This window comes from Rutilus rutilus (genome assembly GCF_951802725.1).
Source record: "Rutilus rutilus genome assembly, chromosome: 8".
In the NCBI taxonomy this organism is placed as follows: domain Eukaryota; kingdom Metazoa; phylum Chordata; class Actinopteri; order Cypriniformes; family Leuciscidae; genus Rutilus; species Rutilus rutilus.
In genome coordinates, this window is record NC_140222.1 from 18,635,555 (window position 1) to 18,693,391 (window position 57,837).

Here is a 57,837-nt window from a genome sequence, read left to right on the forward strand (position 1 = left end):
CCTACATACAGCACCTTTAAGTTTTGGTTTGTGCATCTGGATGCTGCTATAGAAATTGTAATGTTAACACCTTGCTCTTTGTGTTTTTAGAATGTGTCAGGTCTTTTCACAAACAAAATTAAATAGAGGTGAAGAAGCTAAAAGTAACCACCAGAACAACACCAGACGCGGAATGTATTCGCCAAGTAGAATTTTTTTTGTCCAACGCCAACACCAGGCTGAAAAGGAAACCAAATAAAGGAAAAAGCTGACTTTTTGTTTGATTGTTTTTATTGATGGAAATAAAGAATGTGGGTGTAAAAGTTTGAGTTAACTGAATCATTTTAGATAACAGTGAACTAACACAATTATTGCATAGTGGTGTTATATGGGGATCTCACGGTATGAGCACACAGTGACCACAGAATGAGCACACAGTGATCACAGTATGAGCACAGTGACCACATTATGATCACACAGTGATCACAGTATGAGCACACAGTGACCACAGTATGAGCACACAGTGACCACAGTATGAGCACACAGTGACCACAGTATGAGCACACAGTGACCACATTATGATCACACAGTGATCACATTGGCCCTCATTTATCAAAAGTGCGTACACCAAATTTCCAGCGTACACCTGGCGTACACCCAAAACCACGGTGACTTTGAGATTTATCAATATGGACGTTGGCGTACGGCACGCTCAAATCCTACGCCAGCTCAGGAGGTGGTGTACGCACATTGAGTGCGGGAATGCGCAGAAAAACAATTCCTAACACCACAAAACGCACTGACAAACTAAAAGATATGATATATTATGACCCACTGTAAAAAAACAACAACATAGTAGCTAATTATAAACTTCAGTGTTTATTTTTGTGCAACATGGACTTCAATGTTTAATTTGTGTGACTTTACCAAAGCATTTGAATTGTAGGCATATGTATTCCATAAGTTGCGAGCCTGTGCGCTTTACCTGACGTTTCAAGCCTTGTTTATACTTTCGCCTGGCTCCGCAGCGCGAGTCTCCGCAGACTGCGCGCGCACATCCCCAAACGGACGAGGCGTTTATACTCGACGCGCTCGCCGTTGTACTATTCTTTGAAACGATGGTTAGGCCAGGGTTAGGCCCGGCAGGTGTGCACGGACTGGGTTTAGTAATGAAAGGCTTTCAATGACCAAAAAAATAATTCGGACTGACAAAATAATAAAAATGACATTCTTCTTTTAAATAATAATAATAATAATACAAATAATAATAATAATAACGACATTCTTCTTCTAAATAACAATAAGCTTCATTAATAATAAAAATCTAGAAATCAATTTTGTTTCTTTCCACTTCCCTGGTTTCGCTTTCTCTTTCTCAAAGAAGTTTCTCTTCTTTGCCGTCTTCCGTTTGTCCATGGCGTAAAATGAGGGCGTGGGGGGAGCGGAGACTTGAATATATAGGGGCGTGTTATTCTAATGACGCTCGTTTTCAGCCGCGGCATTTATCAAGGGCAGGTATTGCGTACACCTGGATTTCAAAGGTACGCACAGCTTCATAAATCAGGCGATGAGAGGGGTGTAAGCATAATTTTACGCCAATATATACGCCCGTTTCTACGCAAGATTGATAAATGAGGGCCATTATGAGCACACAGTGACCACAGTATGAGCACACAGTGACAACATTATGATCACACAGTGATCACATTATGAGCACACAGTGACCACAGTATGATCACACAGTGATCACATTATGAGCACACAGTGACCACAGTATGAGCACACAATGACCACAGTATGAGCACACAGTGATCACAGTATGAGCACACAGTGAGTGTGATGTGACCTCATATTTCGACCACAGTATGAGTGCACTGTGATTGTGCAGTGACCTCATGTTGTGAACAAAGTATGAGCACACAGTGAGAGCTCTGTGTGGTTACACTTTTAGTTCACTGTGACACTCACATTATGACCGCACCATGAGAATATTGTGAGCTCATAGTGACATCATTGTGAGATCAAATTGTTGACTGGGTTAAGAAATCATTTAGTTGGTGATACAATCATGAAAATTGCCATGAGCCTAATTGCTCCACTAAGGTGGTGGCCATCTTGAAAAATGGCCGCCATCTTGAAATTTCAAGTAGCTGTGGGTGGCTTATTGTCTAGTGACCATCAAAGACTGCTCATGCCAATTTTCATGTTTGTATCACCAAATAAACCAATATATCACTTAACTTCTTCACTAAGCTGTCGGCCATCTTGAAAAATGGCCGCCATCTTGAAATTTCAAGTAGCTGTGGGTGGCTTATTGTCTAGTGACCATCAGAGACTACTCATGCCAATTTTCATGCTTGTATCACCAAATAAACCACTATATCACGTAACTGCTCCACTAAGGTGTCGGCCATCTTGAAAAATGAAAAATCTTGAAATTTCAAGTGGCTCGGACAATTTTCTTGTCAAGTGACCCATGGAGACTGCTCATGCCAATTTTCACTTAGCCGCTCCACTAATAGCCTAACTTACATGCGCTATAGATTTAACGTGACTTCGAACATGTCGCTGCAACGTGATCTCATGAGAATACGTGTGTATTTTTACGTAAAGTGTAGTTCTACCATACGTACATTTATTTACGTTTTATACACACAGAAACGTATAATACTGACGTATTTACTGCACTAAAACATATAAAATGTACGTATTGACAGCACAAAAACGTAATTTATTTACGTATAAACAACTTTACCGACCTACAAATTTGTACGTATTCCTATTTATGCATGTTCAAATCGCGGCATTAATGTTTTAAATCTATTGTATTCAATTGTCTTATCAATTAAATTTTCAGTCGCATTTATTAATACAGTTTAACGTTACTCATATAATAACGTTAGGCTACTCATAAATAATAACATTTCGCTCTGTTCGTGCCTTCTGCTCTATGATTTGGACACAGCCTATCTATGGTTGTTTGAAGGCAGTGCACGGGCTGCGCGCGCGCGTCCGGGGCGCGATATTTTTTTTCCCAGGATGGTAGGGGAATACTCATGATATTCATTAGGAAAGTCATCCCTGATTGGTCTTAACCCCAGTGACGGGTAGGTTTAGGGGCGGGGTTGGGGTAGGTCATCACATAGACCCCAGTGATGGGTAGGTTTAGGGGTGGGGTTAGGGGTAATGAATATTCATGAGTCTTCCCCTACCATCCTGGGAAAAAAATATCCTCTCTCTGCTTGTTCTTTTATGCGCCCTGACTTATTTGTTCCCTCGTTTTAATAAATCGTGGACACGTTCAACTAATTCCCTCCCTCATTTTGATTTAACGAATTACAACGTGGCCACAATATAGTAAAACGAGGGAACAAATTAGTATAACCTGCTGAGGTATTATTAATTCGTGGTCACGAAATTCACCAATTCACAAAAATATAGGTCTTTTTTAATATATTTGAATATCAATAAACCAAAACTGCGCATGAGCGGGGTAAAACTGCTGGGGTGAAACTGCTGGGGTGAAACTGTGGCTCTGCTGCTCTGCAGTCAGACCCTTCTCCGAAAGAGGGAGTTGCTAGTGATGTGACATTTGAACCGAGGCGTCGGAGCCATGGTCGGAGCTTGTGTCGAGAAAAAAATGGGCGTGCCAGATGAAGCCGCGATTCGAGGCTTATGGAATAGAGCATCACAGTCCCGCCCACAGCCGGTTCCGGAAGTAAAAATTCAATACAATTTCTCCATTGACAGTTGGGATATATAAAAACGTAACCATACATGGTAGACTTAAAACCAGCTACGGCTGTACTAAGCGATTATATATGCTCATATAACCGCCAAAAGTTCATGGGGCACTAACCTTGTTTTGGGATAAATGCCTTTTATTCGCGATGTCTTGGAGAAGTAGGCTACTTCATTACCCACAATCCTGAACAATCCCACAATCCCACAGTGATGCATCTGATTGGTGGAGCTCGTGTAAACCCCGCGAAAGTTCGTGAAGACCTATTTTTTTACAGTCTATGGTGAAGACTGAAGATCATAAAAAAACTGTGTTTGTTGCGTTTTTTGCACGGTAGACTTATCAGTGCAACCATGATCTCCTTGGCTGCCATGATGGCTTTTTTCAAGGAGGAAAACAAAAGTGTTAAAAGGGGTGAAAACCACATCAAATCGGGTCATGTAGTTGAGTGTAGCGTGTCCGAGGGTCAGCTTGTGGGTTTTGTAAGGGCCAGCATGAGGGACAAGACCTACAAAGTTGTGGTGAGTTTGGCAGGGAGATGGCAACGTTAGTTAGCATTATCGTCCACTTTAGCTAGGCTACTGTAGCCTCCATATGGTATGAGTCATATATCAAGCATTTTATGATGCCACTGTCAAAACAATATTTAGCTTAGGCATACCTCTTCATGCATTTACTGAACATTTGTGTAATAATTTATTCATGGCAAGTTAATAAACTGAATATGATGCACTTTCTGGTTTGCTGACCATCACTGTTTAATTTTCACTTGTTGTTATTAAGAAAATACATTAAATGTTATTACAATTAAGGATGAACTATAACTTCATGAATAAAATGAGCATGGACCACAAGTGGGAAATTGTTGAGGCAACCTGCCCGTGGGCCGCTGAAACTGCGAGCAGAACGCCGCGGACCGCCAAAACTATTAAACCTTGCAGGCTGTTGCCCAGACAGCAAGCCAACATTGAATAAACATTGTTTTTCCATCTGAATCATCATTATGGTTGATATTGAAATTTCAATGTAAAATAAATGTTGAATCACCATTACCATATCGATGAAAACCTGATGTTATTAATGTTGATGGCAACAATATTGGAACAACATCCCAGCAAACATTGGTCCGACGGCAACGTCGTGTCCCTGGCCAAAAATAGTCGCGGTATGACGGCATAAATCGGTAAAAATATGTAACACAGAACATTTCCTAAAAATGCATTCAGATACATGTGTGCATGTCTACAGTTATCTGAGGTTGCATGTTTAATTGTTATTTTGACTTTTAGCTACGTGTAGTTCAATATATACCATGTTGTGTTTCGGGTGAGAGAGGACGTCACCATGGCGACGTCTTTTACACGTGCATTTATAGTCCATCATGACCCTCTATGAAATCAATTGTGATAAAGCTGTGCTTAATCCTTGCGTGGTTAATACTGCAATAATTAATTAAATTTTTTATTAAATTAAAGTTTTAATAAGTTTTGTGAATACGTCCACTGACGTCCTTTACACGTCTATAGTATCGGGTGAGAGGACGTCACCTGGCGACGTCTTTTACACGTGCATTTATAGTCCATCATGACCCTCCATCATGGAATCCTTGTGAAATATGCAAAAGCTGTGCTTAATCCTTGCATGGTTAATACTGCAAAAATTAATTTAATTGCCCAAGTAGTTTTTAAGAGGTGTGAAGACGTCCACTGACGTCCTTTACACGTCAAGGCTGTGAATACACGTCCACTGACGTCCTTTACACATCTAGTCAAGCAAGACAGAAAAAAAAAACCCAGGAATTATCTTTATGAAATACACGAATTGTATACAAAGTAAATATATTTACTTTATCTTGTTTAAATAAATTATAATCTCACAGTTCCCAGTGTGGTTAAGTGAATGCAAAGCCTCATTTTAGTCATTATTTCAACCTGATACGTTGTGGTTTTTTTAATTTTTTTATGGAATGTATGCATGTAAAACAGAAATATATCTGGTCACCATTTATGTCTGAGTTGGATGTAATTGCCAAAACTGTGCTGCCAAGATGTAACAAAAGATCTCCCGACATTACCAAATCCCGCGATAGGTTAGATTATCTCACGAGATGTTAACGCGTTTTCCCCATAGACTCACTCCGGAACACTGAAGTTTGAACAACCACGGAGAGAGGAGGAATTGAGGCCCATATTATTAAAAATCTACTGTTGGGTACGTACATTTTGTATTATTAGATTCACGTGCTAGAGTTTTACTTGTTTGACATGAATGAACCGAAAGAAATGATGCCCACATTGTCAACTGAAATTGGCTACCGTTAACTGAGTTTGGCTAAAATTAGCTAGTAGGCTAAAAGTTGCTATGAACTTATACAACGGTATACCATAGTATAAAGTATGTTTAATGATACAGTCAAAGTTATTACTGTAAATTATTAATGTAGCCTTTTGAGAGTTTCTTTCAGAAAGTAAATTATCTGAAGTAGAATGAAATGTTTAGCTGGATTTGAACATGTATGTTTTCAGTAACTGCTTTAAAAATATTTTGTAATTTTAGAATTGCTAAACATGTCTATTCAGGGGACATCACAGCCCACCTGTCTTTATCAGAAATGTCCTGTTCACTTTCTCACTGTTACACACCTAGTTAAGGGTCTTTCTCAAGGGCACCACAGTGGTATTGAAGAGGCAGGGGACAAATGCTGTTTTGAATTTAGCTGAAGACCATAAAAATATTTTGAAAATAAGTGCATGTCATTCACCTCAAATTTTTAATTTTCATTTATTTTAAAAAGAAATATATTCTCTTCCCTTAGATGCTGTGAAGAGGTGGAGCCCACATGCTGCAGACTCTGAAATTGATGCAGCAATGGCAGAACACCTGAAACACACTCCAGGAAGAGCTGGGGGTGGTGGATACAAAAAATGAGCCAAACAATGTGTTTAAGGGATAGTTCACCCAAAAATGAAAATTGTCATCATTTACTCAACCTCATGTTTCAAACCTGTATACCTTTCTGTGCTAAACACAAAGATGTTTAGAAGAATGTTTGTAACCAAGCAGATGTCGCTTCCCATTAATAATCATTTTTTCTCCAACAATGGTAGTCAGTGGATGCTCTATTTGCTTGGTTACAAACATTCTTCAAAATATCTTCTTTTGTGTTCAGCAGAAGAAAGAAACTCATACAGGTTTGGAATTTGGTGAGTAAATTACATAATTTTCATTTTTGGGTGAACTATCTTTATATAATAATTCAGTATTTTGCTATTGGTATTTAGTTTGGTTAACAAATCGAGAGCTTAGAATTATAAGGTTCTATCTCCGTTTATTGTAGTTTATTGAGGATCAAAGTTTTTAAACTCGGTTTATGTTTTGTGAGATGGAACCTTTTATTTTATTAATAACTACAAACAAAATATTTTTTTTACAAAAATAACACCACACAGGCATTAATAAACACCTAATGAATCAGATTATCAAAAACTCAATTTCGACCAAAAGTGGAGATAGAACCTTAAAATTCTAAGCTCACGAAATGTTAAACATTGAAAAAAATAAAGAGAAATTTTGGCTGTTCAAGATCAATAAAATGTTGTGCTTAATCAGAACATGCTTCTTTATTGCTTATATCCACAAATAATGTGTTATTGTTTTTGATGTACACGTGATTAAAACGTTTTATTGACATTCAGGTCTGACTGGACCAATTTTGGACCTTTTTAGAACCTTTGTCAAGATGTGTAGGCTAAACCTCAAGACTTGATTGTCTTTCACGATGTTACACAATAGGTGTGTGATTATTTTATATGCAGGCTTATACACTTAAATTATGCAGCAACACATTTAAACACATATGACGACGCATTTAGACGTCCAGGGACGCGCAGAAGAGACGTGGAATTCACGGCCAGAAGAGACGTGGAATTCACGGCCAGAAAAGACGTGGAATTCACGGCCAGAAAAGACGTCGGTTCAACTTCCATTTTGGAACTATTTTTCAACCATGACGGGACGTCTCGGACGGACGTCTTTTCAACGGTCATTAAACGTCCAAATGTTTGCTGGGCCCAGCAAACATTGGTCCGACGGCAACGTCGTGTCCCTGGCCAAAAATAGTCGCGGTATGACGGCATAAATCGGTAAAAATATGTAACACGTCAGCAAACATCGGTCCGACGGCAACGTCGTGTCCCTGGCCAAAAATAGTCGCGGTAGGACGGCATAAATTGGTAAAAATATGTAACACAGAACATTTCCTAAAAATGCATTCAGATACATTTGTAGCCTACATGTCTACAGTTCTATGGGGTTGCATGTATAATTGTTATTTTGACTTTTAGCTACGTGTAGTTCAATATAGTGTATTTGGTGAGAGGACGTCACCTGGCGACGTCTTTTACACGTGCATTTATAGTCCATCATGACCCTCTATGAAATCCTTGTGAAATATGCAAAAGCTGCGCTTAATCCTTGCATGGTTAATACTGCAATCATTCATTTAATTGCCCAAGTAGTTTTTAAGAGGTTGTGAAGACGTCCAGAAAAAAACAGGAATTATCTTTATGAAATACACGATTTGTATACAAAGTAAATATATTTACTTTATCTTGTTTAAATAAATTATAATCACAAAGTGCCCAGTGTGGTTAAGTGATTGCAAAGCCACTGCATTATAGTCGTTTTAAGTGGACGTCCAGTAGGTGACGTCCTTTACACGTGCATTTATAGTCCATCATGACCCTCTATGAAATCCTTATGAAATATGCAAAAGCAATTATGCTTACACCTTGGTTGATACTGCAATAATTAATTCAAGTGCCCCAAGTAGTTTTTAAGAGGTTCTGAAAAGACTTACACTGACGTGCTTTACACATCAAAACTGCCACCGAGATGTTGTAGCAAATCTCGCGATATTGCAAAATTCCACGATATGATGTATTATCTCGCGATAACGCAGCCATTTTCCCGTTTTTCTACAACAGCGAGGCGAGCAGGATTTGAGGGTGCATTGTTCTGTTGCCGAATTACAAAAAATCTGCTGTTGGGTAAGTACATTTTGTATTATAAATGTAACATTAGACACTCTCTGCTTCAACAGAGTACCTTCAATGAAGTTAACGCTTGTGAATGGAGAGGGGCCAGACTCTTTGTACAAATTAAATGTACGAGAGTCTGGTAGAACCAGGCTAATTTTTTTCTGCCGGTGAGACCAAATTTTGTTATAGGTCGCGCTGGCGCGACCGCAACATTTACCCAGCAGCGAATGGTAAAAAAAAAAATGAAAGCGGAACGAAACTGCGCTACTCGTTTGTGCTTACGGACCGTTTATTAGTTCGGACCATTTCGGATATTTCATGAGTCAGGAGGTGTTTTTCATAAATGTTAACATAGTATCCCAAAACGTTTCTGTGATTTACTGTGTTTATATCTTACACTACCATAAAATCAACTATTTGTGCAGGTGAGGTTAATGCACAATGCAAATAGGCAAGTATCAAGGAGACTAACTTTACCTGATTCCTCACCTATGGTCTCAGCTTTAAATTAAGTAATGCTTTATGGCCGTGCCTTTTTGCATAATGAATATAAATCCTGTCTGTATGCAAAGAACGAATCTTCAGTTTTTGATCATATTTGGAATGTATTGTGAGTGTATTATTGTCACTTGGAGGGCAGTTTATGTGCTCTCTATATTAAGGTAGTTAAGTTAATGGCTCAGGTTTGCTCTGTTACAAAGTTGCTCTCTAACCATACTCTAAGATTACCAATTTTGTAATCACTTCAGTGAAGTTATTAAAACGTGATTTAGTTTGTTGTACTTGACGAAATTACATGAAGTTGCAATTTTTCTTTCAGGGTCACACAACGAACAGCCATCTGTCAGACGTAGAATTCAGGAATCTTTCTCCAGGCCATCTTATAGAACCAGAGACATTGAATTTGTTTCTTGTTTAATTTCCTTCATAAAGGTGTGTGTTGTTGTTGTTGTTGTTTTTTTTTTTTACCATATAGTTATGGTGTTTATTGATTAAAGTGTCCTTTCTTACCTTAAATATTTTTCACCCATTTGTTTTTAATGTAATATTGTTTACTGTTTTTATTTAACTACCCTCTTATTTAATTTTGTGTGTTTTGTTTTCATTAACAGAATTTCCAAATGTCTTGCCTCTTGACCGCTGCATTCGGGAGAGAGCACAGAAGTGAGGGTATGTGTGCTAATGGTCTTCTCCAGCCATGGGGTTGTCCTGTCCAAAATTGAATTTACATTTTACAAATCTTTACATTTTGAAATAGCTGGCACCAGACTCTCAAGGAGCACTTACCCCATGTCAAGTGAAAGTAAGAAATATTATATATTTCTAATTATTGTGAACAGCGTGATTTTTTTTGTTTTGTTTTGTAAGATAAAATCAGAGATTGATTTGGTAAATATGGATGATGCTCAAAGACTGAGCTGGCTGTTCACATGTGAAACATATAAATTAACCAATTATCTTGAGAAAGCTCTTTATCGAGATGATCTGTAGATGAGGATTTGTTTGTATATGCTGTGTGTGTGTGTATATGTGTATGTATATATTTGTATTCATGTATTTCTCTGAATGACTTGTATATGTGACCAGAAGATGTTTGCTAAATAAGTTTGTGGTGTCTTTGGCATGACACAGAAATAAAATTTAACTTAACTATATATGGTGTGTTTAAAACACTGGCTTATTTGGAGTTTGTTGTCAACCTTTGTTAGAAGTACAAGTATTTAACCAAGTATTGAATGATTATTGATATGAAATGTGAATGATACCATTGTTTTCGCTCATTGTCAATTCAGTCTCCCCTGAATTGACCTTTACTTGGAATTTTATTTTTTATTTTTTTTTGAGGTGAAGTAATACTGTGTAATTTCTTTCACAGAATCATGTCAAATGCTTTAATGGCGATTTTCAATATGAAGAGTGGTGGCCAAATTGAAAAGAAGTCATTCAACGCTACACGGACGCTTTGTACGATGTAATTCAAGGTAATTTTGGCCTTATGACATTAAAAAAAAAACTCTTGTTCCTTGTCTAAAATTAATGGAATTTTTATTGTTAACTTTTATCTATTCAGGGGACATTCTTTAAAAGACCACCTGTCTTTATCAGAAATGTCCTTTTCACTTTTACAGTTACACACCTAGTGAAGGGTCTTTCTTAAGGGATCAGTATTGAAGGGGGCAAATGCTGTTTTTTATTTTTATTTTCACTATTCGAACATTTAATGCAGAACATCTTTTATTGGCATAAGATTATTATGCAGTAAAATAACATGGTTATTTTCCGACATAAAAAAAAAAAGTACATTTACCTAGAAATTAGCCTTTTTTTTTTTTCTTTTTTTTTTAACCATATTCTCTTTCCTCAGATGCTGTGATGAGGTGGAGCCCAAATGCTACAGACTCAGACATTGATGCAGCAGTGGAGGAACACCAGAAGAACGCTCCAGGAACAGCTGGGGGTGGTGGTTATAAAAAAATGCGCCATAAACAAAACAAAAACCATAAAGCCATAAACTTCATAGACTCTAAAAACTTTTATTTATGGCTGTTTAACAGTAATGCAAGACTGTTAGTAACTGAAACTTAGTACTGCCACAGCTCTGACTTCTATTCATCAATGATGGAATATTATAGAAAGACTCTAAAAATAGAATGCGTTGACTGTTCCTGTACTTTTGTTATATTCTGGTTTGATTAATGTCTGCTTAACCTTAATGTGAAACTGTTAGAGAAAATGCCATTACCACAGAATTTACCACATTGTACTATTTCTAACAACTGGAAGACATTCAAATGTAATATTCACAATAAAATGTTGTGCTAAATTATAGCACTATTTTTTGCTTCAGTCCACAAATAATGTGTTGATGTACACGTGATTAAACGGTTTTATAGACGTTCAGGTCTGACCGGACCGATTTTGGACCTTTTTAGAACCTTTGTCAAGTTTAGATGTGAAACGTTTAGATCGCCGGTCACGATTTAACACAATGGGTGTATGATTATTTTATATGCAGGCTTATATGCCTACACTTATGCAGAAACACACCTTATAAACATCCAGAAGAAGAGTAATTCTGACGTCCATGGACGCGCAGAAAAGACGTGGAATTCACGGCCAGACGACGTCAAAGACGTCGGTTCAACTTTCATTTTGGAACTATTTTTCAACCATGACGGGACGTCTCTGTCGGACGTCTTTTCAACGGTCATTAAACGTCCAAATGTTTGCTGGGTGATTACTCACATGAATAGGAGAAAAAAATGCATTGCAAGTTTTGTGTAATTTTATTTTTAAATATGCTAATGAGGCTATATCTAATTAAATATGCATTAATTTGCATATATTTTGAAGTGACGAATCTGACCATTGAAAAAAACAAGGTTCAAAATGATTTTTGCATTTTGTTGATATATTCAATAAAAAGACTTGTTCAGAGGGGATTATGAATATCCCCTTTTGTTACCCTGTAAATCAGAAAATACTGGCAGTAGCCTTAAAAAAATGATTTCCGCCCTATTTTTAGGCATAAAATGTCATATAAATCAGGCCAAGAATGATATATCAACAAATCCCTCTGAATAAATCTTCACAATGTAGAATACAACTGTAAAGTTTGGTGTATGAAGGTGCTACAGAAGCGGAAAATCGTCACTAGGAGTGCAAGAAAAAACTCATTTTGAGAAAACGGCCTTTAAAAATTTTTATGGCAAAATTCCACTAATTTCTATTGAAAGCCATGAATTACAGACAAAATATGCTTTAGGTCCAAGTAAAATCCATCTATCACACTGTTTAACATCCAAAACTCATTATTGCTTCATCCATCACTGATCATAACATCCAAAACAACACATCAACAGTCCATCACACAGGTGGAATGGAAAAACTAAATAGGGCCTACCGGTATATCACAGTCCCTCAGGCAGATACATATTTAGCTGTCAGTGGAGCTGCTGTACCCTCTCCTAGGATAACTTCCAGCTTCTTTTCTGGTGCTAACTTTGGGAAGTTTTATTCTTTTGGCTATTTGTCCAATGTGTAAATCACTTAGTGAAGATACTTTTTTTTTGAACCAGTGCTGAAGGGAGCCTGGTTGGTTAGCTTCACCATCAGCTGACTGAGGGGGCTGTTTTCAGGATTTGGCTTGTGGGTTTTAAGTGCTTTGAAATGTAATGTGTCTTTTTGACTTACATTTATGTGTTCAAAATGTTACAGCTTGTTCGTAACGCATCGACGCACTATGGTTACTCATTGCGCGGCTCGCGAGCCTCATGCGGCCCGCCAAGCTTTAATGTTGCTCGCATGGCTGTAAAAAATACGGCGATATCATGCAGCCATATTCTTAAAAACATTAAAAATAAGTAGGGCTATAACATAACCCATTACAAACTCAAAGTGTCAGCTATATTACAAATAATTTCGATCGGATTGAAAGAGGTGGTTTATCGAGAGAACATGTAAACACTTGGTCGATTGAGAACCGAAACTGAAAGGACGACGTATCCTACTGACTTGGCCTTATCAGTGCGGCTCTCATGAAAAAAAATGTGAAGACCCATATGGCATTTCATCATCTTTTGTCTTTGTTGGTAATCCCTTGTGTCTTCTAGCTAATGACAACTGTTTTCGACTTCTCTGAGAGAATTTTACATGCATATCTTTCGACATTTTGACCTACCGCGGAAATGTCAAAGCGCGTCACGTGACGATTCTGGACGAATCACGTTGTCAGAAATTGGCATCAGCCAATGAGATTGCGCATTTCGAGATAAATCACCTGTTTTACTTTCATGATTGGTTGCTGATAGACAGGAAAGCTGTCTCCATATTTGGATCCGACAGCATTGTACAGAAGAGAGAGAGCTTTCCAACGGTATCCGAGATGAAGGGGTACAGAGAGCGATCGCGGAGCAGCGGGATGATTTAGAACGCCAACTTTTGATGAATTTAGGCGAAATCTGCACACTCAAACAGACAAAGTGTAGTAAAATAAAGACCTAAATGTGTATTTTGGACTTTTTTTCAGCACAAGCCTGAAAGAATACATGTTATTGAAGACAAATAACCCAAAATCTCAAAATTGACCAGTGAAAAAAAACGATGTTTTTGCCTGCCGTGTCTCGCCTTAAAGATGCACAATTATAAACTTGGATTAGGCCTAATGTTTAGTCAACACAACATAGATATGCAGATGATATTTAAAAGACCATTTATTTAGTCTAACACCATCTTAAATACAATACTGTATTCAAACAACACACACACACACCCACACACACACACACACACACACACACACACACACAGATATCAAAGACACAAATTCATCTAAGCAAATGCCTGTCTATCTCTGCCGATTTCGGAGTCTCAGACTCCCAAATTAATCCATTCTGCAACTTTTAAATACATAATTAATTTTTTAAAAACGAAATTATAGGCTTAAGTGCAGGATCCGAAAGTTGGTCGTTTTGTCGATATGGTTACACACACACAACACACACACACACACACACACCGTTTGGCGGTGCACTCAAAGTCATCTGTCAGTTACCCAAAATCTCCTGAATGAAGATAAAACCCATCATGTCACTGATATGTGTTTTTTAAACCAAGTGATCAAAGTTCTCGTTGCCGCTGCGATCAGTGGCCGCGGATGAAGTGTTTTCTCGTGTGGCTCGCGCACACACCGCTCTGTCATCAATCCGGCGCGCGCTTCAATCCGTTCCGTTGCGGATAATAATGTTGCATTATCGAACGTTGTGTCGTCGTGGATATTGTAATATTGTATTTCTAAATCCCCCGACCACTATGTCGGTCTGAGACAGCGAGACCTAGACAAGACCGAGAAGTCCGAGACCAAGACAAGACCAAGACCAAAGACCGTCAAGGTCGTGACAAGACCGAGACCACTTAAAAGTGGTCTCGAGACCGGTCTCGAGACCAAGACCGGTCTCGAGACATATCACTAACTTTTACTATAGTAAAAGCATATGGTTCATTTACATTGGGGTATTTTTAAGTATTATACATAAGTATAAGATTAAGTATAAAATACGTTAAACAATAGTTACACTATAAACTTTAAATATTTTAACTCAGAAAATAAGTAGCGCTAGCTTTCGTTACACACATTTGCACATGAACGTCTAACCAGCCGCCTCACAAACGACCTGCGTTTGGTTGATCTACGACGACGCCCTTCACTCCTCAATTTGGTAAACACGTTGTAAATGTATTGTGGAAAAAAAGATGGGAATAGTAGCTAAATAAAATTATATTGGATATAAGAATGATGAAATGTTAAATGTTTTGTTAACAGTCGAGGTGTGCGTAACTAGGCAACCACGTTCAAGTTCACGTTGCATGACGTCATCAAAGTATGTCCCAGAACGTGCATACTTTTTTGCTACACACTCAAAAGTATGTACTTTTTCATCACAAAAAAAGTAGGGTAGAGTGGGGGAAAACGCCCCCCTGGGGTAAAACGCCCCCCACCTGTTTTTCCCAAAATAACCACTAAAAGTAGTCAATATAGGTTTTTACTGTTGCTATGCACTACGTTGATAACGGGGATATACAAATCTCTATGGAGAAGCTGACACCAGCGACACATTTGAAGAGAAGAGGATTGTATGGTAAATGCTATAATTTTCAGATATTAGTAAATAAGTGTTTAAGAGAATATTGTTCTGCAGGATATCACAGTGATGTATGATAGATGAATAGTGAAGTCTGTAGTTTGAGATCATATATTATTTATAAGGAATATAATTATATTTTAAAAATTAAACATTATTTTAAAAAACTCATAGCTTGTGGGGTAAAACGCCCCCTACGCTGAGGGGTAAAACGCCCCCCCTGGGGGCATAGTTTCTCTATCATAATTACTATAATAAAATATTTCTGTCTATCAAATCCTTTGTTTTACACTTAATGCAGTATAACTAGGTGGTAAAATCAAAATATTTGAACAAAACATGAAAAAAATACCTCAAGTGAGCATTAACTAGCTAGCTTGCTAGCACAGTTAGCTCACTGATGGAAGGTAGTTAATTTTGCCTATTTTGAACATTTCTGAAATAAATATTAATATATATACATGTTGATACATTACTTGCCTTTTACCTTTAGAGATTAAAAACTATTGTCTGTTAATTTTGCTGTTTATCTATGAAGCAAACTGGTTGGTAAGAAAGGGGGCATTTTACCCCACCTTGGGGGGCGTTTTACCCCACCGCTGGGGCAAAACGCCCCCTTTGTACAAAAATATTTTCAGTGGAAATACTAATTAATTATGAAGGCTGAGCAATTTTAATATTTGGTGAATAACTCCTGCCATAGTCACTCAAAACCGGGATGGCAATTCTAGTCACATGTATGTTTTGTTTCACTGTAATGTCACATATTCCTTAAGGGGGGCGTTTTCCCCCACTCTACCCTACATACTTTTAGGTCGTAGTATAAGTAGACGAATTGGGACTCAGCATGTGGCTCTGCGGCTCTGCAGACAGATATTATTGGTCTTTCGCAGAAATCACGTGACCTGGTCGATTTGCTACGAGTCCGTGATCATCCTGCATCACTTCCATCATTCAGTTTGGATGCGGTCGGCAGCGTAGGGATGGGGAAATGAAGCCTCATGAAGCACTGAGGCTGCGTTCCAAACCGCATACTCAATGAGTAGGTACTCAATTTCAATAAGTACTTACTTAACGAGCGCTAAAAGAGTAGGTACTTTATAGCCAGATCTCGTTGAGTATGAATGAGAACCGGACATCTGCCATGTTGACGTTATCATGTGACCTACTACGACGCGTTATCACAAGCGCAACAACGTAAAAGATTTGAACGACACGTTTAATTCATCTATCTGTAAATATCTTGATATTGATTAAACTTGCTCATTTTGTGGTCTTTTTGAAGAAACTGCTGCCCATTTTTTTTGTGAGTACATTTAGGGTTGATTTAAGTTCTTATATTTAACCCTACTAATGTGACCCACCGTTTTATTAACGATATTTATTTTTATTACGAAATCCCAAAATTGTCATCTCTTGAATATGTTGTTAATTTCTTTATTTTATATCCAAACATTTTCATCCATAAGCAAAAGTGGCTTACTGCTTTGTTTTCCTCTTTTTCTTGTTAAATTTAACTCTCGTTTCATCCCTCAGGCTTATAAATAACAAAAAAATGCATTTTTTAAATGTATTATATAGTTAATTAAGAAAATATATATTAATATTCAACCTTATAGGTTTTTTTCCTGTGTATAAAATCTCATATTATGTTTGCAAACCCATGAGATATATATTATATATATACCTCATAACATCAGTAACTGGACAGCCCTACCTAGAACGGTTTTCCTCAGCGTTTGTAATGTCTGCACAAAGGAGACGTTGGGCAGCTGTGAGAAGATTCGCCTTTGGAGAAAACTGTTGATTTTATACTCGAAAAATTTAAGTATCATTATTAAAAATTAATTTTACCCCAGAATGAATTACATTGCTATCCCACCCCAAAACATACAATGATAACAACTTGTGCTGACCAATTAATTATATTACTTTTTACTGAAAATGATATAATTCAATAAAACAAACAAAATGTAATGTATGTCATTTGAAATAGCTATGCATGAATACACTCTAGATGTGTATATAGTGAACATATCTACATTTTCATTCAAACAATAAATAAAGCATTAATTAAATAATTGTATTTTATTTACTGACAACAATGAGAAATATTACCGTAATAAATTAGTAAAAGAATGAATCAAAGTCACCATCACACAATAAACAAATGCATATACAAGTCAACACATGAAACAAAGCTTTATTCAAACTACAGTCATGTATGTAGGCTACAGGCGCTGAACCCCACATCCTTCTGCCGTCTCTCAACACAGCGGTTCCCATTCTGCGGCTTTATTCTGATGAATCAGCTGACCGCCAGAGGTGAGCCGTGCCTTCGTGCCTGAGGTTGTTTCGTGATGTGTTGTGCTTCACAATCTGAGGCAATAAGGGCAGGTGGAGTGATGGTGGGTCTTGTAAGGGCTGGTGGAGTGATGGAGGGTCTCGTAAGGGCTGGTGGAGTGATGGAGTGATGGAGGGTCTCGTAAGGGCAGGTGGAGTGATGGAGGGACTCGTCCATGGCACCATCTCCAGGATTCAGCTCTGGGCTCCTCGTCCTCAGTGCTCACACCAGCCTGCTGACATTTCAGATCCTACAAAAATGCACAAACATAACACTAAAGCAGTCATTTTAACAGCACAATGTCATTTGATTTCAGTATTATTTAGAAGACAAAAACGCTTTTTTCTCACAAATGCCGCCATCATCTTTCCTTGCAGGTCCTGCTTCACCACAGAAGATCTGCAGCAAATGCACAGAAATCGAGAATCAGAAAAGTGCTGTAATAGCTCTGCTTGAAATTACAATAATTAAAATAAACTACAACTTAAGATTTAAATATTTATTCATTTCTGTAATGTCACAAAGCCTTTGATGGCAGCATTCAGCTTCATGAGCCACTCTCCACTGGATAAACACACATCTGTTCATCTGTCCCTGTAACATCCAGACAAGATTCACATTACCTCTGTGATTTATGAACTCAACACTACATTTACATGTTGAGGTTGTTTTAACTTTTTATCCTACATAAATGTTCCTCAATTTATCAACAGTAATGGACAAATAAAATAGATAACTTATGTTTAGTTACTTTATAGATTTGTTCTGCATAATAGCACACATACATCACTCAGATGTCTATCTCATATCTATTAGACGTAGTAATTCTTATAGAAGATTTTCTTGCCGGATATTAAATATTAAATAGACATTTAGTAACTGTATTTAAGATGTAGGCTATACGGTTTAAAATGTATGCAAATCCACTTTGGAGACGTCATGTGTCCTTACTGGAGCTCCTCTGTTAGCTATACATAATAAAATGTGATTTACAGCAAAATCACAAATATATAGCGTCTTTACACCTTCAACAATTCAACAGTTTACTGTACAGTAGTTCAACACATGCGATCATTTGATTTGTAATACTCACATTTTTGAGTCTCGTCCGTCATCCTTTCCGTCACGTTCGAGTATGACCTATCCTTCTTCTTCTTTTTTTATGACGTATCCTCTCGCGTGGCCTCCTGGGATAGAAGAGTATCCATCGGTTGAGCACTCAAAAATCTGGGCGGAAGCAGTAAGCCATCCGGGAACTTCTCGCCTACTCTTTTATGAATACTGATGTTTCGAACGTACTGCTTCCTTCACGTACTGTTTTCGCCTACTATATAGTAGGAAAGTAGGCATATTCGAACGCACTTAAGTCCGAATCTCGCGATAATTAGTACGTCACCCAGGTAATTCTCGCCTACTCTTTTGGATTCATACATACTTTTTCGCTCGCCTACTCTTTTTCCCATACTAAATAGTAGGGAAGTATGCGGTTTGGAACGCAGCCTGAGTGTTCCGGGAAAAGATTCAAAGCTTCGAGAGTGTCGAGAACAGCGCCATCTGGTGCTTATTTAAAATAAAGCAGCCAGAAGCCTGTGTTAGAAGCTCTGGCAGATGAAGCAACCACAACACACTCCGTAGTTTCAATGTTATGTGTACAAATAAAAGCCTTACATGTTTGTGTTTGATTTGTTCATTAAATAAATTAATTTTCCCAAAGTGTGACAATAAAATATAGTAGCTTATATGATTCAATAAGTTTTAATGTAGGCCTACTCTCTCTCTCTCTCTCTCTCTCTCTCTCTCTCTCTCTCTTTCTACACACACACACACACACACACACACACACACACACACACACACAATGAATAAGGACATTGTCTGATAGGATCATCTGTTATTAAATGTCAATAATTGTAAATATCAACCAGACCGACTGAAGCAACAATGACTCGTTAAATACGATCTGAAGTTCGAGCCTTCTGACACCCAAAGCGAAACGCGCACGTGACTGGACAGAAAGTGAGGCTTCGTTTGTCATCGATCACGTGACTCTAGCAAACCAATACACGCCTCGATACGGGGCTTTACTACAAATTGTGTCGCTTATGTGATACGCGCATCGAAGCTTCAGTGTCATATGTAACATCACTACGGCAGCGACATCAGTATGAGGAATATGTTTTTCCTTTTTGGGGCTTTATTGCTCGTGGACGGTGAGTCACGTTCATTTAATTCAACACTTTCGGTTTCAATATAAACCGGAAACAGAAAATGCGCACTTGCTGTTGTCATCTAATTTGCTTGTATCACCATTGTTTCTTAACAAACTGCTATTTTCTACAAATAACCGTTGTGATAAATCGTGTGAAAGTGACAGCACCATTATTAGGGTATTTTTGGGGGTAAGTTTGTTCGTGCATGTGCATGTGCGTGTGTGTGTGTTTGATAGGCTAGTGAACACTAGAGAGCGCTGACGATTTGTAATATACTGCACAACACCTTTTTGTTTAGGCTGTTTTATTTTTTATTTGAATAATAATAATAATAACAACAACAATTAGCTTATAGGCTATTGGCTATTGTTTTAGCGCAGTACAAAATAAAATCACAAGTAAATATCTTTAGGCATAAATTGTCTCTGTCTCTTTCTATGGCAAGCCGTTTTAACTTTTATTCATTTCCAGGATATGAATCCTTGATATCAACAATTCAATTTTCACTAGTTAAAATGATAATTCTTGATATCAGGAATTAGATTTCTACTAAAAATAACAATTTTTGATATCAGGAATTACATTTCAACTAGTAAAAATGTTCATTCTTGATATCAACAATTGAATTTTAACTAGTAAAAACTATAATTCTTGATATTAACAAATGAATTTCAACTAGTAAAAACTATAATTCTTGATATTAACAATTTATATCCTGGGAATGGCAATAGGCAAGCCGTTTTGACTTTTAATCATTCGCAGGATATGAATCCTTGATATCAACAACTAAATTTTCACTAGTTAAAATGATAGTTATTGATATCAGGAATTAGATTACTACTAGTAACAATGGCTATTTGTGATATCAGCAATTACATTTCCACTAGTAACAATGCTAATTCTTGATATCAGCATTTACATTTTCACTAGTTAAAATGATAATTCTTGACATCAACAATTCAATTTCAACTAGTAAAAACTATAATTGTTGATATCTGTAATTGTATTTTCACTAGTGAAATCTCACCATAGGCTGCCATTCAAAATCAATTGTTGATATCAAGAATTGATTTCTTACTAGTAAAAATTCCGGTTTCACATATCAGAAATACAATTCGTACTAGTAAAAACCTTTATTTTTGATATCAAGAATTCAGTTGTCACTAGTTGAAATGTCTATCCTTGATATCAACAATTTAATTGCTACTAGTAACAATGTTCATTTTTGATATCAATAATTCCATTTTCACTAGTGACAATGTTAATTTCTGATATCATGAATGTGATTGTTACTAGTAAGAAAGACATTTTAGATATCTGAAATTATATTGATATCAGAAATACATTTTCAGATATCAAAATGAAAAATTTTACTAGTAGCAATTCAATTGTTGATATCAAGAATAGACATTTTAGTGACAATTTAATTATTGATATCAGTAATTACCATTTTTACTAGTAACAATGTAATTATTGATATCAAAAATTATATTTCTACTAGTAAAAAAAATCAATTCTTGATATCAACAATTGATTTTGAATGGCAGCCTGGTGAGATTTCACTAGTGAAAATATAATTACAGATATCAAGAATTCAATTGTTGATATTAACAATTACATTTTTGATATCAAAAAATGTAATATCAACAATTCATATCCTGGAAATGAATAAAAGTTAAAACGGCTTGCCATACTCTTTCCTGTTGGTCGGTTATGGGTGCGGCTCAGAATAAAGACCAATAGCAGATGCACATTAATAACTTCTTATCATTTATTCAGTCAGATATCCCTGAAAGATATATTAATATGGATTAGCCTATTTAATTTGCGGTATTCAGTGTCACTAGGAAAGCGGGGAACAACGTAGGCTAACACTTTTTGACTTTCTCTCAATGTGTTTAAATCTACTTAGGGTTCAGAGTAGGCTATTTATTTTTTCCCACATTAATTTCACACGTCTAGTACAATTATTTGGTTTTGTTTCATTAATACAGTGTATACTTTTTCTAGCTATACTCCGAAAGAATGGAAGTGAACAACATGCCCCATAGGTGGAGTACATTATAACCCACGTGACAGCTTAAAATGATATCTGATCCAATCAAATAAATATATAAGACAAACTAAAATATTTTCTCAATAAAATACAATTATTAACTTTTTCATACAAAATAATGGCATTTTTTAAATAATTAATAAGTAATAATGAGTTTAATAAGTTTGACCTTGACCACGGAAAAACACAGCTATACAACATAGTTCAAAACATAATAATAATGAATAATTTCTGAACATTGACACTCAGGGCCCTATCTTGCACCCAGCGCAATTGACTTTGTACACCGACGCATGTTTCATTCCTATTTTGCACCCGCGCAAAGCGCGCTTTTCCCTCCACAGAAGCACGCCGCTAAACTAGGGAATGAACTTGCGCTCTCTGGGCGGTTCAGCGCAAAAAAGGAGGCGTGTTTTGGCGCAAACGTTCCCTGGTGCTATTTTACTGTTCCATAAAACAATTGCGCCACTGGCCAGAAAAAAACCTAGTCTAAAGTCAGTGGCGCGTTGCGCGTTGTTCATTATGCTATTTTAAGGGCGCATGCTTGACCATAATGTATAGAGTGCACAACGCTCATACACTGTGATTCTCTAATCTACACAGAAGCAGCAGTTTTCATTTTTGCAAATCATATTATTACAAACGATAGATAGATAGATAGATAGATAGATAGATAGATAGATAGATAGATAGATAGATAGATAGATAGATAGATAGATAGATAATTTATTATAAATATAATAATTTATTATAAAAGCATACATCTAGCTTACACATTTACCCACATTATTATATGCCTGTTTAGCCGAAGCTAATTTGGGTGTGTTTCTCCCATCCCCAATGTCACTTCTCTCTCTTTTACGGCCGTGACGAGAGCGTTGCTCTCCTCGGCTGTGAACCGCTCTTGACGCGCGCCTGGCAAATCCGCCGTTATAATAGCAATACGCCAAGGAAAAAGTGCGTCTGCTCTTAAAGGGAATGTGAGATGATGCTCTGATTGGTTTATTTCACGTTATGCCCAAACCACACCTATGAATAATGAAGCTACTTCAGACCAACCCCTTTTAGATTTGCGCCCGGCGCAAGAGTAATTTATCCCGCCGGGAAAATAGCAACAGCGCCGAGACCCGCCCACAAAGTTACTTGCGCTTTGCGCTTTGACACTTGCGTTTCAGATCGTTAAAATAGGGCCCTCAGTCTTTATTCACTTTTTTCTCATGTTTATCAATAGAATTCATAAAAAGTATATAATATATATCATAGTTCTAATAGGGGCTCATTGTAATGCAGTGTGACAACATGCCCCAGCTGCACAACTGGGATTTAAACCCGGCTAGTGTCTTCTGATTGTTAGTGAAGCATTAAAGAACCATAAATAACATATTGTAACATAACTACATTCAACTGTTAAATAACATTGGAGATAAAATAATATCAGATTTGTATAATTTTAAATAGAAAAAGAAAAAGAAACGTAGCCTACTTTTGCTACGGATACATAAATGTTCAGTGATATCTTCCAAAGATTTCAGAATTTTGGTGTAATTATTTTCTCTATTAGTGTTACAATCTTTAAATGTCTAGGAGATGGAACACAACATTCAAATCACACTACTGCTGGTGGCTTGGGTACAGCAGAAAGAACCATGGGTGCTTCAATATCCCTTCGAGCTCAGCAATCTTGAAGGACATCTCAGTTCTCTAATTGCACCGCGAGGAGGCGAGGATCAAAGAGTCATGAGTGAGGATACACAGGTGTGTCCTGTGCAGAAGTGTTTTATCGACTAAACGTGCACGCACGTATCAATTATCTTTCCCCTTCACACCAGTCACAATCATTTTAATTTATAATTTATTATTTTATTTTATTTATTTATTTATTTCAAGCAAATAGTGTGACAACAGAAAAAGTACATAATAATAATAATAATAATAATAATAACTTTACTTGTAAACTTGTATACTTTACCTTTGCAGTTTATATAAACCACACATCTCACATATTTCAACAGGGCATCTTGCTTCATTAATATTTATTATGAATTTCTTAAATAACCAAACTTCAACAACATAAGGGCAGATCCTTTGAGCACTGCTGATGACTCTGTGAAGTGACGCTCGAGTGATCAAGTATTCCAATGTATAAAAAAAAAACTTTCATTCGATTCCTCTGTCCTCCTTTTCTTTCCATGCAGCCTTCCCTCGCATCCTACAGGGGTGGAGCTGAGACACGAGGAAAGGAAGTGAGGAAAGGAAACGAGGATGCACAAATAAGAAATGAGAAGTACCCCATGAATAGAATACAGCAAGTGTTGGAAACTTGATCATTTGTTACAAAAAACCGAAGCCACTAGATACAGTGAGTGACCTATGTACAATGTAAATGAAAACACACAGAAGGAAAAAGAACATACAAATAATTATAGGGAAAAGGAACTTAAGTGGCGCCAGATTAAAGAACCAAATATAACAAAATAATTCCCTTAAACTATTCCCCACAACCTCTAACCTAATAAAAGAAAAAGTGGAAAATAAACCCAATTCTTCAGCGTATATGACGCCCTAAAGATCTTTCTCTAGGTAAGAAAACAAAAATACAAAGGGTGGTGCACACTTACCTAGTGTGTCTAACACCTGACGTTACTTCGGGCACAATGTAGCCTACATCGCGCGATACTGACCTGTTCTCTTTTCTCACATCTACGTAGGCCTAAAGAACATTATACTCAGAACTTTGGCGTAAAGAAACAAATAACACTAAGGAAATTAATGTTAAACTACACATACACAAATGGGGTTTGATTAAACTGATACAAAGTACGCAACTCAGGACACTGAAAGCACACACACACAGACACACACACTTATTGTGCTAAGTTTTACTTTCAGAAATATTATGCAATAAAAACCCCACCTTTATTTTATATAAAATATTTTGATTAAAAATGTAAACAAATGGTAAACATTTTAATTCAATATACTACAATTTGTAAAAAAAAAAAAAAAAAAAAGATGGGAGATAAAATAAGCCTAAATGTTTTGCAAATTCGCTCGCAAAACATTTGTAAATCTATTTTTGAGCCATTCCTGAATTTTTACTTTTACCTTTGTTTTTTTTATTCTGTAAATTCTTTATAGGCTATATATTTTGTGACTCACAACTTCTACTGTCATCTGAGGATGCTGGTGCTCATTCACGACTGTGATTAAACTCCTGTTCTTCATTTCTAAGTTAAACTGATGATGTTTGAACTCACCCTCTCTGGTCTCCCCTGTCTGTGAAGAACTTTAAAACCTTTCTTTATGGATATATATTATCTGAACTAGATGTCCCGCATGGCGGTACAAAATATGACCGCCGCTCAGGCCTGCACTGGCTTTCCACAAAAATAAATGACGTGGAGCAATTTGGCTGTATTGCGTGTTTATGTATATAAGTTGTATATTTTAAAAGTCTGTCTGGAGTATTCCTGTGGATCATGGATAATTTAGAGTTTTGTAATTATTTGCCATTACTATTTAAGTTTTATATCAAAAGTCATTATAGTTTAGACACTTAACATATCCATAATGTGAAAATGTCACATCCATAACAGTGGTTTTCCCTACATAATGTATTGCAAAAATGAGTTTCAAAAACACACTTATTGTGTTCAAGCAAGTCTTTTTCATGCTACATCGGCAGTAAATGTTCCTTATGGAATAGCATTATTATGACTGCCGCTAGCATAGCTAGCGAAAGCGGTCATATAGGGATTGGCAAAGGTTTTTTTTTTTTTTTTTTCGTCTTCTACTGAATTTTTCGTCAACGATACCAGGGACACCGAAACACGGGGGAACATGAAATTTGGTGGGCATGTATTCCCACTAGACTTCTACGGAAAAATTTCGCTTGGTCCCTGGGGGCCACCCCCCCCCCCCCCCCTCGCGCTGGGCCCCCCCAAACCAAAAAATGCAGTTTTTCCTAAATAACTACCTGAACTGTGGCACCGAGGATGAAGAAATCTTTATGGTATGTTGCTCTTAAGGGCCCACATCAACCTAGCCCATAATTACTCATTTGTGATTTGCGCCCCTCCCATAAAAAATGAAAATGCAATATTATTCTGCTTTAGGCAAGGCAAGGCAAGTTTATTTATATAGCACATTTCATACACAGTGGCAATTCAAAGTGCTTTACATAGAAGAAATTAAAATAATAAAAAGAATAAGAATAATTAAAACAGTTTATACAGAAAATACAGTACAGTTCAAACAGTCGGACGAACATTGGCACAGTGCTCATTCATTAAATGCATAGCTAAACAGATGTGTTTTGAGTCTGGATTTGAATGTGACTACAGTAGGAGCACATCTGATCTCTTCTGGAAGCTGGTTCCAGCTGCGGCTGGCATAATAGCTAAAAGCGGACTCGCCATGCTTAGAGTGAACCCTTTGTATTTCTAGCTGATATGATCCTAATGATCTGAGTGATCTGTTGGGTTTATATTCAGTGAGCATATCTGCAATGTATTGAGGTCCTAGGCCATTGAATGATTTATATACCAGTAATAATACTTTAAAATCAATCCTAAATCTAACTGGGAGCCAGTGTAAAGACCTGAGGACTGGTGTGATGTGTTCATATTTTCTGGTTCTGCTCAGAATCCTAGCGGCAGCGTTCTGTATGAGCTGCAACTGTCTTATGGTCTTTTTGGGAAGGCCAGTGAGGAGTCCATTACAGTAATCCACCCTGCTGGTGATGAAAGCGTGAACAAGTTTCTCTAAGTCTTGTCTGGAAACAAAGCATCTAATTCTTGCAATATTTTTTAGATGATAGTATGCTGATTTTGTTATCGCTTTGATATGACTACTGAAACTAAGGTCTGACTCTAGTGTCACACCAAGATTCCTGACTTGATTTTTAGTTGTTTGACCCCTAGAGTGAAGGTATGCATTCACCTTGAGAACTTCATCTTTGTTTCCAAACGCAATGACTTCAGTTTTGTCTTTGTTTAATTGAAGAAAGTTTTGACACATCCAACTGTTGACTTCATCAATGCACTGGTACAGGGAGTCAATGGGGCTGTAGTCGTTAGGCGATAGGGCTAAGTAAATCTGTGTGTCGTCTGCATAGCTGTGGTAAGCAATTTGGTTCTTTCTCATTATTTGGCTCATTGGAAGCATGTACAGGTTGAACAGGAGTGGTGCAAGAATTGAGCCTTGAGGGACTCCGCATGTCATGGATGTCCACTCAGACCTATGGTCTCCTATACTCACATAATAACCTCTCCCATCTAAGTATAACCTGAACCATTTTAGGACTATCCCAGAAAGCCCCAGCCAGTTTTCCAGCCTGTCCAGAAGTATGTTATGATCGACAGTGTCAAATGCAGCACTGAGGTCGAGTAGTACCAGCACCGATAATTTGCCTGAATCAGTATTTAAGCGAATATCATTTATTATCTTTATGAGCGCTGTCTCTGTGCTGTGATGTGGTCGGAAACCAGATTGAAAATTGTCAAAGTATCCATTCGAGCATAAGAATTTATTCAGCTGATTGAAGACAACTTTTTCAATGATCTTGCCTATGAAAGGAAGATTTGAGATCGGTCTATAGTTGCTTAATATGGTCTTATCTAGATTGTTCTTTTTCAGGAGGGGCTTGACAACTGCAGTTTTCAGGGAGTTTGGAAAACTCCCAGAGAGAAGTGAGGTATTTACCACATCTAGAAGATCTGCTTCTAAACTGTTAAACACACTTTTGAAAAATGATGTGGGAAGTGTGTCAAGAGCACATGTTGATGTTTTAAGGTGCTGTACGGTTTCTTCCAAAATTGTGCCATCAATTTCTTTGAAGTCAGACATAGTAACTTCTTTCTCAGGTGGTCTGATCTGTCTGACCCCAGTGCAACTCAAGGATGTGCTGATCACCTTTCTGATATTGTTGATTTTCTCAGAGAAGAAAGAGGCAAACTCACTGCACTTGCTGTCTGAGAGCATTTCACTGGGAATCTGGTTTGGCGGGTTTGTCAGTCTCTCTACAGTAGCAAAAAGAGTGCGTGTGTTGTTTAAATTGCTGTTTATAATATTTGAGAAGAAAGTCTGTCTAGCTTTGCCTAGTTCCATATTGAAAGCATGAAGGCTGTCTTTGTAGATGTTATAATAGACTACAAGTTTTGTCTTCCGCCACATGCGCTCTGCTTTTCTGCATTGTCTTTTCATATTTTGCACTGCTGTTGAGTTTATCCAAGGTGCCTTTTGTCTGCCACTCTTCTTCCTGACTTTCACAGGAGCAATATCATCAATTACACCTTTGACTTTTGAGTTAAAAGAATCAAGGAGAAAATCAACAGAGTCTGCAGATATGCTAGGTGTTAAGGATATAGCCTTCATAAATAGTACACTAGTGTTCTCATTTAAGCATCTCTTCTTGACAGACACAGATCTAGCTTCAGTGGCAGGAGAGATCAGTATATCAAAGAAAATACAGAAATGGTCAGACAGTGCTACATCCTTAATAACAATCGATGAAATGTTTAGACCCTTACTGATAAGTAAATCTAGAGTGTGTCCACGATTGTGTGTGGGTCCATGAACATGCTGAGTCAGATCAAAAGTTTTTAAAACAGTATTGATTTCTTTTGCCATTTTGGTTTCTGCACTATCTATGTGGATGTTTAAATCTCCAGCAATGGCAAAACAGTCAAACTCTGATGTAATTATCGATACTAGTTCTGTAAAGTCCTCAGCAAAGGTTGGAGAGTATTTTGGTGGCCTGTAAATAATGATAAGTAAAATGCGTGGAGCACCTTTTAACACAATACCCAGATATTCGAAAGACAAGTAATTCCCAAATGATTTTTGCTTACATTGATAGATATCTTTAAAAAGAGCAGCTAGACCCCCACCTCTCTTAACAGCTCTGCAGACACTCATAAAAGTAAAGTTAGGAGGGGCTGTTTCATTAGCCGCGTTTCCACTGTCGGGCCAGGGCCGGGCCGTGCTAGTGCGTGCCAGGGCCAGTCGCGTTTCCACTGTCACTTCCGGGGCTTGATCGGGGCTTACTCGGGGCCAACGGCCAGGATTTCTGGCCCGTCGAATACCTTGGGCCAAAGCGGGCCAGCTCGGGCTAGAGGAGTGGTTACGAACAGAGGCGGAGTTTACCTGAGTCGGGAGACGGCAGCGCTGGATTATTCTGTCAGCATTAAAGACTTTTAAAATAATTTAACTCGCGTTCATGTTTGAATGCCTTCTGTTTGTGATGCAAAAGACTATGCGCGCTAACCGTTACCATAGTAAACATAGTAAACGCTTGAAGATACGCATAGTAAAAAAAACATAGTGAACGCTTGAAGAAATCAGACCAATCATAAAGGCTATCACAGTCATGTTTTTATTTTATCTGTCAGTAGCCTACGTCTCGTCTCTTTATACCGGACTATCATAAAATAAAGCAACTTTTTTTTTCCGGGAGCTTCCTCTGTTTCTCTGACTGAAAATATCTGTATGGGAGTCGAGAGAGTGCTAAAGCTCCTCAGGTCGTATTTATGGTGGCATATATTTGTAGAAATTATCATTCTTTCTAAATGTGATGTAAATATGTCCTGTGACTACCAGATAAACAGAAACAGACGCGACTGAAGAAGTAAGTGTGTCCTCTTTCTTTTGTGAAATAGACCTAACGGTAATTTGACTAAATAATAGTGACTAATGTGCAATTTTGACATAAATTAATTCATTATGATCAATGTATCACTTTTTATTGTAAACCTGTGGTAAAACATCGATGCTTGGGTTTTAAATATTCAAGTAAACAACAAAAATGCCAGCAAACGGCCGCTTTTATCATGTTTGTTTTCACCGCTGTTTCCAGTGATATCTGATTAGTTTTCTGATAAAACTTCCATTTGTTGGTGAAATGATGGGTTAGTGTGACGTTGTTCCAGAGAGGCGTGTTATGGGCGTGTTTTAGTGAAGCGCTGTGGAGCTTCTGGCCCGACAGTGGAAACGCAGGCTCGGTGCTATTAGCCCGAGGCTATTAGCCCGGCACGGCCCGTTTAAAGCCCTGGCTCGCACTGGCCCGACAGTGGAAACGCGGCTATTGAGGATTGTTGCACTGTAGCTGTCTTCTAGCCAGGTTTCATTTAGAAGAATAAAATCCAGATTGTTTGTGGTTATTAAGTCGTTGACTAGAAGTGATTTATTTTTAAGTGAGCGGATGTTTAAGAGTCCTAACTTCACAGTTTTATTTTTCCCCACAGCAATCTTAGTTTGACGTGTAAGAGGCACCAGATTAGTTAAGTTTGCTGTACGGCTATTGAAGGCCTTAGACTTTCTATCTTGTAATAGAACAGCAATAGAGGAAGATACAGGCACACTGGGTTCCCGCTTGTTCTGTAAACATTTGAGAAAGTTTCTGTTTTCAAAACGGGGACCCGACACACATCACTGAGAGCTGGTATCAGTTGTTTTTGGTTCACCTCGAGCAGATGGAGGAGGGTGTGGGCCCTGACGTTGTGTTAGAGACCGAAGAGTTCTCACAGGAGGGGGAGGGCGAGCTGGGCCCACAGGCTTTGCTGCAGGCTTGTAGGGAGAGACAGTGCAATGCTGCACAAGTTATAGTACTTTAATGTCAAGGCGGAAATTTAGAACTGTAGATGATGGTCTATGGTGCTATTTGACTTAATTAGTGTACCAGGTTGTAACACAAATTATATTTAATTATCACTATAGTTATTAATTCCATCCTAACAAAACTGCTCTCTCACTTCTTTAGGGTTAGGGGTTAGTAACTAGTCAGTAGTAATAACTATGTAATAGTCGTATAGCAAAGGTATGTTTTTCCCCATCAAAGCAGTGGCTCTCAGGTTGGCAGAGGTTGGCTCTCAGGTTGTCAGTCTCATCCCTTTGAGACTGAATGGATTGAATAAGCAAGGTCAAGCTAAGCACAATGCAAATAATGGTGTGTGTCTATTACTGTATATTGCAAAAATATTGCACAGTATTATACTACAATAATCTCCAGAAAGAGCACAAAGACACCACTTCCTGAAAAATCACTTCAATCAAAGAGCTTTATCTTGGCTGTATTTTCCATATTTGTCTTGACAAATGAAACATTACAGAATGCATAGCTGATATAAAAAATTGGATGACTCGTAATTTCCTACTTCTAAATTCTGAAAAAACAGAGATTCTAATTATTGGACAAAAAACTTCCCCACATATTAACCTAGAATACTGTCTAACACTTGATGGCTGCTCTGTTAAGTCTTCGTCGTCGGTTAGGAAGCTGAGTGTGCTCTTTGATACCAATCTTTCATTTGAAAGTCACGTGTCTAGTATCTGTAAAATCGCTTTCTTCCATCTTAAAAATATATCTAAATTACGTCATATACTCTCATTGACAAATGCGGAACAATTAGTTCATGCATTCATGACCTCAAGGCTAGATTATTGTAATGCTCTAGTGGGTGGTTGCCCTGCACGCTTAATAAACAAACTACAGCTGGTCCAAAACGCAGCAGCTCGAGTTCTTACTAGAACCAGGAAGTATGACCATATTAGCCCGGTTCTGTCAACACTGCTTTGGCTCCCTATTAATCATCGCATCAATTTTAAAACATTGCTGATTACTTACAAAGCACTAAATGGTTTAGCTCCGCAGTACTTGAGCGAGCTCTTAACGCATTATAATCCTTCACGTCTATTGCGATCTCAAAATTCCGGCCAGTTGATAATACCTAGAATATCAAAATCGACTGCTGGCGGTAGATCCTTTTCCTATTTAGCACCAAAACTTTGGAACAATCTTCCTAACATTGTCCGGGAAGCAGACACACTCTGTCAGTTCAAAGCTAGATTAAAGACACATCTCTTTGACCTAGCATACACATAATACATTACAGACTTCTATAATTCAATGTTAGGCGGCATAGATTTGGTCAGCTGGAACCGGGAACACTTCCCATAAATCCTGATGTACTTGTTACATCATGAGAAGAATGGCATCTACGCTAATTTTAGTGTCTGTGTTTATCCCGAGGTTTTCCCGCAGCCTGCCGGATCCAGGCCGTATCCAGATCTGACGAAGGACCTGCGCCTGGACCCGATCCAACGCAGTGCTGAAGTGCCAACTAGTCTCTCCCTATGGAGGATCCCTTTCCCACTCTACAGATAAAGCGTCGTCGGGAAAACTCAATTTGCGTATCTACCCCGAATTGATAAAATAAAATAAAATTCTTAATCAAAACTATAAGGACACAACAGTAATTTGTTTAGGCTTGGTTTGTAGGGAATTACAAACCTGCACACATATATTCAAACGCACATAACTATAGAACCCGTTCTTAATGCGCATCTGAACGCCATCAGCGTTTCTCACAGGTTCGCGTTTAAAGTCTGTGTAGAGAGAATGGTGTCGTCTTGGCGGCCCTAATTTAAAAACAAATGATCGTTGCGACGGAAGCGAATCAATCAAAACTAACTTTAGCTGGAAAATAACTTTATTAAAGAACATCTAAAAAGCCAAAACGATCTTACTTTAAATTATACGTTTATCTCTGTAAAGCTGCTTTGAAACAATCTACATTGTTAAAAGCGCTATATAAATGAAGATGACTTGACTTGACTTGACATTTTTCCCAATCATTGTCTCTTCCTATTTGTTTTTCTTTGGACGCTAGGCTTACAGCTCCCACTGGATCCATGTTATCTCATCTGAAGGCAAAGAAATTGTTCACTACTCTAGTCTGATTGGTTTCTGAGTGGATCACTACAATGTCCTCTGACATAAGCTGAGGGCTTTGCTATCTAACAAACTGATTAACACTTTTAGCTATAGCAGACTGTAAAATAGGCTGCTGTGCACTGTGCAGCAAATAAATTAAAAACATAATATTTCCATTACACATCTGCACAAAACTTAATTTACCTATTAGTAAGTAAGCTAGTAATTATGAAAGTAAATTAGCCTAGCTATACACTCACCTAAAGGATTATTAGGAACACCTGTTCAATTTCTCATTAATGCAATTATCTAATCAACCAATCACATGGCAGTTGCTTCAATGCATTTAGGGGTGTGGTCCTGGTCAAGACAATCTCCTGAACTCCAAACTGAATGTCAGAATGGGAAAGAAAGGTGATTTAAGCAATTTTGAGCGTGGCATGGTTGTTGCTGCCAGACGGGCCGGTCTGAGTATTTCACAATCTGCTCAGTTACTGGGATTTTCACACACAACCATTTCTAGGGTTTACAAAGAATGGTGTGAAAAGGGAAAAACATCCAGTATACGGCAGTCCTGTGGGTGAAAATGCCTTGTTGATGCTAGAGGTCAGAGGAGAATGGGCCGACTGATTCAAGCTGATAGAAGAGCAACTTTGACTGAAATAACCACTCGTTACAACTGAGGTATGCTCAATAGATCAAGTTAATCTGTTGGGTGATTGTGTGATTCACTCCTTTATAAAGTTTTGTTCACACTGTACTGTTGACACCTGCTGTGATCATCTTCTCTGGATCTGCTGCCTCAATCTGCTGCCAAATCACAGCTGTGCTGACACAACAGTGACCCTTGTGGTGTGATACTCTTGTGGTATTTATTGATTATTATTTTTTAATAATCATGCTTGCACATAAGTTGGATTATATTGCACATTTGCCCAAAATTACAATAGGTAACATGGAAGAAAATGGAAGCACTTTGGGAAAAAAAATCCGCTTTTACCACTTTTAAGAATATAGTGTTAAAATGGACAAAAAAACATTTTCTAAGCTGACAACCTGGCTAGAACACATGTTGAGGGGTTAAATATTAATACTGGATAGGTTGTATACTTGTACCAAAAAGTGTCCAACAAAGTTTTAATATCAGTTTTGGCCCCCTGACTATGCACACACACTGACATCCACACGCACAGACACACACACACACACACACACACACACACACACACACACAAACACACACGCGCACACACATGTACGCACGCATACATACACGCACAGACACACACACACACACACACAGACACACACATACACAAACACACACACATACACACACACACACACACACACACACACACACACACACACACACACACACACACAGACAGACAGACATGCACATACTACTACTTTTTTTAGGTATCAGCCATATATCCGATTTACCAATACCCAATGTGTTATGCTTGGGCAGTATACTAATGAGGTGGGTGGGACATGTTTCATGACATGTTCGATCACATCCTGAGAGTCTACGCTTTCAGAAAATATATAGTTTATATAGTTGAATCAGTTTTCTCTTCATGGTACAGACCAAAATGTATTATGTGTACACTTTCTTCATCTAAATCCATAAAATCCTATTAATTTCAATGGGACATTTACTTAAGTGTTCTACTAGTTACAGTGGGAATGAGTTTAATTTTGTTAACATTGTTTTTTTTAAAACTCTGGGACCAGGGCTACAAGATAAAACCACTTTTTTTGGGGGAAAAAAAGTGGTTTTATTTTTTTTTACTTTTATTTCAGTAAAACACAACAAACCCATGCCAAAGTCAGATAACTGACTTTTACCATCAACAGGCACCTCAACCGTTTGGTAGAGGTTTGTAGAAATTGAATGGGAGGGTCCTTTGAAAAAAAAAATCACAGGGTCTATACAGCCAAATTTCTCCACGTCATTTATTTTTGTGGAAAGCCAGTGCAGGCCTGAGCGGCGGTCATATTTTGTACCGCCATGCGGTACATCTAGTTTGAAATGGGTATTGGGGAAATTAGCTTTTAAAAGCTTGTTCAGAGTCTGTGAAAGCCTATCAAGTATCAAACTATATCTAGAAAACTAAATAACAGCAGAGTCACACACAGCAGTGATACACACTCAGTTCTGGATTCTCCATCTCTCTGTTTCAGCCACACAGAGAGCACTTCAGTACAATAATGAAAAAACACTGTGTAACAGGGTAAATTCACAAAGTGTAGTAAAAAAACATTCTGCACTGCAAAAAAAAAAAAAACATGGCAAGATTGTTCAAGAATTAACATCTTTATTTATTTTTTCCCCACCAGGTGTGTTTGGTGTTGAAGTGACAGTGACAGTGACAGTGTCAGTGTTGGAGGGAGATTCTCTCACTCTAAACCCTCAAACTGAAATACCAGAAGGTGATTCAGCTCAGTGGAAGTTTGATGATTTAATCATAGCTGAAATGAATAAAGCAGGTGGACTCTTCTCTACATCTGAGGGTGATAATGTGGGATTCAATGGCAGACTGAAGCTGGACAATCAGACTGGATCTCTGACCATCACAAACACCAGAACTGACCATGCTGGACTCTATATACTAAAGATCAAGAGCAGAACTGTGACACATGAAATATTCAGTGTTACTGTCCGCGGTGAGTAACTCAAGTCTTACAATCTGATAACTGGATTAAAATCTAGATTCATTTCTGAGAAAAGTTTAGATGATGTGGAATAATCAGAGGTTTATTCTTCAAAACCTGTTGTTGTTTTAGTGAATTAAAAAAAGCAGCTATGAGTGTAAGTTTAGGGAATAATTAAAAAATACTAAAGGATATATGATCTATTGACAGAACTATAACATTGATTCTTCAGAGATTTACAGCAAAGAGGAATCCAGAGTTATTTTCACAACTTTAAAAAGAAGAAACAAGAGGCATAGAAATGACCATATAACGTTTTATTGTGTTAAATGATGTATTGTTGAATCTGATCATGTCTCTCTTTTACATTACTTTCTTTTATTCATTTATTTAATCTTCCTGTATCCACACGATATGAAGGGATGTTAAACAACAGCAACAAAGCTTAAGACACTGCTTATTAATATTTATTGCAGTGTTTTATGAGACACATTAATTAAGACTGATGATGGATGAAGCTCCACAATGAATAGATTTGATCTGAGACGATCTTAAGAACGTTGAGCTTCAGCCGTCTGTAAAGTCACATGATCAATGACACTCATTTACTCTTATTTTTTTATTATTTCCCTTTATTTACCAGATAAAACTTTCTGAGATTAAGAATGTCTTTTACAGAAGTGACCTGACCAAGATAAACAGCACAACATCAAAAGAAAAGAAGAAAGAAAAAATTAATAAAACATAACATCAAAACAATTCAAACATTTACAAATTGTTTCTTCCTTTAACAGCTCACTAAGCAAAGATCCAAAGATGTTCATTGACCTGCAATTTTCAGCTCAATTTGTAAGAAGTTCTGTCACTATTTACATTTGGTTTACATAGAAATATAGAGCAGATTCTGAAATAGTTTTCATGCGTTTTACATCATAAAACACATTGTTTATTTCCAGTGTCACGATCCAAGTTTGGGATCAATATAAGGAGTCATTCAGAAATTGTTCAAATCATGAGATCTAAATACTCAGTACAGTACAGTTTGATCGAACCAAATAAAACATCAATAAACATCACACAAAATTAATTATTATGCTAAGCTTAAACCATTAGTTGGTCCACATCTTCCACCAGGTGTGTTGATCATCTCGTTGCCCCATGGACGTTCCATCTTCACCAGGGTGATTCTTTGCGAAACGTTGCAATGGGCCCTCCCACGTCGGCAAGGGAGGTACGTTAAACTACACGTCCTTGATCCCCCACTTGACGCTGTGCGTTGTCGTTGGTGTTGGCGTTTGCGTTTCGTTTGCTGAGGCTGGTTGGTGTAGTTTAAGTCGAGATGCTTGGACGGAGGTGTCACCGCACCCCAGATGGGACCTTGTTTGTGGAGTGAACCACAAAAAACAACCTGTGAATGGAGACCTTAAGTATTTTTGTTAATTACAACATGTATCATGTTGCCTGCTCGTCTGGCCGGTCTTCCTTTTTTGATGAGACCTGTAAAATTTCATGTTAAACAGTAACAAGACAATATTTTATACATTTGGAACAGAACCAGTTCTGTTCGATGAGATCCATCATGACATCCTGTAAAAAGTAAAAAGTTAAAATATGGGGTGGACAGGGCAAGCTTGCTTGCTCTCTGCCTTCCCAAAGTTATACGCTGCACAGGTGTGGCATTGTTTATTTCTGCCATAACAATAAACCCAGACCAGGATAGTTAGTCAAAATCATCCATGGTCGTTGTTTTGTTGGGTATATTTTAACCTGTGGGTCATATTTTATAAATTTAGATACAGCTGTTTTGATTGACATAATTTATCTTTGTGTTTCTCAGAACACCATATTTCACACACTCACTTTCACACACCCCTCTCTGGCCAGAGATTCATACATTCTTGTCTGCCATAGCAGTTTATGATCTGAATGGGGAACATATATTAGGAGTGGGATAACACCAAATCTGAACGGTAACAAAGTTCGACGACGACAGAAACTACTGAACGTAGACACACTGTGGCATTCCCCTTGCAAAAGTGTCTGAACGTTAGGATATCAATTTTCAATTGTCCGATGCAGTCGCCATGTGTTTGAGTTTACACAGTGGACGTAAACCTAGCTTTTCAAAAATCAAATAGATTAAACACTTTAAAATAATAATATTCGTATAGACCTACAGTTGCAGTTGAGAGAATCAGTTCTAATTTCTCAAATGCAATTTGTTATTCTTTGCACAATTTCAATTTTCCAACTTTTTGTTGTTGCTCATAAGCTATTTAAAAGAAGATTTAGAAATCTTCACACAATCTTTGGTCCATGGACAAAAAGAAAATAACATTTCCATCTCGTACCCCTGATGATGACAGCATGTGATTTCAAAAGTCTATAATTAGAAAACATTGTTTCTATTGAATCTAGAGATTACCTTTAAATGAAAGTGACCAATATTTTTACTTTTCTAGTCATAATTTCTCTTTAGACGCCTTGTGGCCTATATTATATTTTTCTTTTCCATAGAATTCTGCATAGTCAATAACCTATTAATGCTTTTACATAACTCTCACTGCCATATCCAGCCTTAGTTTTAACTGTATGTTAACTTCCGCTATTGAACTTCCTGCAGTAGGGCTTGTTAATGTTACCTATTGAAAGCAGATTCAAAGAGTTAGTTGAAGAAATATGAAGAATATGAAGAATTGCTGAAACCAGTGGATAATCAAAAAACAATCAAGTTAAATAATAAACAAATTTGAAGCAGTCTCTGTAGTGATCATTGAAAGTGCAGCACCTAGCCCACACGGAAGATACATTGGATTGTCTCTCCGTGTGGATTGTCATTCAGTTGAACTGTCCATTCTGACCCCCCTCAGAAGTGTCAACTTCCTCTTTCAGGAGGGGAGCTGCAGGCCCCACTTCCTCTTTTTTTTTTTTCTGCAGTCATCCCACTTTTCAAGGCAGCTGTCTGAAATCTTGAACACTCAGAGAACCGCAAAAATAAAATTAAACAGCTTAATTTCCAAAAGTCTCTTCTGGTTTACAACACAGCAATTCTTCAATTTATTAAAAAGCTTAGTCCTTCATTGCGGAAAAAAGCAAGCACTTCTTCTTTGCAAAGACGCAGGAAAAAGCAGGAAAACTTCTCTAATTATAACAGTGTATAATGTAAATTAAAAGAATTCTTTGTCTTTTCTTTTTTTACAAGAAACCAAAATAAAATGACTGTAATATGTCTGTTATGTGCTTGTTCAAATCACAATTTCTATTTAAAGTTGGTCACCCAATCTCATTCTCATACTATGCACAATGCACAAAAATGATCTCAGTTAAACATAAACCATTGACTCTCAGGTTCTCCGCAATGGATCAGTTTTTTCACACTGTCTCCCACAAGGGATAACGAGATACAAATTCTAGACACCTTCATATAGAAAGTATAATATTTAGACACGTGCATTTAATATCTTACTATTTTTTCATCACTTTAAGAGCAAAAGCAGTGAATTGCTTAAATTCTATTGCTCAGTTTTATATATCTCATCTACATAAATAAATCAAAGTTTAACTCATAAAAGTTTCTTCATGACTCAAAATTTCCTAATTATCACAGAATGCATATTCCTATTATTATGATTTATAATTTTAACAATTTCTTCATTTTTTTATTGATTTCAAAATGTAAAAATTCATAAATCTCAGGATAAAAATATTGATCTAGTTATCTTGTTTCCACATGGAATCTTTCTTTATCTTTATCTTTATTAACCTTTATTTAATTCAATCAAAATCAAAGTCTTTTTCAAACAAAATTTCAAACAAAAAGCAAGTTTCAGTACTGCAGCATCTCAGGGTATTTTCCCCTCCCGGATCTGATTTCCAGCATGACAAGTTGCCTTGCAGAAGTTTTATTGACAGCTTTTTTGAAGCACTCTTAAACACACAAAATTAACAAAATACTCAACATGTACTAATTTGGTTACATTTAACCATAATCATTCATTGCCCTTAATAGACAAGGTAAAAACATATATTTTTTAATCACTTAAATCTTTTAGATGTGATTACCAGTTTTCTTCAAAATTTCACTTAACAGAAAAGCCAAAATTTTATTAAACCTTTTAATTAATTTAGAAGCATTTCAAAGGAAAAGTGCTGAGGTCTGTTCGTCCTACCTTAATACTTTAGGTCCTTTTAGCCCGACTGGAATGGTTCCCTCTGTCGAAGAGGGTTCTGCAGTCTGGCAGAATGAAGACAAAGTGATTCCTCGCTCCCATCCGCCCGACAGAGGGACCATTCCGAGGACTCCTGGATTTCTGGCTCGCCAAAATGTCATGGAATATTTTTCCCTAAACCTAACTACCTGGGGCGTCTGCACTCGACACCCTACTGATCTTAATATCTCTGGCGTCTTCACTCGACACCAATACCTTAAACTCTCTCTGGCGTCTGCTCTCGACACCAATACCTTAACTCTCTGGCTCTTGCGTCTTCAGTTGACAACTGGCCGAGTTTCTAACTAACTTGCTTCCCTAAACTAGCTTCCTGCGCAGGAATAAATCGACAAACAGATCTGCAAATGTCCTTTAAATGCTTTAATCACGGCCGGGAGATCTTCCCGAGCAGTTCTCAGGGAATCTCTCCCAAGAAGCAAGGCCGGAGGATCTCAGACAAATTCCATTGAGAATCCCACCGTAAAACACATATACAACAGTTTTTATAGAATCAAGAAAACAAATAAGACTAACATGTCACCTTCAATATGATTGGTTCAATTGGTTCAAAAGCCCCAACCTTTTCCCTCTGTCACTGGCATAAGCAAACTCTGATTACTTATCACAAGGTTTTTGCGAACTAGTCATGTCTAGTTTCAGTTCCCCTTTCTGTTATTAATACACATAGACATACACTCAAAGTCACAAGTTTTTCCCCAAAGAGTTTTGACACATTAAAAGCATATGAATGTTATTCCTGCAAGAAAAACAAATGTTAGTTAATTTTAAAGCTGATTAATTAAAATTAATTCACAATACAAACAGGACAAAAGGAAGAAACTTTACAGTAATAAAAGTAGGAAGAACACAAAGAGTATAAATATATGCAAAAACAAAACAATTACAGGTGAGCGTATTAATTTAAACTGCAACTACTAAAATAGTTAACAAACTTCATAACTCAAAAAACCCTTTGATAGGCAGATGTTCAGATGTCAGTTCAACAATCAAAAAAAAAGAGAGAGAGAAAGAAAAGCAAGAGCAGCAAATCTAAAGAGTCTGAGTCAAAGTTTTCCAGCATCTCTGACTTCTAGACCTGTAGCATTATTAGCTTGATCTGTTTTAATCTGTTTCTGTTTCTTCTCCTCATGTGTTTGTTACTGTGACAGATGTTGTGGAGTACGCGTCAGTGATGGAGGGAGATAATGTCACTCTACACACTGGTGTTACTGATATACAGAGAGATGATCAGATACTGTGGAAGTTTGGAGATCAAGACTTAAACCGCACTGACGCGAGATGGAACAACACTGTTCAGAATGATCAGACCGGAGACCTCATCATCAGAAACATCCGAAGAGATCAGTCTGGAGAATATGAAGTGAAAAATAAAAACAACAGCATTTTGAACTTACACAGGAAATTCCGTATTACTCTTGGTGAGTACATCAAACGTTTTATAATGAGAAAATATTCTATTAGATTCTAGAATTACCATTTAGATTATGTCATCACTCTAGTCTAGGGAACAGTTCAGATGCTTAGATTAACACTTAGTTTATACTAAATTAAACAGAATTGTAATGTTAAAAACTAACTGGAATTTAATTTAATAATTTAATGGTGCATATTTCCATTTGTGTATCAGGTGCCAGTCATTGAAGTCTATACATTATTATTTTTATTTTTTTTATGAAAATATATTGTGAAGTTTTATTCCAATAGATTGCCTAGTGTAGTGCAGTGGCTATAAAGTTAGTAATTGCAGGGCATTTGGTTCAGCCCTAATAAGAGGAGTCATAAGCTTTTCATTTTGGTTTGAATTCTTGGTTATTAGTGACACAATCATGGAGGCTATAATAATTTCAGATTAGGTACAACTGATACATCAGTCTTGTATGAAGTGACACTGCTGCTACATTGGTTTGGAAAGATGACGCTACAGTGTGTTCTAAACTGTTTTCGAACCCTGCTCTCTTCATCCCTCATAGCAGAAAGCTATTTTGTTGTCTTGTAACAAATAGTCATGGGCGCTTTCGAAACACTGCTTCATGAAGCTTCGAAACCTTTACGAAGTTTTTGTTGCATTTCCACTGTTTTGACCAGCAGGGCTCATCAGCGTGTGCCGTTTCGAGCGCTTAAAACTTGTTTTAACTTGTTCAGAGTCTGTGAAAGCCTATCAAGTATCAAACTATATCTAGTAAACTAAATAACAGCAGAGTCACACACAGCAGTGATACAGACTCAGTTCTGGATTCTCCATCTCTCTGTTTCAGCCACACAGAGAGCACTTCAGTACCGAAGACTAAAATTTCATAATTTAATATTGTTTTCAGTATTATTATTACTTTTTATTAATATTCATAATCAGTAGTATTATGTATCTGTATTACACTTTTTATATACATTGATAATCATTTGTGATCATTGTATTTTGTGAATCATAGTGTTCTTGAATGCATATGTGTGAGAGAGACTTTGGGATAAGATAGACTGCATGAATGGGGGTGAGAGAGTGCTGGAGTTAGACTGAAGTATATGCAGTGTATAGTTTCCACCGGGATAGTATATACATTCATATGTTAATGGGAACCACATGTTTCTCTGGTAATGCAGTTTTTTTTAGTCAGCATATAAGAAATTAAACTCTTTGTCCACGGCAGAGGGAAAAGATGACAGAGAAGTTGAAAAGACATTTGTTTGGTCCATTGTCACTCTCTCCTATGTCTTATATAAAATGGTAAAATAAAATAAGAGATCTCTTGACAGAATAACTGGTGTGTGTTTCCGTGAAATTAAACAACAACAACAACAGGGGAAAAGCAAGATTTTTAAATCTACAAGTACAATAAAAAACAAAAAACAAAAAAAAAACACTGTAACAGGGTAAATTCACTGTAACATTTGCTGCACTGCAAAAAATGCCAGGATTGATCAAGAACATCTTTTATGTTTTCCTCACCAGATGTGTTTGATGATGATGTGACAGTGTCAGTAATGGAGGGAGATTCTGTCACTCTAAACCCTCAAACTGCAATACTAGAAGATGCTTCAGCTCAATGGTGGTTTGGTGTTAAAGTCATAGCTCGAATGAATAAAGCAGCTGGACTCTTCTCTAAATCTGAGGGTGATAATGTGGGATTCAATGGCAGACTGAAGCTGGATCATCAGACTGGATCTCTGACCATCACAAACATCACAACTGACCATGCTGGACTCTATAAACTAAAGATCAGGGGCAAAACTGAGACATACGAAATATTCAGTGTTACTGTCCGCGGTGAGTAACTCAAGGGGCGGCAGTGGCTCAGTGGTTCATGTAGGTTGTCTACAAACCGAAAGGTTGGTGGTTCAATCCCCGGTTCCACTTGTCGAGGTGTCCATGAGCAAGACACTTAACCCCAGCTGCTCCCGACGAGCTGGATGGCACCTTGCATGGCTGCCGTTGGTGTATGAATGAGTGAGTGAATGTGAGGCTATGTAAGCCGCTTTGGTGGCCAAAGGTCTGTGAAAGCGCTTTATAAATGCAGTCCATTTACTTACAATCTGATAACTGGATTTTAAATCTAGGTTCATTTTCTGAGAACAGTTTAGATGATGTGGAATAATCAGAGGTTTATTCTTCAAAACCTGTTGTTGTTTTAGTGAATTGAAAAAAAAAAAAGCAGAATAGATGTGTCAAAAGTGAAATGTGTAAAGAAAATATTTATATTACCTAAATTATCTATTGACAGAACTATAAAACTGATGCTTCAGAGATTTACAGCAAAGACGCTCTGCTTATTGAGATTGAATGCAGTGTTTTATGAGACACATTAATTAATACTGATGATGGATCAAGTTCCACAATGAATAGATTTTATCCAGTAAGACATTCTCTGATTGGCTGAATTGTCTGATTCTGAGCTCCTTAATTCAACGGTACAGACGTTGTGCATCTTTTTTTGAATCTGTATTTGAAGAGCTGACTCTAAAATGCATTTGCATCTTTTGATTAAATTTTTAAAATTAGCATTTTTTTCTAATTTCAGCATAGCAAGTTGTTAACTGAAAAATTACAGTGTCAGTATTTGTTGTGTGTCTCTGTTGCTGTAATGACAGCAGAACTGGAGAAACATGAACAAAACCTGATGATCATGTTCTCCAGCATGATCTGAGACGATCCTAAGAACATGTTGAGCTTCAGGTGCCGTCTGTTAATATTCTTAAATATTAATTTAAACTGCAACTACTAAAATAGTTAACAAACTTCATAACTCAAAAAACCCTTTGATAGGCAGAGGTTCAGATGTCAGTTCAACAATCAAAAAAAAAAAAAAAGAGAGGGAAAAAGAAAAGCAAGAGCAGCAAATCTAAAGAGTCTGAGTCAAAGTTTTCCAGCATCTCTGACTTCTAGACCTGTAGCATTATTAGCTTGATCTGTTTTAATCTGTTTCTGTTTCTTCTCCTCATGTGTTTGTTACTGTGACAGATGTTGTGGAGTACGCGTCAGTGATGGAGGGAGATAATGTCACTCTACACACTGGTGTTACTGATATACAGAGAGATGATCAGATACTGTGGAAGTTTGGAGATCAAGACTTAAACCGCACTGACGCGAGATGGAACAACACTGTTCAGAATGATCAGACCGGAGACCTCATCATCAGAAACATCCGAAGAGATCAGTCTGGAGAATATGAAGTGAAAAATAAAAACAACAGCATTTTGAACTTACACAGGAAATTCCGTATTACTCTTGGTGAGTACATCAAACGTTTTATAATGAGAAAATATTCTATTAGATTCTAGAATTACCATTTAGATTATGTCATCACTCTAGTCTAGGGAACAGTTCAGATGCTTAGATTAACACTTAGTTTATACTAAATTAAACAGAATTGTAATGTTAAAAACTAACTGGAATTTAATTTAATAATTTAATGGTGCATATTTCCATTTGTGTATCAGGTGCCAGTCATTGAAGTCTATACATTATTATTTTTATTTTTTTTATGAAAATATATTGTGAAGTTTTATTCCAATAGATTGCCTAGTGTAGTGCAGTGGCTATAAAGTTAGTAATTGCAGGGCATTTGGTTCAGCCCTAATAAGAGGAGTCATAAGCTTTTCATTTTGGTTTGAATTCTTGGTTATTAGTGACACAATCATGGAGGCTATAATAATTTCAGATTAGGTACAACTGATACATCAGTCTTGTATGAAGTGACACTGCTGCTACATTGGTTTGGAAAGATGACGCTACAGTGTGTTCTAAACTGTTTTCGAACCCTGCTCTCTTCATCCCTCATAGCAGAAAGCTATTTTGTTGTCTTGTAACAAATAGTCATGGGCGCTTTCGAAACACTGCTTCATGAAGCTTCGAAACCTTTACGTTAAAGTTTTTGTTGCATTTCCACTGTTTTGACCAGCAGGGCTCATCAGCGTGTGCCGTTTCGAGTGCTTCTAAACAGTGAAATCATTTTGCAAAGCAATTGGTTCAATTGATTTGAATCTTTGAAAAGGAGAAATGGCATTACATATAAAAAAAGCTGTAGACCATTATGAATGTGTCAAGGTTATTGTTTATAAAAAAAAAACAATAATACGTACCTTTATTTTGTTCTGGTCAAACAAGTGAAAGTGCATTTGCGGCGCCCGGGGAGCGATGGGGGGTTCGGTGCCTTGCTAACGGTGCCTTGTAAGTAATGAGAGTGGAAGAGAGCGCTGTTCATCCACTTACATTTCCTGTTGGTATTGAGACTCAAACCCCCGACCTTCGGGTTACAAGTCCGACTCTAACCAATAGGTCACAACTGCCCCTTCAAATAAAGTAACCCTTTAAAAATGTATATATTTATGACTCGAATAAAGATTTTTAAAAATTTTAAAGATAATTTTTTTTGTGTACAGTCATGTGTGTTCATAGTTCATATAAAAGGAAATATTTGAGTACTTTTCATTCATGTTCACATGTGCTCAATGAACAATTCTCCATTTCTTATATTATTTTATAATATTGTCATAATTATAAACATACTGGTTTGTAGTGAAATTGTATTAACATTCACTGCACTTTGTTGTTATTGTAGTTATTTACCTATATAGCAACTAATAAGGTGGATACTATAAATGAGACTTTCTTGATGGTATGCCCGCCTTTGTTGCCGGTTGCGCAGTGCATTCTGGGTACCCCTTGGTTTCAAGTAAGCTCGCGAAAATTCTTGGTTTTAAGGGGTATCTACCCCTTCCCCTTAGCCCTACCCCTTGATCAAAATGAGAATTGATCATTTGCACGTTCACGTGATACTCTCACGTGAACGTGCAAAACTAAGGGGAAGGGGTAAGGGTAAGGGGTAAGACAGAGAATTGGGATTCAGCCTTCATCTTAAAGATAAAGCTGCTTAACTAAATGGAAACATTAGCATTCTAACCATGTTTGTGGTGACGCTGGTGATCTTAAAATTCAGGTATATTTGCTAACAGAGTGCTGACTGTTAGGCAGGGGCGCCATTAACAGTTTTATTGGGGGAATGCAAAACCAAATTATGGGCACCCTTCATTCTGATGATTTTTTTAAAAATAATAAAATAAGGTAATAAAGAAAAATAGTAACACTGAACAAGGATCGCTTTGACAACGTTTTTATCTGTACGTGAAAAACGTAAAGGAAAAACTTTTCCCGTTTTTAGTACATCGTTGTTGTCTATGTACTGTATGTAATGATTTCCTGTGTTCATGTCAGGTGGAGAACTGAGGACCAAAGAGCAAAGTGCAGGTAAATAAAGTCTCTTTAATATAACCAAGGTAATTGGCCGCGATACGGGCAAAAGGCAGTTCAACTGAAATATTCTTCTTGATAATTAGTAACAAAAGTAGACAGGAGACCCTGGGCTGGATAGCAGTGGTCAGCGTGCAGACTCAGTAACAGTAGCAGATAGCGGGAGGCTGGATGCAGAGCTGGACCAGCCTTCAGCAGCAGGGTAACTGGGCAAAGCACAGGTTAAGCGAACATAGAGCCGTCAATGAGAAAATACTTCACCAAACAGGACTCCGACAGGACTCAGACAGGTTTTGACAAAGTTGGAGAGAAATAGGAATCTCAGACATCAGCTTGATACAAAATAATCTCGCAAGGTAGCAGATAGAGAGAAGGCTAGAAGTAGCAAACATAATCAAGAGGAAAGGGAGGACAGGTGTGAGAAGATCAGCGCAAATGCTGGTAATAATGAGGAACAGCTGAAGCAGAGAGAACACGTGAGGAAATGAGTGTGTGTGTGTGTGTGTGTAAGAGTGTGTGTGTGACTAAATAGGAGAGAGAGAAACTTGGTTCATGACAGTTCATTCCTGTGATGGTAAACCTGAATTTTTACATCTCTCAGTCTTCAGTGTCACATTATTTATGTGATGACAAAGTTCAATTCAAGAATGACCACACTGCTAACATGATATGTTTTCTAGCACACATGTGAGTTATTGTAGGCAGATAATCAACATGTTATCTCTTTGGAAAGGCATATCGGCATAATTTTTCATATCGGGCCAATGATAAACAACAACCAACAAAGACCTGAGGACTTATAATCATTCCTGACACGTGTTGTCTAACTCCATTAGAGCTTAGAATGTATGTAAATGCCAATCCCAATGCATGTTTTTCATTATCTACATGGATATTAATATCATCAACAATTAGGATTTTATCTGGGGCCAGTACTAACTGATAGAAAATTAGCAAATTATTTGATAAAATCTGTATTGTGCCCTGGTGGGTATACAGTCAGTACAAACGTCTAGCGGGATCGGTTACTAACGTAACCTCGGTTCTCTCTAGAAGAGGGAACGAGTACTGCGTTTTAACCAAAACGCTACGGGAAAAGTCTCTTTTTCACGAAACACTGAAGCAAAAAATTATCCTTAATTTTCATATATGTAAAACGCGTTGCGGCAGCAGCAGTCAGCTATGGCGAGACGGCTTGTTCGCTCATTGGCTGCTCTGCGGCAACTGCATAAGCCTATCGAGCGAGGCCTGAGGTGACATCAGGCCAATGAGGGCGCTTTGCGATCGCCGAAGCGAACCAGAGTGAACCAAACGCACGGCAGGGAATGCAGTACTCGTTCCCTCTTCTAGAGAGAACCGAGGTTACGTTAGTAACCGAGTACGTTCTCTTACGAGAGTTCTCTCGTACTGCGTTTTAACCAAAACGCTACGGGAACCCCTTGCAAAACGCCGTGCGTGCTGGGATAAAAACACTGATCACCGGAAGCTATTTCAGGCATACAGTGCATAATCACCAGATTGACTCACACAGAGTCAGGAAATAAGGGGGGGGGGGCCTTAATTCCCTATACTGTAGCGTCGCAGACTTAACGTGACCTCACAGGGAGAGTCTAAAGACAGGAGGGGTTTCCCTCCGTCCTTATATAGACATGTCCACAGACGCAAATATGACATTACATAGACAGGGTAGGGAGCCTGAACTAATGTGGGAAATGTGGGTCTTACACAGTTCTGCCCAAGATAGTCGGTAGCGCATTGCGCCTGCGATTTCAGAGGTCTGACTAGACAGCTGAATAGATTACACCGACAAAAGCTTAGCCTGTAAGGTGGGAACCTCTAGGTTATAAAACCTGATAAATGTAGACGGAGAGGCCCAGCCTGCCGACGTACATATATCCTGTAGGGAAATCCCGCTGGACCAAGCCCACGAGGAGGCAACGCCCCTCGTAGAGTGCGCTCTAACTCCCAACGGGCATAGAATGCCCTTGGCAGTATAAGCCAGCGCTATGGCGTCAACTATCCATCTGGATAGACTTTGTTTCGAAACAGCCATTCCTTTGGAACGTCCGCTGAATGAGACAAAGAGCTGCTCTGTCTGTCTGAAGACAGCAGAGCGGGACATATAAGCTCTTAAAGCCCTAACAGGGCAAAGAAAACTCGAGTCCCCCTCCTCACTCGATGCCGGCAGGGCAGCCAGGGAAATAACCTGAGCCCGAAAAGGCGTGTTGAGGGATTTCGGCACATAGCCGTGCTTATGTTTGAGTATGACTTTAGAGTCATTAGGACCAAACTTCAAGCACGCCGGGCTCACAGAGAGCGCGTGCAGATCGCCTATGCGCTTCACTGAAGCGAGAGCCATCAAAAACACTGTTTTGAAAGACAAATGTTTGAGGCTAATAGACTGGATAGGCTCGAAAGGGGCACCTTTCATGGCCGCCAGGACCGTAGAAAGGTCCCACATAGGGACTGAAGGAGGTCTGGGTGGATTCAGTCTCCTAGCTCCCCTGAGGAAGCGGATGACTAAATCATTCCTTCCCAGTGACTGACCCAGCGTTGAACCGGAGAACGCTGAAATAGCCGCCACATACACTTTGAGCGTGGAAGGGGGTCTGCCCTTATCCAACAGCTCTTGTAGGAAGGAGAGAACCTCCGTTACCTCACATTCGAGGGGTGAAAGGCTCCGAGCTGTACACCAGCCGGAGAAAACCGACCACTTCGAAGCATAAAGCCGCCGAGTCGACGGCGCTCTAGCCTGAGTGATGGTATTCATGACTCCCTCTGCGAGACCAACGGGTATCCGTTGAGCGCCCACACATGAAGGGACCACAGTTCCGGGTGTGGGTGCCAAATCGAGCCCCCGGCCTGCGAGAGGAGATCTCTCCTCAACGGCACTGGCCATGGAGCGATGTCTGCCAACTGCATCAGGACTGGGAACCATGCTTGGTTCTCCCAGAACGGTGCTACAAGCAGCACTGGGCATTTTGTTTTCCTGACCCGTTCCAACACCTGTGGCAGGAGGGAGACGGGGGGAAAGGCGTATAGCGGGCAGCGCGGCCACCTTCTGGACAGCGCGCTGTCGGTCTTTGAAAAGAACGCGGGGCAGTGAGCTTTTCGTGGGACGCGAATAGGTCCACCTCTGCTCTGCCGAATCTCTCCCACAACAGCCGGACTGTTTGTGGGTGTAGAGACCATTCGCCCGGGGGAACGTTGTTCCTGGACAGTCTGTCTGGGCCCACATTCTGAAGCCCAGGTACATGCACTGCTCTCAGCGAGCGTAAGTTGTGCTGAGCCCATAGTAGGAGGCGTTTCGCCAGCCTGTACAGGGATGTGGATTTCAGACCGCCCTGGCGATTTATGTTGGACACCACAGCCATGTTGTCCGAACGGACTATGACGTGTTGGTCCTTGATGTGGGGACAAAAACGCGTCATCGCGTTGTGCACTGCCAGCATTTCTAGGCAGTTTATGTGTTGGAGCTTTTCTCGTTCTGACCACAGGCCGAAGAACGGTCTGCCCTCGAGCAGCGCTCCCCATCCCGAGGTGGATGCGTCTGTCGACACCATCCTCACCCCCGAGGAAGTCCCCAGGCTTACACCTGATCGGTACCAGTCGTCCGCCATGCAAGGCACAAGGGCTGTAACACAGTTCTGATCGACCTTGAGGCGTAATCGACCGGACACCCACGCTCCGCGCGGTACCCGCGCTTTCAACCAGAACTGCAGCGGGCGCATGCGGAGCAAGCCCAGCCGGAGAACTGACGATGCTGAGGCCATGAGACCCAGCATCCTTTGAAACTTCCTGAGCGGGGTGAAAGCGCCGCGGCGGAAAGATCTCGCCGCGCGCTGAATGAGCAACACGCGCTGTGGTGACAGCCGCGCTGTCATAGACTGTGAGTCCAGAACGACACCCAGAAACAAAATCGTTTGACTGGGGTTCAGTGAACTCTTTGTCCAGTTGACCGTGATACCAAGATTCTCGAGGTGATCGAGTAAAATGGTTCTGTGCTCCACGAGCTGTGATCGTGATTGAGCTAGGATCAGCCAGTCGTCCAAATAGTTCAGCACTCGCATGCCTCTGAGTCTGAGAGGAGCGAGCGCTGCGTCCATGCATTTCGTAAATGTACGAGGTGCCAGGGACAAGCCGAATGGCAGGACTGTATACTGGTATGTCTGACCCTCGAAGGCGAATCTCAAGTATCGCCTGTGATGTGACGCTATCTGTATTTGAAAATACGCGTCCTTCAGATCTATCAACATGAACCAGTCTTCTCGGCGAACATGCGCGAGGATTTTGCTGGTTGTGAGCATTCTGAAACTGCGTTTCACTAATACTCTGTTCAGCCGTCTTAGATCCAGTATGGGTCTGATACCGCCGTCCTTTTTGGGGACTAGAAAGTATCTGCTGTATAGCCCCCCTTCGCTTTGAGCTGGGGGAACGCGCTCTATCGCCCCTTTGCTTATCAGTTTTGATATTTCGGCTCGAAGTAGGTGTGCTACTTCCAACGACACCGTAGTTTCGACGCGCGCTGTGAAGCGGGGAGGGCGTCGACAAAACTGTAGCGAGAAGCCTCTCTTTATAATGCCTAGCACCCAGTCCGAAACCCCTGGAAGCGCTGCCCATGCTTCTGCATGGTTGGCTTGGGGCTGGATACGGAACGCGCTCTGTTCGCCGTGCGACAGAGGCGCTTCGGGGGATAAAAACATAGGCGTTATGCCTGTGGCATTTGAGGCGGGGCGCGCGCTTAATACAGCGGGCGGAACGCTCGTCCTCGACCTTACTACAGTGCTTAGCTGAGTGAGGGAGGACTGAGAAAGTCTCATGGGACTCATGTGAGCGAGTAGATGTGGGCTGGGAGCGGGCACATTTACTGCTTACTGCTCACAGGTCTCGTTTTTACAGAGAGCCTGTGATCTGTTAGACATAGTGTTCGTGGGCACTGGGAAGTGGGCACTTTCACTATGTTGGAAGCGCAATCGACCTGAGTCGATTTTATGTGCGCGAGCCCTAAGTGTAGGGCTGTGCTTGTGTGTAGTGATGGGCACTGAGGAGTGGGCATCGAGACTACATTTATAGCACCATCGGCCGTGGCCGGGACACCAGAAAATACACTCTTTTTGGGATTTATCTGGGTAGCCGTGAGAACGGCTTTTGTGTGCAGGCAAGCGGGCAACAGTGCGGACTTGCTCTCTGCAGAAAACGCTGGAACAGTCGCAAATCTTGGGACTGAAACAGCGGGGCGCTTGGGTGAGAGGCCGGTCGCAACGGGACTCACACACCTGCGCTTTCCTAGGCTTGCTAGGACTACTTCGGGGCTTCCGGTTTCACCACAATCCTCGACCGCGGCCCGCGCGTAGTGGGGCGCCGGGCGCTAGACCGAGAGCGGGGCCTCGAGCTGCGCTGTTGTGGCTGCTGCGAAGAGGCGGCCGAAGGTGGGGGCTGAGGCTGAGAGCTCCGCGGAGTCCGTTTATCACGACTCGCTGCAGAACTGGAGCGCTTCGGTAGGAAGTGCTTGAAGGCTTGAGACGCTTTCTGGGCTTCGGTAAATCTCTCCACGAACTCGGAGAGAGAAGAACCAAAAAGGCCAGTGGAAGACAGTGGGGCATCGAGAAACGCGGTGCGCTCGGAATCGGCCATCTCCGTGAGCGTCAGCCATAAGTGCCTCTCAGCGACAGTGGCGGAAGCCATACACCGTCCCATGGCTTGTGCGGCAGCCTTAGTAGCTCGGAGCGTGAGATCAGAAGCACTCCTTAAGTCCGCGATGCAGATAGCATCAGGTCCCATCTCGTCCAACTTACGGAGGAGATCACCCTGGTAAATCTGCAGCGTAGCCATGGTGTGTAGCGATGACGCGGCCTGCCCAGCGGTGGAGAAAATTCGCGTGAGCAGCGTCGACGTCATGCGGCAGGCTTTCGAGGGCAACACCGGTTTAGTTCGCCGTCCAGCAGAGGGCGGGCAAAGGTGGGTCGCTATCGCCTGTTCCACCGGCGGAAGAGAGAGGTAGCCTCGGTCTTTGGCATTATCCAGTGAGGAAAATGCAGGCGACACAGATGAGCGCGTTCGCGCAGAGTAGGGCGCGTTCCAGGCCTTCGCAACTTCTTCGTGCAACTCAGGAAGAAAAGGAGCGGGCTTTGATTCCGGAGAAGTGCGCTCACCAGGGAGGAAGCTACCATCCAGCCGGGTTCGAGAGGGGGGCTCCGGTGCAGACCACTCGAGGCCGAGGCTCGCCGCGGCCAGCGCGAGTACTCGCATGAGCTCTGTCTCGATGTTGGCTCTCGTCGTGGGCTTGCGGGCAGGAGGCGCGAGATCCTCGGAGCTCGCCCAATCCTCGCTGCCTGAAGCCAGCAGAGAGCAGGAATCCTTTTCCCCCGACGCGGCCTCTGAAACAACTTCCTCTGATGAAGCGGCGGCAGACTGCGGGCGCTGAGCATCAGGAAGTGATTCGAGAGAGGCCGGTGAAGCTGGCGGGCAAACCGGCGAGCTTGGTCGGGCTGGAGCGGGTTCCGGGACCCGCTGCGAGCGGCGCTTTTTACAGCGCGGCATCGCGGTGGTGAATGCAGGCTTCGAGAAGGATGCCAGGCGAGTCCTCAGAGTCACCATCGGCAAAAGCTCGCAGTGAGGGCAGCCGCCGTCAGCGAGCGCGAGCGCTGCATGGTCCTCACCCAGGCAGGAGACACAGATGACGTGACTGTCTCCCTCGGTGAGTGGGGCTCGGCACGAGCCGCAGGAAGGCATCTTTACAAAGACGCAGCTCTTTTAGGGGTGAGTGTTGTAGCGAACACACACACAGAAAATAGAGCAATATGCAATAAAGGATATGGGCGTCGGAAAGCGCAGCAGGTACGGCTATAGAAGGCGGCGTTGGCCAGCGGCTTCGAGGGCTCGTCCCGCTGAAGTGCTTGCTTCGAACGACGCTTGCTTCCGTGATCCAGCGATGCGTGCGCTTCGCTGAAGAGATTAAAATCAAGTGAATCAGCCTTCTCGAGCTCCTTTAATAGAGGTAAGCCACGCCCGTCTCGGCGAGGAGGGCGCGAAGCGCCCTCATTGGCCTGACGTCACCTCAGGCCTCGCTCGATAGGCTTATGCAGTTGCCGCAGAGCAGCCAATGAGCGAACAAGCCGTCTCGCCATAGCTGACTGCTGCTGCCGCAACGCGTTTTACATATATGAAAATTAAGGATAATTTTTTGCTTCAGTGTTTCGTGAAAAAGAGACTTTTCCCGTAGCGTTTTGGTTAAAACGCAGTACGAGAGAACTCTCGTAAGAGAACAGCAGGTTATATAGTGCTGATGTTTATAGTGTGTGTTATAGATCAGACACATTCACACTAATGTCTGTCTTTATCATTACAGTATCAGATCTACACTCAGGTTATATAGTGCTGATGTTTATAGTGTGTGTTATAGATCAGACACATTCACACTAATGTCTGTCTTTATCATTACAGTATCAGATCTACACTCAGGTTATATAGTGCTGATGTTTATAGTGTGTGTTATAGATCAGACACATTCACACTAATGTCTGTCTTTATCATTACAGTATCAGATCTTCACTCAGGTTATATAGTGCTGATGTTTATAGTGTGTGTTATAGATCAGACACACTCACACTAATGTCTGTCTTTATCATTACAGTATCAGATCTACACTCAGGTTATATAGTGCTGATGTTTATAGTGTGTGTTATAGATCAGACACACTCACACTAATGTCTGTCTTTATCATTACAGTATCAGATCTACACTCAGGTTATATAGTGCTGATGTTTATAGTGTGTGTTATAGATCAGACACACTCACACTAATGTCTGTCTTTATCATTACAGTTTCAGGTCTGTCTCCAGGTGCTATAGCAGGGATTGTTGCTGTTCTGTTTGCAGTTGCTGGTGTGATTTACCATCGCTGGAAGATCTCTAAACTAAAAAAAAGGCTTAGGAGTAAGTATCACCCAGAGTTTACATAATTTGGAAATAAACCTGAGTAAAGTCTGAAGTTAAACAATAACAGATGAAGGGCAGACACTGATCTACTGTGATCTGCATCTGTGTGTCTGTAGAAAACTCAAACTGAACATAGTAACTGCAGATACGACAGTGTTTGATCTCAGCAACATTTGCACTATTTGCTGTGTCTGTGTATGATGTGCCCTCATTAATCTATAATGGAGATATTACATATTTTAAATATATTTTTAACACATTACAAAGACACACCATTAATACAGAAACATTAAAGACGGCACTGATCTTGAGCTGTTTAACTTTAGACTGAAGAGTAATAGTGCATCATATACTGGACAGATCCTGAGATAGAGAGGTTATGCATTTCTATCAACTAAACATAAAATAAGCTTTGGCATTTAAATAAGATAAATAAATGTTACTAAAAGTATAATTAATTAAAAGCAACATGGTACTTCTGCAAGTTCATACTGTGAACACATATCTGCACACTGAACAATTTAAGAACGGTACAAGGCAAATGTTTAAAATTAGATAATGAAGATGTTTGGTCTGATAAGATTATTTAGCAACTTCAGCACAAACTAAAATTACTGGCAGAACACTTTCTCCATCCAATACGATCTGATCTGATTGGCTGGCTTTATTCGCCTTCTAAAAGTAGAAGCACACGGTGTGATTATCAGTGTTTATCTGTTACAAGATACCAGATTAATACAGGAAGTGCTTTTGAGTATGAAATTGTGATTTGCTAGTTTTCAAAGGTAGTTTGCCAGTGAAAATGAAAGTTTTACAAAAGATTAAAATGTGTGTTTGTTTCCAGCAAGGAAATCAAAATCAGGATGGGCATACACTGTAAGATGTGTGATATGGATTCATTCCTCTTGTTCATTCAGACATTATTACAACATTAACACCATTAATACGAATTTAAAGATAAAGATGACCTCGATCTCTTTTTATTTTAACTTTACAATTTTGTCAGATTTTCTTGCCTTCACTACAGAGAATTCTTACAAATACTTTTCTACTTTTCACTGACATTCAGATATTAACCTTGTAATACATTTAAGAAAACTTATTCCATATATAACATACAGTATATTATATAACAACTTGCAATTTAAAAGAAAGATTTGTTTAGTTTTCACAGATTCAATTATTGTATTTCATTATTTTGTATAATATATACATTTTCCCTTTTGAGTAGATTCTTCACTGTTTGAAACACAATAGACTATGAGTGACACTATTTTTTTAATGAATGCATTTATCATTTTTCAGTGCCACTCCTGGTCAGTTAAGTGAGTAAATTGAACAAACAGTTTAATTAATACAGCAGGAGCCCTGACTCTGTTGATAACACTCAGCATTAAATCTTTATGTTAATATGGCTTCATTAGTTCATTTAAATAACACCATTAATACAGTAAATTTAAATGCAATGCTGCATCAGTGTTATATGCAGACGTAAGACTGTTTCTTTCTCTTTTTAACTCTGTGATTCTTTCTTTGTCTTCTCACAGATGATGCGGAAAATAACGGACCAAGTGAACCTTTGAAGGAGAAAGAAAAAGAGAACGATGAGACTGCCATCAGTGATAATTTATAGTCATTGTAACAATATACACATTAACAGAGTTTGAAGTCAAGCCATGTGTGCTTTCGAGATGTGAAACTAATAAGTTAATATTTTTGTTTGATTTGGCATAAATACAGAAGCATGCTTTCATTCATTATGAAGTTGATGTTATAGTCTGCTGTTTGCACTGATGCTGATGATACTGGTTTCTTGTTTTTAAGAGTCAGTTTGACTGATTAGTGTAATTTATCATGTTACACTCTGTAAGAAGGCTTGATTATAGTTACACATTTACAGAATATTGCAGAATTTAATTTGAATTTATTTTACTTGTTTTATTTGAAGCACTTACACTGTTACATTATCATTTTTGTTTTTATTCAATTTTTTTCATGCTTAATTTTTTGAATGATTGCCTTCTTGAAAACCTTGTAAAAATATAGACACCACATTATGTGGACTGAAGTGTTAAATGCTCTTAGTGTTGCTCTGATGTTCTGTGTTCATACAGGAGTTATAGATAATTTTACTGTCAGAACATTTCATTCATTCAGCTTTTGCTTTTTTATAAATATTCTAGCATAAAACGCATCAGTTTTTTCAGTTGTCATTGTGGAGGAGTATTAAGAGAATAAAACCTTGCTTTGCCATACTTGTGTTGCATGTTTGTGTTCAAGTTAGATGCATAATTATGAATTTAAAGAATTTATCTATTTGAAATCAAATGAAATAAGGCATTTATACTATGTACTACTGTGCACCAGTGTGTGCACCCAAGAGCTTTATCAATAATCAATACACTGAAATATGAATGCGTGCCACACATTCCACGTTTATGAGTTTACCATGATTTAATGAACAGACAAAATATTTTGTTGTGACCAAAAGTGGATATCGATATCAGTCTAAAGGAATCAAAAAACGTGATTTAAAACAACTGTAATTTTAATTTAATTTAAAAGTAATACAGTGTAAAACACAAATGTCAATATGATAATCAGCACATCATTTGTAAACAAACAGAATCAGAGAGTTTGATCATTTATCTGTGATTAAACATGTATAAACCACCTCCGTCATTTCAGAATTCTGTAAGAAACACAAACATGATGTTTCAGATGCAAAAACTGAATAAATGACAGAAATTTGCTGCAAATTCATCACTAGATATTACGGGTTATGAGTCAGTGTTTCTCACACTGAATGATGGTCTTGTGTTTGTGTATAATGGAGGGTCTCTGTCTTTTATGTTCTTGGGACTTTTATTATGAAATGTTAGAAGACAAGAGCAGCGTTCATAACAGTGACAAAAAAATAAAAGCAAGTGGACTGTGGAAACAAAAATATCACAGCAACCGTTTAAAACCCCCTTCTCTATCTCTGAATCACATTAGGCACAATCATAGACAATCTATAACATATAAATAAATAAAATTCCACAATACAAGTACAGTATAAAGACATTTAAACATGCCTTTTTTACAGCAAGTTCTTAATTCTAGAAATGGCCTTTATCCATGCTGAAATAGTTTATTTATTGGCCCTGTGTGTTCTTGCCACTGATGCTTCATGTTCACAATGTCCAGGAAAGAATCCAGTGTGACCAAGCTAAAGTGTGTGAAGACTGCAAGCGTAATGCAAGAATTTTATTAGCTGCAGTTAATCCAGGGAAAAACAACTTTTTCGAGGAGTTTGAAGACGAGTCAACTTTTTGAAGACGAGTCATCATTTAAAAGCAAAAGTTTAGGACAGCACAATACGTCAGTTTCCAGAATCCCAGATAACATCATCATTATCTTCTATTTCCATACCATATCTCTGAACTAGATGTCCAAAATTAGTAACTGCTTATAAGAAGCTTCCAAGAACAACAAGCAGAATGAAGATACTATACCACTCATTAATTATCAATGCTTTGTGAATAAATAATCTTCTAAAAACACAAT

At 39.0% G+C, this 57,837-nt stretch overlaps 1 protein-coding gene and 3 long non-coding RNA genes across 6 annotated transcripts; 3 read left to right on the forward strand and 1 right to left on the reverse strand.

Moving 5' to 3' along the window:
- The first annotated feature begins 4,839 nt into the window (after positions 1–4,839).
- Positions 4,840–7,332, forward strand: LOC311295924. Its single transcript, XR_014628418.1, has 2 exons — positions 4,840–5,932; positions 6,537–7,332. It is a non-coding gene; the product is annotated as an uncharacterized lncRNA (long non-coding RNA).
- Positions 7,333–10,636: 3,304 nt separating this feature from the next.
- On the forward strand, positions 10,637–11,584 carry LOC311295939. Its single transcript, XR_014628437.1, has 2 exons — positions 10,637–10,742; positions 11,126–11,584. It is a non-coding gene; the product is annotated as an uncharacterized lncRNA (long non-coding RNA).
- A 5,551-nt stretch (positions 11,585–17,135) lies between these two features.
- On the reverse strand, positions 17,136–19,730 carry LOC311295932. The gene is made up of 3 exons (XR_014628428.1): positions 18,839–19,730; positions 18,096–18,339; positions 17,136–17,995 (listed from the first exon to the last, which is right to left on the reverse strand). It is a non-coding gene; the product is annotated as an uncharacterized lncRNA (long non-coding RNA).
- A 59-nt stretch (positions 19,731–19,789) lies between these two features.
- LOC311295892 (uncharacterized protein) lies at positions 19,790–56,543 on the forward strand. 3 transcript variants are annotated; one of them, XM_084417441.1, is made up of 9 exons: positions 19,860–19,955; positions 23,573–23,766; positions 35,069–35,395; positions 40,761–41,030; positions 42,557–42,871; positions 44,063–44,332; positions 46,316–46,348; positions 54,175–54,285; positions 55,836–56,543. In XM_084417441.1, the coding sequence occupies exons 3-9, from the start codon at positions 35,206–35,208 to the stop codon at positions 55,919–55,921; spliced, it is 1,275 nt and encodes a 424-aa protein (XP_084273567.1). In that variant the 5' UTR covers positions 19,860–19,955; positions 23,573–23,766; positions 35,069–35,205; the 3' UTR covers positions 55,922–56,543. The 3 variants fall into 3 exon arrangements, with proteins under 3 accessions (XP_084273566.1, XP_084273567.1, XP_084273568.1); XM_084417440.1 differs by lacking the exon at positions 23,573–23,766 and having other exon boundaries at positions 19,790–19,955; XM_084417442.1 differs by lacking the exons at positions 19,860–19,955; positions 23,573–23,766 and adding an exon at positions 24,212–24,370.
- Positions 56,544–57,837: the final 1,294 nt, after the last annotated feature.

Excerpts from the sequence above, each read along its gene's own strand:
- LOC311295892 (XM_084417440.1), top strand. The coding sequence starts at position 19,910 with ATGAGGAATATGTTTTTCCTTTTTGGGGCTTTATTGCTCGTGGACG. Across the intron at positions 35,396-40,760 it reads ATTCAGTGTTACTGTCCGCG|ATGTTGTGGAGTACGCGTCA; the intron begins GTGAGTAACTCA and ends TTACTGTGACAG. Across the intron at positions 54,286-55,835 it reads ACTAAAAAAAAGGCTTAGGA|ATGATGCGGAAAATAACGGA; the intron begins GTAAGTATCACC and ends GTCTTCTCACAG.